Source organism: Cryptomeria japonica, chromosome 10 (assembly GCF_030272615.1).
Source record: "Cryptomeria japonica chromosome 10, Sugi_1.0, whole genome shotgun sequence".
Classification (NCBI taxonomy): domain Eukaryota; kingdom Viridiplantae; phylum Streptophyta; class Pinopsida; order Cupressales; family Cupressaceae; genus Cryptomeria; species Cryptomeria japonica.
The window spans coordinates 87,861,476-87,933,564 of record NC_081414.1 but is presented as its reverse complement, the minus strand read 5'-3'; the positions used below and the strand labels follow the sequence as shown (position 1 = coordinate 87,933,564).

The following is a 72,089-nucleotide window of genomic DNA, read 5'->3' as shown; positions in this document are numbered from 1 at the left end:
ATATTTGACTTGCTGACCTTAACCACATTATCAAAATTCACATGACAAAATATTCTATGCCATAACCAATTGTCTTCAACTTTAGCAACCAAACAACTATTAACATTAGTATTCAGATGAAATAAGTTACCTTTTGTCTATTTACTGGTAGCAATCAGTTCTCCTTTGCATCCTAAAATCCTACACACTCCATTCTTAAACTCAAGATGATTTATCATTCAACTGACCAACACTCAAAAGTTATGCTTTAATCCTTCAACCCAATATACATCATCAACATTACTTTTACCATTCTAAGAAATTGATCCTTTACCTTTTACCATACATGGTGAATTGTTGCCAAATCTCACTACTCCACCATCAAATTCTTCAAGTGAAATGAACTTGTTCTTGTCACCGATCATGTGGTGTGAGCAACCACTATCAATAACCCACTCATCAATATTGTCAATATGAGATACTAAGGCCTTCTTGTAAGAAATATCTTCCTTTGCTGCTACAAAAAAAATCTACTCATTGTCTCCGTCCTCAGATTCATCATCGGAAACACCTTTATCAACTACAACATAGTATTGTTTCTTTCCTTTTCCTTTATACTTTCTAAACTTTTCTTTTTGATCACTGTTAAGACAATTAGCAACAATATGTCCTATCTTGTTACATGAGAAACATTTAAGAGGAAGCTTGCCTTTGTACTTGTTGGTGCCTCTAGAAAGTCTCTTAGCTAGTAAAGCTTCAAATTCCATCAAGTTGCTTTCATCATCCATTCCTTCATTATCACCGCCATGATGACTTGACCTATACACATCCTTTCCTTTTCTTACCGGTGCATTAGATACAGATGCTTTGAAAGCAAATTCTTCTTTAGGTACATTATTATCAAATCTATTTAACTCAAAAGCAGTAAGCTTGTCTATCAAAGAATCAACTGTAACTTTATCTTTGCTAACTGATCTCAATTCTTGGATAGCGAATACTCTAATAGCATAAGAAGTCAACAAAATTCTAAGCATTTTACTCACCACTGTGTCTTCTGCAATGGTTCCACTGGCACTTTTGATTCCTCCAACTACCTATTTTATCCTTTGACCATACTGTGTGATGTTTTCTCCTTCCATCATCTTCATGTCATCAAACTTACCTCTAAGACTTTCCTCTTTAGATTTTTTCACATGCTCATCTCCACCATAGATTAACTTCAACCTTTCCCATACTTCATAGGCAGTTTCTAAACCATGGACATCAATATACTCAGAATCAGAAAGTGTACTTACAATGGCTTCCAATGCTTGAATATTCTCCTGCTGCTCTTCGAGTTGATCTGCAGTCAGAGTACTTGTAGGAGGTGAATACTGGTTTTCAACATGCAACCAAAATTGTGCCCCCATTCCTTTGATGTAGATCTTCATTCTGTCACTCCATATTTTGTAGTTGTCCTTTGTAAACTTAGGACCCTCCTTCTTCATCATCTCGAATCTTTACCTCAAGCGGTTAAGCTTCTGCACAAAGAGGACCTAGTTCTCTGATACCAATTGTTATTATGAGGATCCGATAACTACATAAAGGGGTGGGGGGGGGGGGGGTGAATCAGTAGTTAAACAACTCAGATAATACTTCAAAAACACTTCAAAAACCAATATCGATAACTACTCAAACAGTCCTTTAAATTGATTTACCAAATCATTCATTTAAGTGTTCATCAACATGCAAATAAAGTAATGATATCAAATCCACACATGAACAATGCATCACCACACGAACACAAAGATTTTTCACATGGAAACCCAAATGGGAAAAACCATGGTGGGAATTAGCACCCACAAAATATTTGCACTCTTTCGGAATGAGCCCGATTAAAGGCCTAGTTCGGTTAGGAGCTTTAAAATATGCTCAGTTAAGAGCAAACCCTATCAGGAGTCACCCGTTGAAGGGATTTACAATATCAACCCTATTAGGAGTAACCTTGCTAGAGGATTTAGAACTCAAGTTAATGAGCCACCCGGTCAAGGGATTTACAAATAAGACTTGTTAGGATCTACTCGGTTAAGGGATTTCAAACTGTTGTAACTGTTAGGGAACAATAGGGCAAGGTATCTGATCACAACACTTCCTTGCTTGCTAGTACAGATCCTTTTCAGCTCAATTCTGCTTCTCACATGTAGACTCTTCAATTTGGTTCGAGACATTCTTCTCAAAACCACCGACACAAAATCTCTTCTCAAACTCGACCTAAATACTCATTTCAACTAGGTCAGTTACAAAACCCTAGCAACATTCAAAATACATTGAATTTATATCAAGCATGGGAAAACAGTCCGCCAAAATACATTACAGATCATTACACCAAATTTCAAGATAATTTCTAGCATTGAATGATCACCGCACATTGATTTGATAAGCAATCAAACCCTTGTCACATTCTGCTAAGCACTTTGTTGTTTCCCAAGAAATCTGATCTTTGTACGCACTCAAGCATCATCTTATCGTTACACACGGTTTTTTTTTGACATGTCATCACTAAGTAATGAACATGATAAGATTCACCGCCAAACCATAAATCATTATCGGTCAAAGATCTATTATCAGTATACATTCTTCTTCATAGAGTTTATGACAGTCAATCATAAATCACTCAATATACTGAATATGTTGATGTGGTGTGGAACATAGATGCATGTTCCTGTCTTCAACACTCCTGTAAAACCGCAACGCCTAACTCATCACCAATCGTCTATACCGGTGTCTTGATCATTGCACTATTCGTGCTTACTGGTTTACAACAACTTAGTAGTTTTGTTATCTAACACATTCTTGTACCAGTCAGGCTTTACCGGTAGGCCTAGATGACTTAGATGACTCAACAAACATGGTTTCCATCAATGGTAACACAAATAAAGTCATCAAACAACTTAAAACTATATCAACATCATCTAGCCAACAATAACTTTATCAACTTTACCAACTTTACCGGTTATGCCAACAATATCTTTGCCGGTCATCTTCTCATCTCTTCATCAATTATGTTCAATGCCAATAGAATATACATCACAACAATGTGTGAAGGCGGTGCCTATAGATAACTGAATCGCGGTTGTGAAACAATAGGTTGTGATGCTACTTGAGGTTGATGTTGCGGGGCACTGACCATTTGTGGCACTGCTTGGACGAGTGGGGGCACAAATGATAATGGCATTGTGTAATTCATGCCCCCAATCATAGCTTTTGTGATAAATGCTGACAAATTAGGATTAGATGGAGGATTAAGACAGGATGGAAGATTAGAATTGAATGGAGAATTTAGATAGGATGGAAGATTATAATTGGATGGAGAATTTAGATAAGATGGAATATTAGAATTGGATGGAGAAGTGAGATAAGATGGCGATGTGACTTGGAGATCTATCTCATCAGGTTGGTCAACCATACCCTCATCATCATCGACATAGGGTGAAGTGGAAGAAAATGAGGGATGACCATACTCATCGTAGTAGGATTGAGACATGACTTGGACATCTGTGACATCAGGTTGATCAGCCATACCCTTGTCATCATTGACATAGGGTTAAGTGGAAGAAAATGAAGGATGACCAAACTCATCATAATAAAATTGCAACATGACGATTAGTTGATGAGTGGGATAGAGATGAAAGATGAGAATGGATGATAGACCAAAGACCAAGATGAGATGGGGATTGACTTTGAAGAAGTTGAAAAGAGGATGAAATTTGATGTTCTACCTCTGACTTAGGAAGAAGGAAATGATGATGTGAATTGGGAGACAAGATATGATGATAGACAATAATCCTAATGCTGGGAGATATGAGATATAAAGCGATCTAACCGAAAATCGACAACATCTGGATGCAAATGAGATACAATGACTGAATGCCACACGAAGCCAAGAACCAAAGGATACTAATTGAACAAGAATCTAGAGACTCACAAACAACACTTTGACAATGTAACAACGTCTAAGACCAAGGCCATACAAGATAGATGTAAACTACCAAGATATCAAGAAGTGCATAATGTAATGCGGACATCATAACAACAATGCACTAGATGTCTAAGACTAAGATCATAAAAGATAGATGCTAACTGATGGGGACATGTAAGATTGCAAATTAATGAAGTGAAAATCTGACAACATAACTAGATCGAACTAACCAAAGAGGACAAGACGAAGCAAACTCGCTAGGACAAGGGTGTAAACCCGCTAGAACAAAATAGGCAAGACTAAAAATGTTTGGACAACATAACGACACCAAAAACACAAACTCGTTGTTTTAGGGTGCAGACCCACTGGAACAAGGTGTAAACTCGCTGGAACAACACAATAGATAGTATCAAGAGCAAAGCTGCTAGAACAAGACTAAAAAACAACCAGAGCAAACCTGCTAGAACAAAGAGCAAACCTGCTGGTTTGAGATGCAAACTCGTTGGTTGAGAAAATGACAGTGATTGTGCCAAGTATGTCAATTCTAGCTCAAAGTTGACAACATTCCCGCTAATACAAGACTGCAAACCTGCTATAATAGACCATAGACCTGCTAGAACTGACTTCAAACCCGCTAGATTGATATTTCGATAAAAGACTTGACACCAAACACATCAAGCATGAAGATATGACCATAAAACAGATAAAATCAGTTAAGTACAACCCTATAGATAGTCAAATGACAATATGTGTTAAATCTCCTAACCATAAAATACCACATCCAACTGAATAGATAGAAGTCTAACAACATTGGCTCCATCCTCGACACACACTTCTCGAACATGCCAAGCTTTGAATTCCTGGGATATCACTTCCCAGTGAATCTTATATCTTGAATTGGGGGTACACGAGGAGTTTCTTCAGTATGTGTGTATCACAACACCTGAGTCAACACATAGAAGGATTTTTTGATGCTAAAGAGCAATGGTTCATAGTAATTTTTCGATAGGTTCAGTCCAACAATGGATTCTCGAAGTAAGACACTTAGACTATAATTGAGCTTATTGGTGCAGAGAAGGCCTTCACATACGACAAATTCACTCAACATTGCAGCTGTTTGATCGGGTTTTTTGTATAATGACTCAAAAAATATCGCTCAAGGTCGCGTTGGGAGAGATATTATCCTCAACGTGCCCCTATTTTGAAACACTCCCTTGAGGTGATGAGGCCCCCAAGATATGATTTGCTACTAAAAAGAAAAATGAGTGTCACTAACACTTTTCTCTTGCACCTACGACCACAAGAGCTAGAGGGAGAGGATAGTGTGTGTTAGAAGTAGGACCACTCTACATGCGCACAAATGTGCAAAACACAAAAGACATGGGGTTTATTCCTTTACTTGAATTGAAGTGTGCCTAATTACTCAAAAGACACAACATGTCCATTCCCTTAATTGAATTGAAGTGTGCCTAATTATGCAATAAGACACAAAATAAAGAAGGAAATGAGCAAATTTGTTCCCACGAAACCCCATTTTCTTTAGCAGTCCTACAAGCAAAATGTCAGTGTTTAAACACTTAGGGGTTTTCTTATAGCTCGAAATGTTGCACAAACACTAGCAAAACCATCCAACAACATACAAATTGGCGGATTACTACTAAAATAGCATGCTAGAAAAATCATGCAAATGATAATTAGTGATCCCGTTACTGTGTGGTGCAAACCCGTTGGTTTAAGCGAACCTGTTGGTTGTGTAAAACGCATTCCCGTTGTTTGTCTAAAAATGTTAAAACACAAAGTTAGCTAATTAGTACCAAAATAACATTCTATAAAATCATGTAAATGATAATTAGCGATCTCGCTACTATGTGGTGCAAACCCGTTGTTTCAAGGCATAAACCCGCGAGTTTAATCAAACCCACTTGTCTAAAACACAACCCCACTCGTCTAAAACGTGAACTCGCTCGTCTAAAACACGACTCCGCTTGTCTAAAACGCGACCTCACTCCTATGTATTCAGATGCCAAAAATCATTTATAAAAACCCGAAACTTAAAAAGGAAATTTTACCTTCTATATGAAAATGATAATGGCGATCCCGTTGTTGTATGAAAATGATAATAGCAAACCCACGGTTTTAGGGTGCAAACCCGCGGTTCTAGGGTGCAAACCCGCTATTTTATGAAATCACGGGATTGAGAAAGTAGACTTCTGCCTAGGCGAAAATTAGCTTGTAGATCCGTTTTTTGCTTGCAAGTGCTCAAAATCTGTACAAAAATGCACTTAAACAACAAAAAATGTTAGAATGACCCGTGAAGTGGGTCCCATCGGGCGTGTCAGAAAATGTGCGATGAAATATGTGCGTGCGAATACTAAGGACTAAAGAGCAAGCTAATTAATCAAGCAAACACAATACATCATACACCTCAAGATTAGAATGGTAAAACTAAAATGGAGAACAAAGTGTTAAAAAAATGCAAACTATAATTCCCGCTTTAATTTGATTATTTTGCGATTGGATGTGTGCTCATGATGTAATTTTAGATGTTCGATATTGCTCCATGATGTTGATGCAAATGATAATGGATTGATGGATGAAAATAATAAAGGATGGGTTGACTAATAATTCCAGTAGAGTAACAATATGATGTATGAAAATTGGATTAGAGAGAATTTGGTCTAAAAATGGAGGGATTAAATAGGCAAGATGAGGAAGGGAAGGATAGGTGAAGAGGAGACACTTGTCCTCCAAAAAAGGGCAAGTGGCTCAACTAGATGGAAAAGGAATTGTTAGACACAGTGCACCATTGAGAGGGGGGTGAATCAGTGGTTCTCAACTTTTTCTCTTTAACTAACTTATGTGTATATACTGGTTATGGGATCTAACACAATGGAGACATACCGGCTAGTAGGGAGACTAATCACAAATGCAATCACACGTAAAGGGACATCACATAACACTAGCATGTACGAGGAAAACCCAAGATGGGAAAAAAATCGGTGAGCAATGCTGCTAGAGTCTACTGCTCTAATCCAATCTCATAATGAAATCTGTTATAAAGTTTAAGGCACCAACCCAAGGAGCTACAACCCCTGATTTAGAGCACCAACCCCTAACTGATTTATGGGCTACAACCCAAAGGAGCTACAACCCCAGCTAGTTTATGGGCACCGACCCAAAGGAGCTACAACCCCTGCACCGAGCTACAACTCAATGATCACAATGATAACATCAAATACAAAATTAGTTATACTGTTACAAGTGAGTCTTGTAACCATTTCACATACCTCACTCTATCGGTGAGACACCTTCTTTGCTACACTGGTAGACCTCTCTCTGTTGCTTCTGCTCTATCGGCTCACCACTGTCTCTGTCGGTTCTCACTTCTTTCAGCTGCTCTGCTACTCCCCATCGGTATTACACTCAGTCGGTTCTATGCCCGACTTCTCTGCAGTTACCTTTTCTTCTTCTCTACTCGTATGGACACTACCAGTTGTACACTTCTACCGGTTGAACACTTCAACCTCTTTCTCCCTCACACTCAGTCTCTTCTTTATCTCCTTGACGAGCACTTGACTGATCTGCTCTCACATGCAGAAGTGACACTCAATCACTTCGTAGCAGCACCCTATTCTTCTATTCAACAACACTATTAATATCTTTGGCTTGCATATTTATAGCCTGATTTTCCCACCAAAAGCCAACTCAAATCTCAGGTAGTTAGGGTTTCCTCACTTTCCTTGAGGCAAACCAAATCCAATTAGATCTTGTCTGATCTGATCTACCAGACAACCAACTATACATTTCCGCCATTGTCGTGCCTTCCAATACACATTTTCCAAATATAGAAAACACATTCCTTTATCTCGGCCTACATCTATCAAACCGCCATTAATACCTTTGTTGTTTCCTTCTCGAGGTCTTCTCTCAAACTGACTTTCTTGGTTTGATCCAAGCAACACCAACTTCCTGATTTGTCTTTGTCGCTCATTCTTCCTCGAGCCACGCTCTTATGATCCGATCCACAAATCATGAGATCCATAATGAATGCACAACAGTAGAGATACCTATCTCTACACGACACTCCATCGACCTCCACATGCTCACCACTTCATCTCTGTAGCATCCAAGTCAACCAACTGCTAGCTTGGATCAGTGTGTTGGTTCAAGAATCACCGACCAAACACTCAACCGGTTCTTCTCTTCTACCGGTTTACTAACCCTACCGGTTAAACCCTCAAATTGGTCTATCATCAACCTTGCACGCTGCTTCTCTTCTGGTGGACTATTCAATTGGGCAACACTCTTGCTAACCTGTCTTATGCACACCTTCTTTAGATGGGGGATCTGCTTCATCTGCACCTTGTCCATATTACCGGTGAACATTCATATCGGTAAAACCTCATGATGACACCATGTCATCAACCCTCAACAAACTCTATCTTCAATTAGGCCATTTTCCTTTATCTGCATCCGTTCAGCCTTGCCTTCTCCTTGATCAGCTCGGACCATATCATAATCAATTTGTCAAAGTGACAAACACATCACTCTTCATCTGCCTTCTCAATCAGTTCGGTGCATATCCCTGATTTCATGCACTTGAGGCATTCCTTTGATTCACCAGTAGATCCAGTGTGAACCTTCAAACACTTGCCTTTGCCTCTTCTTCCTTATCTCACAGAACTATAATACACATTATGCATAATAGGAGATAAGTTCCACTCACAGGTGGAGTAACACCTTGTCTTCTGCATCCTGCAATGCACTCATGTGACTTCCCTATTTGTTCAACACATCTTCAAACATGCACATGTGATCCGGTGTGGGCACATTCACTGTCAGTCATTGCTTCTCATGATGACTGCATTTTCATCCGATGGGAGTCTTGTTGTTCTACAACTTCACAACATACCGGTGATCTATTCATCCTTCTCCTCCAGTGTTGATGTGATTTAGGTAACATTCTGCCTCTTCATCACAAACAACATCCAAGCACCTTGCTCGTCATGCTTGTACACCGGTCATGACCTTTGTAGGATGACAACCACTCACTTGGTTGATATGACTTCTCCATGTCAACACATCACTTACCAGTTGACATCCTTTCCTTACCGGTGAACTGCAACATAAGGTGATATCAAGGATATCTCATCTTGTACTGTTGCATGACAGTGTTGCACATACATCTCTCATATCGGTAGTCATCCCATATCGGTTGACATCAATGATAGCAATACCAACAATATATCATACTGGTTGCATTCTTCTATACCGGTTGACATCAATGGCAACACAATGCCAATAGGAATGATGGACACATGTCTATTTTGGGCAAAGCCACCCATAAATAGTAAGAGTGACATGTGTCCCTAAGGACACATGCCCATTTTGGGAAAAGCCACCAAAAATAGGATATTTTCTCCAAAATTAGGAATCGGTTAGGATGTGCACACATGTGTGGGAGGTTAGAAGGGATAGGATAAGGTTAGTTGGAGGAATGACTAGGCTAGGTAAAAGGGTTGGAAAGATAAGGTTGGTTAGGATAGGATTGGAAGGAGGTTAGGGAGCAAAGTTATGAGTCATGTGCTCAAATAAGAATTTGAGCCAAATTAACTAATTAAATTAATTAATCCATGGGATTGGAAAGGGGACATTTAATTATTTAAAATAATTAATCAAAAGGGATGGACAACAAGGATAATTAATTAATTAAGAGGAAATGGGTTGGGGAATTAATTAATTAGAAGAATAGGATTGGGAGATTAATTAATTAATTAGAAGAAAGGGATAGGGAAATTAATTAATTAGATTAATTAATTGGAAGAATAGGATTTAAATCTGATTAAATTAATTAGCCAAATTTACCCGTGTCTACAATTATGTTATTATGTTTTAATATATTCTTATTATTATATTTGTATATTTCAATTAAATTCTTTACATAAGCAAAACATCTTTTAGTACCACATTATTATTATTATTATATTTTTATTACTCTTGACCAAAACAATTTTTTTATTAAGATTCATTGTTATTATTATATTATCATATCATAAGAAAAACTACGACAAGAATCACACTCACAATATAATAAAGTGATTACAATGTCTAGGCCGAAGGCCAAGGGGCTCACTACCCCTGAGTGGACTTGCAAAACTAAGGTGTACAACCTTAGGTCGAGATATAATAAGGGCTTGCAAAAATTGAAGATTACTTCTACAAGGTAAGATACATGAATTTTGATACAAAAACATGAAAAAGGTTGAACTGCAGATAATCACATTCAATGAAATGCTGATCACATTTCACTTTTCAAAATACATCTCAAACTTCCTTCATCATTGCTCTTCTATACATACAAAGCTCTGTACTACTTCATGTACACCTGAAAGAAGGGTTAGTCCATTAAGAGCATAAGAAGACAAGTATACCAATGAAACATTACATGAAGATGATCTAACAAATAAAATAGGTTACATGCACCACCCTCTCAAATCGTTCTATTGTTCTCTATCTCATAGGATTCCTAGAATCATGATTGCTTTAAGATCATTGAGCATTTGACTCTTGGAATGACAACTCCAAGAACGAGTGATGTATGATAAGATGATCTATATGCAAAGCAACTAAGATCTATATGATGATTAAAAAAGCTTGCTAAGATGAGATATTATGCTATGATAATGAAACTAACTATGCTATGATATGGATATTAATCTATAATAACATGAATATGCTATATTAATGATATGAAATGCTTCTAAATGTTAAAGATTATGATTAAAAAAGAGAGGCAAAGCTTAAGACTTGATGAACTAGACTATGATATGGATGCATGAAACCTGGATGATGGATAACAAGAGAAATGAGGCCTATTTATAGAAGAAATGGGCAATTGGATGGTTAAGATTGAGTGATCTTAACAAGGGTTAGGATTGAAGGATACTCAATCCATGTGACACTTTCAAACCAATCTCATGTTGACAAGTGTCAATATGAGAAGGCTTGAGAGGGAAGAGAAGAGACATTGAATGCTTGAGGAGACATGAGTGTCACCCTAGGAGGGTTTGGTTAGGGTTGAGTTAGTGGATAAAGCTTTTGTCCAAAGGATAAACTCTTGTGCAAGAGTTAAAGGGGTAACCATGGCCAAAGCAACGAATGCTTGAAGAGACCCATGAGTTAAAAAGGATGGTTAAGTTAGAGGAAAGTCTCTAACCCAGGATAGAAGGTGAATTAACCATTAATGGTTATGTAAGAGCCTTTAATGGTTTTTGAAGACATAAAGCCTTTAATGGTTTTTGAAGACTTTGGAGGCTTTTGAAAAGTGACATTTTTTTTAAGGAGTGCGTAAATGATTATGAGGGAGATTATGCTAAATTGGAATTGATTAGAAGAATCTAGAAGGGGGTTTAGGCATGCAAGTGGATTTTGTAGGAGAATGCAAGTGGGAGGATTTTTTGGATTTTCAATTAAAATAAAATCATTTATTTCAATTAAATGGTGCAACTTGCATTTGTAGGAAAATACAAGTGGGTGGAGGGTTTATAAATAAATATTGATTTATTTAAATGAGAGAGGGGTTTTAATTAAATGTAAATTTAATTAAATGGGAAAGGGGATTTAATCAAACAAATATGATTTATTTAATTAATAGAAGAATTTGGCTAGGTGTATTAAATCAAATAAATTGAATAATTTATTTAATTAATAGTAGAATGGTGGAAGGGGTTAATTAATTAAATATTAAATTTAATTAATAGCTGGATAGAAGAAAGGATAAATTAATTAAATATTAATTTAATTAATAGTTGGATAAATGATAATTAAAAAAATATAAAATTAATTTAATTAAGTGGACATAAATAGGCGTCTACATTTTGCCCCTTTGAAGCGATGTGTGGCCACACGTTGATTCAAAGAAAAATCGCTTGATGATGCTGCCCAAAAAAATTTGATTTTTGATTTGCCCCAGATGTCGATTGTCAAATAATGATATTGATTGTCGGATAATGATATGATGATTCCCCTTTGGGAGATGAATTAAGAAAAAAATTGACGATTTTGCGATTTTTTGACAAATTTTTCAACTTTTTAGATTTATGTTTAAATTTTTTTGATAATGATCTTTTGATAAAATTTTTTTTTTACAAAAATACGGTGCAAGCATAACACACATATGCCCCACATGTCCATCTAGGTAGTACACCTTGCTTACATCACTACTTGCTATATAAATCCCTTGGGTTCACTTTCCAGCTCATTTATGCATTTGGTATTTTGTGATCGGAGCTTGGGGAGAAGAGAAGAGTTTGGAGAAAATGGTGTCACCTTATCACACTCACTGTTTTGAGAGGGTTCATCGATTCGAGAGGCCAATAGTGCATGGACCTTCGGTAAGTGGATTTTTAACCTCCGTTGTGTGATTTAGAAGTGTATTCGCTAGATTTTTGTTGTTTTTGTTTGTTTTTTGTGCTTTTTTGGCTTGCCCTAGTTTCTAGATTTTTTTGGCGCATTCGATTTTTCATTTAGTGCATATGAGAATTATCGTGGCACATTTGACATTTTATATAGTTTTTGATTTTTAGTTTAGCGCTATTGAGCCAAGGTGGATGCTTGCATGTGGGTGTGTTTTTAGCACGTTTGATGAATTGAACGATGCATTTGATAAAAAAATTAGCGCTTTTGAATTTTCTATTAGTGCATATGATTATGTGTTTTAGCGCCTATGAAACTTGTTTTAGCACATTTGAGACAACGAGGGTTTTTGGATAGTTTTTGAATTTTTGAAGGATGAAAATGTTATGTTGTTGATTTTGTTGACGTTTGTTGTTGGATTAATGATTGATAGATCTTAATTGATTTGATAAATCGATGCATGTCAACATTTGTTAAAATTGAGATTTGAAGATGTTCATTTGATTGGATGATGTTTTCACTGATAGGATATATTTTGATGAACCTTATTTTGATAAGAGTTTGTGATAGAAACTCCCGATTTGATAGATTGCATGACATGCGTCACTAATAGGATAGATAAGATAGACCCTCCCTTTTTTTTGTTGATAAGTTTATGATAGAAAGTCCTGATTTGGATGATAAATGGTTGAATTACATTACTAATAGGATAGGTGTAGATTAACCCTCCTGATTAATAAGAGTTTATGATATAAACTCCTGATTTGGATGATTGCATGATTGGTGTCACTGATAGGATAGGTGTGATGAACTTTCCTAATGGATAAGAGTTTATGATAGAAACTCTTTATTTGATGAGTGTGTGACTTGCGTCACTAATAGGTGCTCAAAGAGATTGATTAAGATCTCTCGCGAGTAGATAGGATAACAGATTGCTTGAGTGATGATGTCGATTGGTTGGATATAGAGCTGACATTATGTTGATATCCCGTGGTGTAGGAGTATCTTGGTGTTTTGATGTCTCAGGAGAGATACCCGAAGACGTTTTCCATGAGAGGAGACCTTACTGATGCTGATAGGGCCATTATTGATTCATGTGGGTTGTCTCATATCCTGTTCATGCCCCCTTACCGGATGAATAGGGCTTTGGTGACTGCACTAGTGGAGAGGTGGCATAGTGAACACAACACCTTCCACCTACCTGCTGGAGAGATGACGGTGACCCTGAAGGATGTATACAAGATTCTCTGAATTCTGATTACAGGAGATTTAGTATAGTATGACTGGCAGACGATAGTAGGTGTAGTAGCACTACGATGAGTATTTGGGGATGAGGAGATTGATAGACCTAACATTTTGTCTAGGAGTACATGGTGGAGTTTTTCCTGCCATTGTCGTCGATATTGGTAGGTTTGATAGGATGCTTCCTTTGTCCAGACATGAGGTCTCATGGGTTTGCAGTGGGATGGGGTCATGTGCTAGAGCAAATGGTCACACGAGGGACCTAGTATGCTTGGGGGATTTGTGTGTTGGACCACATCTATCACGATTTGCACAAGGTAGTATATGATCAAGCTGCCATCTTATCTGTGAGGGTGACATTACTACAGATCTAGGCGTGGGAGCACATAGCAGTGGCACGACCTATTGTTGAGAGATCTCGAGTACTAGGACAACCTTACTTGTACGCATAGAGGCATGCAGTTTCCCAACCTATGCTTGGGAAATTGGATTATTGGAGATGAGTACTGAACGATCTAGATCAGATGATTTGGAGGCCCTACCTTGATTGCAAGGTGCGGCAGGAGGATGTGACCAAGATCCCTGTTTTTCTATAGAGTTGATACTTGATTGGGAGGACCCCATATGTGATAGAGATTCATTTTGACTCATGTGTACCGATAGTTTGGTTGGACCTAGGGGATGCCTCAAGGTTCGGCCTTGTATGCCCGTACGCACAAGGACATGGCAGATTGGGGCCCGTCACTGGATTTTGATACCACTCGTGCAAAGTTCTATGCACTACCCTGGTTAGCATGGGATATGGCATTGGGGATCATGGACCTGGGGATGACAACGCAATACACACATTACATGGTAGAGCATCCATTTCCTCGGCTGACAGGGCCAGGAGAGTCGATACCACCCTTAGAGGAGGTGGATGATGATGACGATCATCCAAATCCATGGGGGTCGAGAGCAACTGGTGGTCAAGGGTGGGGGAGAGGTGGGGGCAGGATTGAGAGGGTTGGAGGAGGAGTTGGCAAGGGTAGAGGTGGTGGAGGAGATGTGGGCCAAGGGAGAGGTGGTGGCAGGATTGATAGAGGTGGAGGGTGGAGGGGTGTAGGCAGAGATGGACCCTTGCAGATGGAGGATGATATTGATGGGATTGGGGGTGATGAGGGAGAGGCTTCTGACTCTGAGGAGACTAAGGAGGAGGATGAGGAGGAGGTGCCCTTGATTAAGAGGAGGAGAGTAGAGATGGATCCACCTTCAGCTCCACTAAAGGTTGTCCTAGTACAGGTTGCATAAGATCCACAACCTTCACAGCTACTGACAGTATAGATTGCAATGCCTCCTCATCAACAACAGGCACAGATAGCAGCCTTGCAGTCTATGGTACATGGGTTACAGGGATAGCTCTCACAGGCACAGGCACAAATCTCTCCAACTGAGCGAGATATAGCGATAGAGAGATATGACCGCACTGAGGCATTGGTATAGACTCTACAATAGACAACTGCCTAGGGGATGACCAGAGAGACAATGAGCGAGTTGGTATATCAAACGGGACAAGCTGATTATTACAGGGTTGTCTACTTCCAGGTCGTTCCTCCAGAGAGACGGGCGCAAACCTATGCACAAAGCTCGAGGCATGGGGGATCACAATGAGGTACAAAGAGTTGGGGTGTTACGGCCCCCAAGAGAGATCCAGGTAGTGGTAACGCAGGTGTTGGTATCTCAGGTGCAACTGGAGCAAGGCCTACAGCCTCTGGGGATAGTCATGCGTAGATTAGTGTGCCCAATACTGTATCATTTTGATGTATATATTGATTTATCGAGATGTTTAAGTGATTCCTAACCATTTGGGATGTATCTCTTATTTTGATATGATATCTGGGTACTGTTGGTAGCGATTATTTTTTATGATCATATGAGATGCAACGATAATTTTCTTTTGGATCCATATGTGGTACTCATGCTTGATGATACGATGTTAGATATTTTTATACATGTTATGGATATTTGTGGTATATGATGGATGCATTTACTTTATGATTAAGATGCCTATATGCATGTCTATATGATTTTATGTTTATGGATGCAAATGATTTCTATGTGGTGAATGATTTCATGATGATGTGACATGTATGTTTTGAAGGTGATATATGATAAATATGCCTATATGGTGATTTGTTGATTCATGTTTATGCTTATGTATGATGATGGATTATGCAATAATGATGTTGTATGTATGATGATATTAATGCATATGGATGTGTATAATGTTCTATGATATGACTATTTACCCTTTTATGGATGAATGCCATGCATGATTATGTTGATATGATGTGATGTAATGGATGTAACGTATATGTGATGGATGGATGTAATGTTATTTGAAATGTGTATTTTTATATGATAATGCACCTTATATGCCCTAATATTCAACTACATGTGAGGGTAATGATGTATATTTAAACGATATGCAATGATTATGATATGCAATGAAATACAAGGATTAAGTGACATGTAACTAAATATAATGATTAAATGATGTGCAACTAAATGCAATGACTAAATGATATGCAACCTAAATGCAATGATGAAATGATATGAAAACCTAGATGGAATGATGAAATGATATGCAACTAAATACATTATGATAAATGCACTTAAGTACACTTATGATAATGATATTGATGATAATGATGATGAATGCAACTAAATACACTAATGATAATGATAATGAATGCAACTAAATGCACAAATGATAATGATAATGATGATGAATGCAACTAAATGTAATTATGAGAATGATGATAATGATCTATGCAAGTCTAATTGTACCACGTTGTCATTCTGTCGGTCAATTATTTGTGCCCTTTTTTTTTATCATCATTGAGCTTTTAAAATGTTGAAAGTCAGTACAAACATTGATAGTAAAATTGAACCATGATGACCTGAGTATAACTTACATGGGTTTTGATATTGCAAGATGACACAAGCGTCGAGGTATATGTGAACCAAGATGACCAGAGTGTTGCTTGCATAAAACAGGTAAGAGTTAACCTTCATCCTATGCAAATATCAAATGTCCTCGATGATACGTTACCGATCACTTCTTGAGACAAATTTGTATAGTATTAAAGATTCACTCACAAATAGTAGACAATAAAAATATCAAACTCCCTCCTTGCGTCTCTAATTTCAAGACATCCTTGAGTAGCTTGGGAGATATGATAACCAAAAATCAAACTACCACAGATGAATATTCAAGTTTATTCTTGCCACTTGTCAGATAAAAACATCTTGCTAATGGATTTTTGTTTGGTTTTTCTATGGATATCACCCACGTGTTTGGATCTTTTTTTTTTAAAGTTCACCATTGATTTTATGATCTCGGTTTTGCAAGATATGTCTCTGTTTATTAGATTGTCTGGTTTTTTATGCTAAAAAAAGTAAGTTTCCCCCACCAAGTTCAGGATTTTGCCCCCAGTCTTAGACACAACTTTTGATACGGATACATACACTTGATTACCAAGCTATGGTGAGCCATTATGCGGCTGACTGTTTTGACAATTAAGGACAGTGACTACGCTAAGTGTATCCAAGATTGTATTCGACTGTGGTCCCTACTTCATCTCATGGCTTATCGGCAAGAGTCAAGACTTCTGCAATGTCCTTAACAAGTCTTACCAAAGCTCCAATAATACAAGTTGAAAAACCCCTTCATCAAGACACAACAATGTCTCAACGAAAATTGGTTCATTGGTGAGGAACATAACTTCGGCAAGCTACTTGAAACATCTCACCGAACATCGAAGTCATATCGAAATCACCTTGTCGCTAAGACAACACATAGACTTATTGATATGGTCTTCATCGACAAAGAACATAACTTTGGCTAGCTCCTTAAATAGTCTTATCGAACATCAAAGTTACACCGAAAAATTGCTTGTGGCCAAGACCAACTTGATGTCTTATCGATACCAGCTCCATTGGCAGGAAATCACAACTTCGACTACTGGCTTGAAAGGTCTTATTGACATCACATGTTACACTGACAAGGGACTTTTGTTGACAAGACCAACCAATCGCTATATCGAAATAGTCTTATTGCCACAAAATGAGACTTCGGTGAACTCCTTCGGACAACTTACCGAAACCCCAAGCTACACCAAATCTTCTTAGCTTTTTGTGAAGAATCACCAAATCCTACCTCGAAATGGTCTTTATCGGTGAAGAAACATGACTTCGGCTACCATCTTAAATTGTCTCATTGAACACTAACTTGGTTACACCAAAATCAGTTCTTTGCCAAGACCACTCCAAAGTCTCATTGGAATGGTAACTCATTGGAGAATGACGTGACTTCCGCTAACTGCTCGGAGAGTCCTTTCGAACTCAGATGTTACATCGAAATCCACAGTTCTGCTCGACTTTGCCAAGACATTGAATAGATCACACCAAAATGCTCACTACAGGAACAAAATGCCATCTAACCGAGATTTAAACCAGTGAGTTTGAGACACAAATTCTCAACAAATATAAGGTCTGCAGTTTGAACCATAGTTGTCTAGGACCATGATGTAGCCTCTGGTGTGTACATAGAATGGGATTTGGTGCGCTCTTGAGATGTTGATCTATGTTTATGCTGCCTAAAGTCCCTTATGTCACAGGTATTGTTGTTGTCATATCTGCTAGAGATAGTAATAGAAAATGAGCCACAACGAAATCAAATATATGGACTGCTCATCATTTAATGATGGGCACACCCCCAACTAGGAGGTCTTAGGTTCAACTTCTAACTAGTCCATAAAAAGTTTAATATATAGACTAAAGTGGTCTGTTGTACAATAATTCATTCAAATCCACTATAAATATATATACATTTGATCAAAATGATAAACCAAAACCTAGAACAGGTTAACCCAGAAGAGGTTTTATTGCAGGACAAAAAACACGAGATATATTATGAGAACAATAAGAAACAGGTACTTTGATTAGAATGATAGTGCCAAAATCTGGAAAGGGTTTCATTCCAATGAGTAATATGTGTAGAAAGGAAAAGGTATAACGTTGACAAATTGAAATCCAACCATATTGAATTCAAACAAAGAACATCAAAAGAGTAATAAAAGTATTAAACTTGAAGCCCGCATGCCGCCTGGCCAATAAATAAGTAAATCCCAACATAAGATAAATCCCAACCAAAACAAATAAACCATAAATTAATTGATAGATAGAGTTTGACTTGGTTTGGTTGGCTTCACATATAAGCCACAAATTAGAATATCTTAACTTGACATGGATATCTCAACTTAAAATTTAAAATCATATTGTTTCAACTTTGATTTGACTATTGGAGAAGCATGGGGTTTGAACCTATGTGAAAGGATTGTTTATTCGGAAAAAAATAGTGTCTCACCCTAAATTGTTTTTTTGATAAAAGCAACTTATAGCAGACTGTGTGAGATATCTTCAAAATAGTGCATTCTTTGTAGAGGGAAGAGGGTGCAAATGGTAACAAAAGTAAACAACCAGAAAATGAAAACCAGGCCAAGAATTTTTTGGGAGTCATTCTATCAAAATGAGTGATTGTAAAGATAAACTCAAAATATTGAATGGGTTTTATGAACAAATCCAAGCCGACATGGAACACACATTATAATGAGTTTGTATAAGTGAATTTATGGCAGACACAATAAAAGAGAAAACAAGCCACACACTCTGGGAAACTAAACCCTATTGTGATGATTAGATAACGCAATCTATAAAACCATAAAAAAATAGTTTACTTCTTAATTTTTTTTAAGATTAAGGACCATCTCAACTCGCAATGGATGTGAATTAGGAGGAAATACAAAGAATAGTTTGCAAAACATGATAGTCGATTATGATTGACTAGTTATACAACCAAAGAACTGGTATTGGAATTCTCATGAAACTCATCTACAATTTTTTTTTATACTTCTACAGACTGACGCTTCTTCAGGGTGTCTCTAATTTAAATGAGAATATAAAGTTGAACAAAATTGAACTAGTTTCAAGCATATGAATTGAAATACTCGAATCATTTTAAAAGTAAAACAAAGAAATAAAGTGTAAAATCTAGCAACATATTCATGGATTTTATGAGGAGCGGGTATTTTTAGAATTATCAATCCACTTGGATATATTCATGCATTTTGCAATCCCTGCAAACACCAAACACCCAAACTAATTAGTGAAAATCAAATACTTGTTGACTTAAAAACTAATGGTAGATGAACAGAAACATTTATAATAACAAAAGACACATTTAAATGTATATTTGGAGCTTGTTGGAACTTAGACTCCTTCCTTGAGATTGAACCATATATTCAATTGAATACATCATAGAAAAGATTTTTGTTAAACTCTTTCCCAAAGGACAAAGTGACTGAATCCAAAGTAGCCTTGACAACAGAGGTGAGGGGGCTGTCACTAAAATAGAAACAAGTTTAAGATATGAATGAGATTTTTTTTAATACAGTTCATTAGAATAAAATTTAGATTAGTTATCAATCATGAGTAAAATCAATTAATAGAACTTGTGACGAATGAGTAAATAGGCACAAGTTAATATAGCATTTCAAGAGCATCATGGTGAAAAGGCTTCTCATTGAGGTACATGGATGTGTTAAGGTTTTCAACAATGGGAACCTATGGGGTACATGGATGTGTTAAGGTTTACAACAATGGGAGCCTCGAAATGATCTATAGTGATTAACTGGTTAAGACAATGACTATATCAAATGAGAATGAGATTCGCAAAGATTTAAATATATATCTCTAGGAACCGACATACCTCATAGATTCCTTGCAAAATGAGGCAACCGATCAAACTGGAGCTCTTTCAACTTGTTTTCAAATTCAGAAGCTTCTGCATGCTCATTGTCGTCCAACCATTCTTGAGCACTATGCAGTGTCGATAGGAAGTCTTCTGCAGATGATGCCTTTATATTATGTTTGGTCTTGGCCTCACTTACCCTGCTTTTCATGTTGTAAATGTAGTGCTCCAGAGTGTCTCTGGCCAGATTCTTCGTTTTAACTTTTTCATCATCCTCTTGAAATTCATTAGCATCAACTATCATTTTATCCCTCTCCTCTTTGCTCAGTCTTCCACACACGTTGGTTATTGTAATCTCTTTACTTGCTTCGCTACCCTCGTCCTCTACAGAGGCTGTGAGAACACCATTCTTGCTTATTTGAAAACAAACCTTGACCCTTGGCACCCCACATCTGGCCGATAGAATTCCACGCTATACAAATTCACCTAACAAATTGTTTTGTGCAGTCAATTGTCTCTCTCCTTCATAGAGGGGAATAGTTACTTCAGTCTGATTATCATAGGTTGTAGTGACACATAACCCTACTTGACAGGGAATTGGGGTAGCTCGAGGAACAACTACGGTGATAACACCAGAGCCAGTTTCAATTCCAAGGCTCAAAGGTATAACATCCATGAGCGTTAGGGACACGTCTTCATTGTTCAATGTTGCTGCCTGCATGACCGCACCATAATCAATGGCCTTGTCAGGGTTTACTTTGTTGCATAGCTCTTCTTGCCCAAAATTTTGTCTAAGTAGTTCCTGCAGCTTTGTTATACGCGATGAACCTCCCACTAATACAATGTCGTCGATTTTATCGTTGCTCATATGGGCATCCTTTACGCATTCTCTCACTATTACCATGCACTTCTCAATAAGTCTGTGTTGAGCTCCTCGAACTTGGCTTTGCTAACCTTTATAAAAAAGTCGGGTCCCTCGTAGAGACAGTCTATGTTGATGACTGTGTCTTCCTGAGAGGACAAACTCCTCTTTGCTCTCTCGCATTCTGAACGAAGCCTTCGAAGTGCTTTGGCATTCCCACTCATATCCAACTTGTATTTTCTGTTGAACTTTTAAACACAGTACTTAAGCATTTTGTTATCAAAATCCTGACCTCCCAAGTGCATATCCCCTCTAACAGCCTTGACGATAATATTACCCTTTTGAACAGATAGAAACGACACATCAAACGTTCCTCCACCCAAATCAAACACGAGAATTCTTCTTTCTCCAGTAAATATATCATGGAAGCCATAAGTTATAGCTACAGCTATTGGTTCGTTAATTACTCTCATGACATTGAGGCCTGCAATCATACTAGCATCCTTTGTGGCCCTCTTTTGCGCATCATTAAAATAAGCAGGCACAGTAATAACCACATTCTTCACCTCTCTCTTAAGATACTTTTCAGAAATGGTCTTCATTTTCATGAGCAGCATGGAATATGAGGTCTCTTCAGGTGAAAATAACTTATTTTCGCCTTTGTAAGTGACTTGGATGAGAGGCTTATCATCCTTCCCTTGGATGATAACAAAAGGCAAGAATTTCATGTCGTCCTGCACACAAGAATCAGAAAATCGCCTTCCAATGAGTCGCTTGGCATCAAAGATAGTGTTCAGAGGATTGGTTGAAATCTGGAACTTGGCATCATCGCCAATAAGTCCCATGGAAGGAGTGGTTATGTTTCCCTGCTCATTAACAATAATCTCGACTATCTTATGCTATGACTGCCATACAACAACACAACAGTAGCTTGTTCCTAGATAAATGCCCATGGCCTGCTCTTGCTCCTTCACCTTTGCTTTCCCCTTGCCCTTTTCTTTGCCCTTTACCTTTCCCTTTCCCTTTCCCTCCATGCTCTATTTGTTGCCTTCTCGTTCTATGTTTTGAAACTGAAGAAAAACCAAATGAAGAAAGTCGATTTAAAGAGGTTAAAGAGTGTATTTGGAATATGGCGCTCATCCATTTGATAGATCTTGTGTTTGTAAGTAAATAATTGAACCTACGTTGTCAATGCTTGATACGTCTAAAAACTTTTCTTAATTTATTCGCCATAGATTAAAGTCTATTTATGACTTGACCGCATGTGAATAAATAATGTTAAAGTAAATTGTTATATATTTGATGGGATTCCTTAGGGGAAGAGCATCAATAGGTAACATAGTTCCAATAACCGTCACCTTATTGTCATGTTGACCCCCCAATAGTCATCATAGTGAAAAGACCATTAATAAATTTGTTTTGTAACAATAGCCGATCATTTTTTGTGTAATTAATTGGCCCATCTGTGCACAACTATTGGAACATTTGTCCCATTTATGTACCACTATTGGAACATTTGTGCACCACTATTGGGACATTTGTCAACAAGTACTAGCGATTTTGAGTTGACGGTTACTGGAACATCTTTGGTTAGGTATTAGGCGACACTTTGAGATGTGTACTTTTTGACCTTTGTGCGCATAACTGATTCCACAACGCCCATCATTACTACCCAGAAGCTAGATCAATAACTATAAGCAGCTAAGTCACATACGAAGACAACTAAAAAAAAAATCAAAATCCGATGTACCGTTTAGGATCTGTGAGTGCGCAAAGTTAGCTATGATGGCTACTGGTGCTCTTCCCCTAATACATGCTTTACACTTCACTCCTAGCTAAATGACATTATTATTTTTTAATTTATTTTATCTTATTTTAAATTTTTTTTATTAGATAAATTATAAAGATTACAAAGAAATTAAATAACAGTCTAAAAATAAGATTGTATAGAGAAAAAAAGCTCTTATAGAAGTAGTTGAATCAACCAACTGATAATACAAAGAATAATTAAATAAAATTTATGTATTTTCTTTTAATTATGCTACACACAATACTATACAATAAATCTACCTGTGATTATTTTTCAATCTATTTACTAAGTTAAGGGTCAATTCAGAATGCAAAATAAAGAAGCCCACACATTCTCAATTTCAAAAAAAATTAGACTTATAAAGCAAATGTTTCCAATAAAGATTGACAAAGCAAAAGACAAGAATAACTATTATGAACAATTAATTAATTTTGTAAAAAGTGAATTCAAAATTCTAGATAAACATAAGTTAAAGTTTGATTGGTTGAAGCTTTTATGTGGGGTTAAAGTTTCCTTCATTGGTCCATCATATGTGGGGTTATGTGGGTAATGATGTTGGAAAGTAGGGAAGAATAAAAGTAGTTAGCTTACATATGAAGATCAAAGGGGAAACTAATTGAGCTATCGTAGTGAAAGATTGAGAGGATGAAGCAAATGCCGCATGTAATGATGAAGAAGGTGAGAAGAAAGAAAGGTATTCAAATTTTATGAGCAATGCCATAGTAGAATGAATATGAGTTTGAATGTAATTGGAATACTATCCCTCATTGATAGAGTGTTAGTTAAAGTGATAACCCTAAAAAATGGATTGTATGGGACATGAGTCCTATGAAAGAAAAATCATGATTAAGAATAGAAGTCCAATAAAGTCCCTTAATAATTAATCTAAAAAGATACAATTTTCATATAAATTTCAGTTATTTTTTTCCTTATAGTCCCATTAACTTAATTTGATTGCGTGTGAATGTTAATATATAAAATTTATTAATAAGTGATAGAAAAATGGAAAATCAGAGCTTAACTTCACATCTATTTAACTATTGTACTTTCATTCCATTTCTAACAATTTAAAAATACTTTAAAAAGTAGTAACCAGTGCCTAACATGTGTTAAGGAAAACATTACCTGTAATACCCTAAAAATGGTCATCTAAACCATGGGCCCCTAATCTCGACAACGTCACCAAGGTCCTAACCAAAGGCAATTAAATCAATCTTGAGCACACAATTAATTCTTTAATCATCAAATGTCACATGGCAAATTAATAACTCAATATTAATTAAATATTTATTTAATTAATTAAAGCATTCCAAGTAAATCATTTTAAACAATTATCTTATTCATTTTGATTAAATATCTTTTGCATATTTAATTAAATAAATCGATTTGCCATTAAATCATCAAAAAGATGAATTAATTAAATTAAATAAATCAATTTGCTACAAATCTTGAAAAAAAGGAAACAAATCAAGAAAGAGGAATTGGAAATTATGAGCACAAATCTTCAAAAAAGGAAATAAATCAAAAAAAGAAATTAATTGACAAAAAAGAATTAAAAATTGAGAAAAGAAATCAATTGGAGATAATCTTGAAAAACAAATTAAAAATTGATAGATAATCTCAAAGAAAGCAATTAAAACAATTAAATCTTAAAATTGAATGAAATAGAGAATAAATCAGTTTTTTCTTGATTTTATCTTAATTTTAGTTCAATTTCCTTTAAAACTGAAAAAAGCATCCAATCACATCAATTCACCTGGATTGTGCTTCCTCTTGGAAAATCTTGACCGCTCATCATAATTTGATCTCAGCCTTTGGTTTCTTTTAGAATTTTCTATAAATTTAGGTTCTCATCTCATTCAAAAAATCCTGGAGAATATATTGTTATTATGCTGATTTTGCTCTAGGTTCATTGATAATTTGCATACATATTTAGATCATTCATCTCATTTATTGCTTAAATCTTGTTAGATTAATCTTGCATCCATCTACCATTAATATCATGCTCATATAGATTAAAATCCTTCATCTTGGTGTTGTCTAGTCACTGGATAGCTTAGCAATCTGAGAGCAATATAAACTCGCATCTACTAGAAGGCAATGAGTCGCTTTGTAATGGTTTATTATTCATTGATTATTGATTTACTAACCATGCATCTAATGACTTAATTGAAGTGTTGTGTATTCCAGATACAGATACAAGTCCACTTTTCACACACATTTTTGGCGCCCACTGTGGGGCCGAAAACTACTTTTTCGGTCTCAGAATCATTCTTTTTATCCTGCAGGTTTCGTCCGTACAGTCTCTGCGAAATATCGTACGAGCAGTTTCACTCCATCGTACGACATTATATTGAAGCCTTCAGTTTATCGTACGACACAATATTATATCCTGTAAATTGTCGTACGAATCATAATATGGACTCGTACGACATACTGATTATGTTATCTTCTGTCGTTCTTTATTGATTTCTGACTCATACGATAAAAGTTTTTTGTCGTTCCATTTTATGAGAATTGTCGTACGATTCTGTTCTCTGTTAGATTAAAAGCAAGTTTCACTTTTCAGGGTTTTTCTTGAATTAAATTTTGATTATATTGACGCTAAACCCTGAATTGTCTTTTGTCTGCCTAGTATTTTCACAGCCTGACCAGTTTCTTGCAGGACGCTTGTTAAAGAATTTATCGATCAGACAAACGCCTGGCAAAGAATAAAAACAACATGACTACTGATGCGTTGTTTTTGCAGGTTGCCTAAAGAGAAATCAATCAAACATCGTGTATTCTTTAATTTTTTTAGGCACCTAACTTGCTATCTGGGTAATGAACAAATCTGTCTTTTGTGTTTTTTTGGAAAATTCCGAGAGGTAGGAGAGTATGCTCTTGTCTTTCTAAGACAATCAGAAATCTAGACCCTTGAGGCTTTTTCTTTGTTTGAGATTTGTACATCTTTAGCAAGCCTGCCCTCCCAAGGGGTTGAAAAACTCTTAAAGCCGTTACGACCAGTGTGAGGGGAACGACCTAAGTGGGAATGACTAAATGCCAAGTACTCCAACCCACTATAAAATAAACATGATTTGATGAAAATCAAGTCAACAACAGTGCTCGGGAATAGCTCTCCTCAGTACCTTCGGGTATATTGAACCTTGGTTTTCAAGGCTGGGAGACCTCTTAATTGAGTTTATACCTCGATGCACCGAATGAAACCCTTACTAGATCCAATTAAAATTAGAAGCTACCCGATTCACCTCCGAAAGGTTGATAATCTTTGTGCAAGAAAGATAGTAACTCTCCCAAGACACTTGCCATATCGTGCCCCCATTAGCGTTTGGAATCGGCTAATGCGACGTTGAGAATCCATTGCGTGAGACTCAGCGATAGTATTATGATTAGCTATTGGGTATGTACCTAAGTCAGCAAGAAAATGTTTTCTTCTCTAAGCCAACTTCCATAGGGTTTGCATGCTGTGATTGGAGTTACTATTATAGCTTAAAGATGATCGACAAAATTGTGCAACACAACAACAAAGGTACACTATCAAGGTTGTTTTATGCTCCGGAGGATGATAACCAGTTTTAGGCTCGCTGTAGACTGTTTTGGACAGGTTTGACTGTTCTGGACTGGCAAAATCAGAGACTCGTATGACAGAATTTTTGAGACCGTACGACAGTATAACAACTTATAGGACGACAACAGTTATGTTTCGTACGAGTTGCTGCCTAGTACCGAACGACAAATGGGTAGGTCCCGAATGACAAATGATTCTATGCAGTTCTATCTCGTACGACACAGGATTTAACTTAGAACGACAGACTTTTAGATCTTGTACGATAGAGGATTAGCTTCGTGCGACAAATTAGCAGACTCGTACGACACAGAATATGGTGCAAGACGACAAATTATCAGGCTCGTATGACTGTTAAAAGGACAGAGACAAAAATTCTGAGTTTTTCAATGGCTGGATATGACAACTGAGTATGACCAATTCTGAAATGGACTAATTTTTGACCAGGATAGACTAGTTTGTGACACGGACAGAGTTTTGATCACTGAGTTTGTTGATTTATTTTCTCCATTTTTAGTATTCCAGTTTTAGTTTCAGGGATGAAAACACAGAAAACAAACAAATATCTTATCAAACCTAAGTTAACTTAGATAACGTCTTACACAGGATAGATCAATTCTGAAACCAGACCAGATCTTAGTTACTTCTCTCAATCACTACGTTAAACGAACTACTAGCTACAATTTGATGTTGACTTCTGCAAAACATTTGGCTCTCGGTCCTGTCAGTTACAAATGCTTGCTCAAACCAGAAGCTCTCGCAACAAAACAGACAAAGCAAAAGAAACACCCTTTTTCATCAAACGACAATCCATTCTTCAAAGAAAACCCCTTTCAAAGTAAACTATCCTCGTCACAGATACCAGTTTACGACATACCAATCTTTGGTAAGCCCCTATCTCCCACCATGTCTGGGGAAAGACAAGAAAGAGAAGCTAATAAACGAGACACTCACGACGACTTTAGCAATCATGCCACTGACAGTGATTCCTCATCGACTGAATTTGAGCTTCCTGAACCTCTTGAAGACGAAGTACATAGATGTCAGAATGATAAACAATTTCAAAAAATGATGAAGGTCATCATGGCTAGGGAAAAAGAGGACTATTTCCTAGAATTAGCAAAGCAAGGCGCCAAACTCCCTACTGGTTATAATGTGGAGGCCCTCGTCGCTAAAGAGGAAGAGACACCATGGGGAAAAATAAGCAAACTGCGGTCACAAGAATAGAAGACAAAGATAAAACGCCAAAACAATATTCTCTAGACACAATATACCCATTCCCATTTGACAAAAACCTTTACATGTCTCCATTTCCTTCACGAGTTGAGAACCCCCAAATTTTACAAATATGATGGTACCTCAGATCCTCAAGATCATGTCAGAGAGTTTTGTGCCACTTGTATGAAGTTCATGCACGATCAAACATACCTCATGCGCCTTTTCCCAAGGAGTTTAGGGGGTCAAGCAATGGAATGGTTCGCAAGCCTATCCAAAGGGATAAAAACGTTTGAAGAACTAATCCAACTATTTTTACAGCAATACTCATACAACATTTATCACCCAGTCACTATGATAGAGCTTTGCAATACTAGACAAAAGACAGGAGAACCCTTTCCCACTTTCCTCCAACGATGGAGAAAGATGTTCTCTAGATATTCACGGACTATCCTAGATCTTGAGAAAATGGATATCTTTGTCAACAACTTAGTCCCTGAATTGAAGTACAGTGTCCAGATGCAAGTACACCCTTCATTCAACAAAATGGTAGATAACGCCCTCAAAATGGAAGATGTGCTTATAAAAAAGGGAGATATATCACTTTGGAAAGAAACATCGCAAGGTTCTAGCTCTAAAGAAAAGAGTAAATACTGGAAATATGGCAAAGATAGCAACAAGAACATCGTTAATGATAGAGTGGTAGATACTGTCCAAGCAAAAACAAAATCCACAATATTTAATTGGCCAGTGGCACGCAAGCACTCAAGGCAGCTAAAACTACAACAAAGAATCCCCCAAAGAAAACAAGAGAATGGTTTAAAGAAAAACCCTGGCTTTCAAAACCTAAGCGTGATTTTACTCCTCTAGATGAATCATATGAATCAGCTTTTAAAACCTTATTGGCAAATAATCTGATAACATTGCTAGACAATTCTAGACCATATGACCCAGAAATTAGACCCAAATGGTGGAGAGAAAACGAATACTGTGACTACCATCGGAACAAGGGACATAACATAAACAACTGCATGAAACTCCGACATGAAATCCAAGATCTCATTGACGTAGGCAAGATTGTTGTTGGAAATCATGCGGAAAATGCTGATCATAAGGCCTTTAAAGATCCCTTACCAACTTATGAACAAGGAGATTCCTCAAAATCCAAGGGAGGAGCTAGAGTCAATTATACCTACACTAACAACGAAAATGTGATCAACATGATTGAATCTGCTCAAACTGAATATTGCAATGTGATCATAGTCCAGGATCACCAAAGTCAAGCACAAACTGCTAATGTCGTGACTCGCGCTCAAAGGAAGATTACTCTCCCAGGAGCTAGTTCCTCAACTTTCGATCAAACAACATCAAATCTACCAAATAGACAAATAGACACAATCATGGCCAAATAAAAACAACTAGCTTCATCGTCTTCACCTGGTTATAGTATTGTCAAACAATTGAAGAGAAACAATGCTCAAATCTCCATTTTGGAACTGCTTAAGATCTCTTCTGCTTATAACGATGTCCTGGACAAGGATTTACTTACCACCAGTGTCCCTAAAGATTTAGACGTAGATCGGTTTCAATCTATGGTGGGTCACCTGACCTCACCTCATTATCTCACTTTCTTTGAAGAAGATGATAACTCACCAAGTCACCCATATAACTAGCCATTACACATTGAAGCCATGATCCATAAACACCGAGTTAAACGTGTTTTGATAGATGGAGGCGTTGGGTTAAATATCTGTACCTATAATCTACTGACACAGCTGGGATGTTCTGCAAATGTTATTGATCCAACAAAGAAGATAACAATCAAGGCTTATGATAAAGAAGAAAGAACCTCCAAGGGTCTGGTGCGATTACTGATCAGAGTAGGACCTGTGGAAAGAGATGTCATTTTTCAAGTCCCAGATCTTCATCTTTCATACAACATCTTACTGGGTAGGCCATGGATTCATGAAATGAAAGAAGTACCATCTACGTATCATCAATGCCTAAAGTTTCCTTATAAAGGAGTTGAAGTCAGTATTCTTGCCGATACAAGCTATACCTGCAATGCATTAACGCAGGGTGCTGATGCTTTTGTTCCTCATAATAGAGCAGCCTCCACAACTGAAAGTTTAGAATCTTTGTTGAAAGATTTACAAAAGAAAGTGAAAATCACAAACACTGGCATGGATGGCTACAAGATAGAGCCTATACTCTCACTAACATCTCTTTCTCTGTCACCAAGACAGTTAGGAAAACCATTAGAGGTTATGAAGCCACAAACTTCAACTCCAAAAGTCATGTATGATGGTCTCTTTATACAATCCTTTACTTCTCTTGCAAGTGAAATAGAAGAGGATGATGTTCTTAAGTCACTTTTCAAAGAAGACGATGCAAATAAAGAAATACGACATTGTGAGATTTCTCCGACACAATATGGTCCAGGCTATAAGATGCTTCAACGCATGGGATATTCAGGTACTAGTCCTCTAGGCAAACGTAAAAAAGGTATTGTTGAACCTATTCAGTTACAAACCAAGTCTGCCAATGATAAAGCTGAATTGGGATATGATACAAGAAAGCAATCATATCAGAAGCACACGCCCCACCATCAACATAAGTGAAAGACAAAGGTACTACCTTTAACAACACAAGAAATTAATACTCAACAAAGTCAGGAAGAGTGTGACAATGAACAAAAAGAATTGCCCACCCAGAGAGGAAACAAATGGTAATCAAGTTCCAGTTATATCAACTATAATACCATAGGAAGTAGAAGTCCCAGAGGATATGAGAGACGAAGTATACAAAATCAGAGAATTGTTTGCACCACTAAAAGTTCCAGTCACATATACTGGCAGACAACAAGTAGATGATTCAGAAACAGATTCAAATGAGTATGAATGGGGTCCAGACCACATCTCAGATACATCTACTACAGAAACCCTTGAAGAATCCAGTGATATCACAGATGACGCACAAGAGTTGATACGCCTAAAAATGCAAAAGGAAATAGAAGAAATTAGACTAAAAAGACAAGAAGACTATGAACAACAACTGGAGGAAGAAAGGACACAAGCAATTTCTTCACCTACTAATTCCCCCTCTAATGAGGTAGGACAAATCAGGTACGAAACTACAAAAGAAGAATTAGAAGCTACAGAAATAGAACTAGTCATCAATCCAGAGGAAGCTGAATGGAATAGACGGTAGGGATTAACAGAACCATCAAGGTTATGTCCACAAGTGTGTCAAATACAAGCAATCAATGAACCAAATCATGAAGGAACTTGCAGCATCAAAGATGTGGGTGTTGATACTATATATACTTTTACTAAGCCACTTGAAGATGAGTCAGAAACTTCATCTTATGACTCTGATAACTCAAAAAGGAGCTCTATTTATAACAACGATTATTCATCAACACATTATGATTACTCTGTCATGAATGTTGAGATGCTGTCTGCTGACCCTATTACTATCACACCACGGTATGTAGTCTAGTTTGAAGTAGGTGACGATGTTAGAAGTAGGTTGGTTGGGTTAGGTCCAATAAATACTAACATGAATTTCGATAATCATGTCGTAACTCTTCCCGGTCTCGAGACACATACGCAAGGTAGTCTTCTGGAACTCGACTGGTCGGTCCGAAGCCATGATGATAGTACCGTGAACTCCCTTGAGCCTGTTCCAACCTTATCCTTAATGCATCCAAAACTGATTGATTGTACTCTTTATAACCAACCCTTGAATGTACCTACTTTTGCCAATGATTATACATTAGCCTATTATCTCAATGCAGTCGAACCCATGTACTCTTCCACCAACAAACATAATGAAAACATGACTAACGCGGATATCAAGTATCTTAGTCGCAAAAATAAGAAGAATAAAAATAAAAGATCTGATGGTGAAAACCATATTGTGGCGGTGTCATAATCTAAAAAAGAGAAAATAAAGGACGTACCTAAAGGTGAAAACCTCTATGAGGTGCTTGAAGGTGAGATACTTGATATACTGCCAAGTCACTTCCAGGAGAGATCTTCCTATTGATCGAGCCAACTCAGCCAATGAACATTGGGAGTCAAGAGACACCACACATCATTCATTTAGCTCAATCACTATAAGTAGAAGAGTTAAAAGATTTCAACAACCTTTTTTTAGAAAAGAAGGTCAACTTTGCATGGACATACTCAGATATGCTAGGACTAGATCCTGATCTCATCATGCGTCACCTCTCTATTACACCAAGAGTTAAACTAGTCAAGCAAAAACTCTGTAAGATGCATCCTCATGTGGCACTGCTAGTCAAGGCTGAACTAGAGAAGTTGCTAAAAGCTGGATTTATCAGAGCTATAGACTACGCACAATGGATATCAAATATAGTACCTGTATCAAAGGTAGACAAATCTATTAGAGTTTGCACAAACTTCAGGGATCTCAACAAGGCATGTCCGAAAGACGATTTTCCATTGCCCAACATTGACATGATAGTAGATATGACTGCTGGATATGAGGTGTATTCATTAATGGATGAATTCTCTGGTTACAATCAGATCAAGATAGCACCTGAAGATCAAGAAAAGATAGCTTTCACATGTGCACGGGGAACTTTCTGCTGGAATGTTATGCCGTTTGGTCTAAAGAATGCAAAAACAACTTACCAAAGAGCAATAACCACTATCTTCCACAATATGATGCATAAAAACATGGAAGATTATGTTGATGACACCATGGTAAAAATAATGAAGAGATCTATGCATATTCAAGAACTAGGCCTCATATTAGATAGAATGGAAAGATTCAAGCTCCGATTAAATCCTAAAAAGTGTGCATTTGGAGTAACATCAGGAAAATTGCCTGGTTACATAATTTCAAAAAAAGGAATTGAGGTTGACCCTGAAAAGGTCCAAGCTATAATGGAAATGCCTCCACCCAAGAATATCAGTCAGATGAGAAGTTTACAAGGCCGTCTTCAGTCAATAAGACGTTTTATATCTCAGCTAGCCGACAAAGCTCAACCCTTTACGAAGGTATTAAGGAAAGGGATTCAATACAACTGAGATAAAGATTATGAACAACGTTTACAACAAATCAAAGAATATCTTTCTAATCCACGCATATTAATGCCATGGATTCAAGGTAAGCCACTGATCCTGTACATATCAACTACAGATACTTCACTAGGGGCACTTCTGGCACAATAGGATGACAATAAAAAGGAACGAGCTATTTATTACATCAACAGAACCTTGGTGTCATATGAAATGAAATACATTAGAATAGAGAAAACATGCTTAGCATTGGTCTTTGCATCACAAAAATTAAGGCACTATATGTTGGCACACTCTATTAAGTTGGTAGCTAAGATTGATCCACTCAAATATCTTCTCAGTAAAGCAACGCTTACAGAAAGACTGGCTAAATGGGTTATGGTTCTTACAGAATTTGATATCAATTATGTGGAACGTAAAGCCATCAAAGGACAGGTTATTGCAGACCAACTTGTTGATGCTCCACTTGAAGACAATCAACCTCTGCATATAGAATTCCTAGATGAATCAATCATGCACCTTACTGAACAATCATGGAAGATGTTCTTTGATGGGTCTTTCACTCAACATGGTTTTGGTGCCAGAATACTTTTTATTACTCCTCAAAAATATTCAATTCCGAAAGCTTACAAGATTCTCTTCCCTTGCACAAACAACATTGCAGAATATGAAGCTTTGGTAAACGGGGTCAAGCTGCCCATCGAGTGGAAGATAGTTGAATTACACATCTATGGATATTCTCAACTCATTATCAACCAAATCAATTATCTATATCAGACAAGAGATGAGAAATTGATGCCTTATAAGAGAATGGTGGATGATCTCAAGAAATACTTTGCCTTCGTATCATTTCAGCAGATCCCCAGAACAACAAATAGAGCAGCAGATGCAATGGCCACTTTGGCATCTATACCATAGCTACAAGAGTCTAATTTTCACTTTGAATTCCTGGTGGAAGAGTTAAATTATCCTGCCTATGATTCTCCCGAGTCCCAGATGGTCTGTTCCATTATTGGACATGACTCATCTCGTTATAGCCACATTTACTCTTACCTTCGTGACCAAGTTGTCCCTGCTAATCTTTCCTGAAATGAAAAAAAAGAACCTAATCCGAAATGCGTCACGGTACGTCATCATTGCTAATGACCTATTTAGGCGAGGTTTAGATAATACTTTGCTTAGATGTCTAGAAACTGAAGAGTCCCAACGTGCATTATCCGAGGTTCATGAAGGTATTTGTGGATCCCATTCGAACGGTCTAACTTTAGCATGAAAACTACTAAGGGCTGGCTACTATTGGCCAGACATGGAGAAAGAAGCTATAAAATTTGCTAAAACCTGTGAAAAGTGCCAACTGCATGGGCACCTTATCCATTCTCCAGCAAGGGATCTCATACCCTTTGTGACACATTGACCCTTTCAACAGTGGGCGTTTGATTTAATTGGCCAAATATATCCTACATCATTTAATGGACACAAATTTATTATCATTGCCACTGAGTACTTCACTAAGTGGGTAGAAGCAGCTCCGCTCATCAAGGCAACCGACAAACAAGTAGCTCTCTTTATTCTTAATTATATCATATGCAAGTATGGTATACCTTCATCCATTATAACTAACAATGGAGGACAATTCAAGAACAAAGATCTAGATGAATTCCATGAGAAATTCAAAATAAAACAACACTGGTCATCAGTATATTACCCTCGAGGTAATGGACAATTAGAGGCATCTAACAAAAATCTATTGACTATCTTGCACAGAACAGTGAACAAATCTGGGAAGGATTGGCATTTGCAGCTCAATCCTACACTGTGGACTTATAGAACAAGTATCAGAACACCTACTGGGGCTACACCTTTTTCTCTAGTGTATGGGTCCGAAGCAATGTTACCTATTGAGGTGGAAATATCATCTCTAAGAGTTTCTTTGCAAGATCTTGTTATTGATGAAGAATATAGAATATCTAGATTGCAAGAGCTCGAATTGTTGGATGAGCGTCGGCAAGTGGCATTTGATAACCTCAGAGTGTATCAAAAATGAATGTCCAGAGGATATAACAAAAAGGTTTGACATCGAGAATTTCAGGTTGGTGACCTAGTTCTAAGAGAAAATCCTAAAAATCAACAGTTTCGAGACAACAAAGGGAAGTTTGAACCCAACTGGTTGGGTCCCTATATCGTTACTGCAGCTTTTGGCTCTGGCGCCTATCAACTTTCAACATCAGAAGGAGAACAGCTCCGCGAATTGATCAACACTATCCATCTGAAGAAATTTTTCACTTAAATATTCTCTGCTCCAACAGCTTATATAGCGAAAAAGTCCTGAAAAAAAATCCTAAAAATCCTAAAAAGTCCTGAAGAAATTCAAAAAAAAAGAAGAAGAAAGAAATTCAAAAAAAAAAGAAAAAAAGAGAGAAAATGCCTTGGTAAAAACCTGGTAAACAGACACCTTGGTAAAAAAAATAAAAATAAAAATGAATCTCTGCCAAGCAGGTGAAAGCCTGGTAAACGGGCGCCTCTTGTACTCAAGCGCTCCATCTATCAACGCAACATTGGCATTCCCATTTTCATGCATCTTTGCTTTCACTTGTACATATTTCAGTTACCTTTGTGACATCCTAGTTCATTGGAACCCTCATGCCTTGAAATCGATCATTGTTGTAGTCTTAGGTTAATCGACAAGAGCACATTACATGTCCTACGCAGTGTCAACCAAGTCAACCTTACGTCAGTGAAACCTGGTCGTCCACTCCGAGTCAGTCACCTGTCTCCTGACTACTGAAGAGTTTTATCACTGAGTTAACAAGCAAAACAACATATTGGAAAACAATCACTAAACAGTTTGAGCTATGCAGGAAAATTTTCTTTGTGTGCTGTCTTTTATTGGTTTTCGATTATTATCCCTCTGAGTAACTCGAGGAAGTCTATCTTGACTAAGAGGAGCAAGGATTGGGGGCATAATATTTTCTTGTTTTTCTACTTGAAGGAATGATCCCAATGATTTGGAAACATCTAAATTAGCTGGGTGTCTGTGATAAGAGCCTTCACATCAAGGTGAAATCGCCTCACATACCTCGACTCCGCTTATTTGAATGCTACAGGGAGGTTCCCATAATTTCTTTGTTTGTTTTGAGGGAATTTCTTTATTGTGCAATCCAGGTCCCTGTGAAATCTGTCCAAGGATATGAACGAAAAAAGGGTCATTGCGGACAAGATAATTAATATTGCACATGAAAAGCAAGGAACTCTAATCTGCCTGCTATAATTGTAAAACACTCAATGATGAAAATTAAGCTTTTCAAAATCCAGTGACTAGGTTTAGGTCCCATTGTGCATCTCATTTTGCATTTCCTTCTACATCTTGTGAATTTAGAGTAATTTCGGTATGGTAACAATGATCTCCTTATTTTCTGCATGAGCGTTGGAAGCTTCATCATTTCTTAGCTAAGTTGCCTCTTTTCATCATTTATCTGATCGAGTACTTGTGTTTTGAGATGTTAGCTGTATACATGAGCATCTTATATAGATTCATACATTTCATACATTCATTTGCATTCATCTTATTGCATAGAAAAATGAAAAATTTGCATTACTCATTACTCATTCACATTCATTTATTTGCATAAGAAAAGAAAGAAACATAGACATCCATGATCATTTGCATTAAATACATCCCTACTGAAAGATATGCATACATATAGAATAAAGCATATAGAACATCATTTCATAATCAATCAACACAAGTACGATGAAATTAAATCAAGAGCTCGTAAATCGATTGTCCTGAGTCCATTTTCGGGATCGAAATCGAAATTCGAGATCATTTTCCTAGTCAATTTCACAAAGTTTGGACCACTTAGCTCTCTTCATCAAAAACTCATTCTCTCTTCTAATTTCGCTCAATTTCTCATGAATCAACGCTGAATCTCAATTTAATTTCTACAAATCAACTTTATGCTCAATTTCTTATCAATCAACAAAAATATTTCAAAAATTCCTCTTAATCAATTTGTGCTCAAATCATTATCATCGCTTAAAATTGCCTATCATCATGTACCCTCGCTATCTTTCGATTTCTCTCCTGAGGGGGCATACTCGTGACCTTACATCTTCAAATGTTGAGAAATTTTTTAAATCTTCATTGAAAATCGAGCAAAACATCTTTTTCAACTAAAGAAAATCAATCAAATCCTCATCGCTAGGGGCATCTCAACTTCATCGCTTTGTATCAAGTTGAGATCTCTCGATCATCTGAATCAAATCAATCTCTAGGGGCATATCAGTTTCATCGCTTCATATCAAGCTGTTATTGTCTTTATCTGAATCAATCTCTTAACGTTAATCAGTTTTACCGCTTTTCATCAAGCTGATTATTCGTTTAAACTCAATCAAGGGTTTAAAGAGTATCTTTGATCACACTCAATCTAAGCAGGTGTTCAGTATTCATCGCTTTGGATCAAGATGGACAGTTTATCTTCGCTCATCGTATCTTGATCAATCAAGTTCAAGATCGATTTTTATCATCACTCACTGTGTCTAGATCAATCAAGTTCTAGATCAGCAAGATCTGCTTCTTGATCAATCAAGTTCAAGTTCTGTATCTATGTTTTCTATCGTTCCTAAGTTCAATCAAGTTCAAGAATGGTATCACTTTAATCAGACTTCATTCAGCTTCGTCGCTTCGAAAAACAAGCTAAACACCTCGGTTTTCATCTAGTTCATAAATTCAAGCTCTCATCTCTCATTCAAAAAATCATGGAGAATATATTGTTATTATGCTGATCTTGCTCTAGGTTCATTGATAATTTGCATACATATTTAGATCATTTATTGCTTAAATCTTGTTAGATTAATCTTGCATCCATCTAGCATTAATATCATGCTCATATAGATTAAAATCCTTTGTCTTGGTGGTCTTGTCACTGGATAGCTTAGCAATCTGAGAGCAATCTAAACTCGCATCTACTAGAAGGCAATGAGTCGCTTTGTAATGGTTTATTATTCATTGATTATTGATTTACTAACCATGCATCTAATGACTTAATTGAAGTGTTGTGTATTCTAGATACAGATACAGGTCCACTTTTCACACACACATTACCCTTTACCGATGGGCGGTCAAAGTGCTTTGCTTATTATTCATGTTATTTGTCAAGGTGTTTTGCTTGTCATTCACGTTACCGTGCAGTATGGTAAACTAAAGTTTCAGCTTTTACTCTTACATATTTTTGCTTGCAAGATGTGAAAGATAAAAGCAAAACAATTCTTTAAACAACTAAAATGGTTTTTTTTTCTTCACTTTATTTTTTCTTTGCTGTAGACTAAAGACCATATTCTGAATTGACTGCACATCACTAAATAATTATGCCGAAGGCATACCCTATATGAAGTTTTCCACTCACATTGTGAAATCAACAATCCAAATTTGAGGAGAAGGATGCAAGACTATAGAATTAATCACAACTACTTATTTAAATTTACATAAGATTTTAAAAAGATATATTATATGATAAAAACTAAAAAATTCATATGTAAATATATTAATTAATTAGAAAAAGAATGTTCATAAAGGAAAAAATCTAATAAGAATATTTTTTCAATATTATTTATTTTATTAAGATATTCTATCTTGTTTTCTATTTTTCTAAAAAAGAAAAAGAAAAAGTAGAAAAATAAATGTACTATTAAATTTCTACAAAGAAAAAAATAATATTAAAAAAAGTAAAGCTAAAAGTAGGAAAATAAATATATTATTAAGTTTCTACAAAGAAAAAAATAATATTAAAAAAAGTAATTAGCTTTATTCTAATTCATCTTTTCCTTTTTGTTTTACTGATTAATTTTCATTAAGTGTAAAATTTATTTTAGTTATTTATGTCTTTTTATGAAATTACAAATAATAATTAAAAACAAGAGACGCAATGCGTCAAGTTCCTGCCAATAGTGTGGTAAGTTTAGAGTAGAAAAATAAGGAAGAAGAAATATGGAGAGAGGGATATAGAAGTCTAAGGAGGGAGAGTGGGAGAGAGAAGGGGGAGAGACAAAGGGGAGAGAGGAAAATAGAGGGAGATAGGTAGATCGAGAGGAGATATCGATATATAGAGGAAGAGCGAGATGGAGAGATATATAGAAATATAGATGGTGAGGTAGAGTATTAGAGAGATAGAGATATGAGAAGATATAGAGGGAGGGAGGAAGAGTGAGATACAAAGAGATAAACATAGATACAAATAAATATAGAGTAGATATATACAAATAGATATGGAGACAGGGAGTGATAATAGGGGGAGATAGAGATAGATATGAGAAGATAAAGAGAGATAGAAGGTTCAACAATCAATTTTTGTTAGTGCTATTTCTCTCTCACTAAATAGAGCAAATTATACTTATTGTACTTTGTGAAAAATTATCATAGGGTAATTATTAATTATTGATTGCTATTTGTAGAGAAATTTATTTGTTTAGTACAATGAGTGAATGTTCAAGGTTATTCCATATAATATATAATAATAAACATATCTTAATTATCTACTATATTGTATTTTTATTTAATAATTCATATTATAAAACATAATATAATAATAAATGTAAATATAAATTCTATATTAAAAAAAAATGATTTTACTGTGAATAAAGTATTATTATTTATTTTGATTAATTTAATTTATATTGTATTTTAAATTATTATAATATTTTTGTTGTTAGATATTTGATTTGCCAAAATTAAAATTTAAAAAATATAAACATCCTCATCCTCAAAATTTAAATGTGGATGGTAAAGGAGAAAAGGAAATGTATGAGGGGTAGAGGGGAGTTAGAGAAGGTTTATGTTGATGCTAGATATACGAGATTGTTTGAGTGAAACAAAAGGTAATGTATTATAGTGTTGAAAATCGATTTGGTGATAAAGGAAGTAATTATGATAATTGTAATGACATAAAATATTGATACATATACAAATAAAATTTCTATTTGTATTTTCTTCATGATGAAATTCAAGGCAGTAGACTTTAATTTAGTAGCAGATTGAAGTAGATTTTTTTGTCAAGTCTGAAATGATTGGTTAATTTTCTATTTCAAAAGAAAAACACATGCATTGTATTCATAGGTGAATACCATAATGGTAAGTTTGTCTTTATAGAAAATTTGTTTGATGTTTTCTTCGACATATAGGTTACTCAGAGTTGAACCCTTGCAACAATAAGGCGGTTTAAGAAATTGGCACGATTGATTCGTTTAGAGTAACATTTGCATAGTATTACTCTTAGTTCAGTATACATTTATTGTAAGTAAAAAAATAATTATTTTCTTAGAAAGAAAAAACCTTAAGTTAAATAAAAAATGAGAATTATTTATTGAAAAGGGAAAATAATTAAACTAAAAAAGATGAAAATAAAATAAAACTAAAATTACTAATGACAATGCTATCTTAATTTATTCTATTATTTTAATTTTAAACATTAAAAATTTATAAAAGGTTAAGTTTTTACCTATTTATTTTAATTCACCTTATTTCCAAACTCTTCAAACCAATTTTAATTATTAACTATGTTATGGCAACATATATATCTGGAGAGAGATGATACCAATTTTTATTAATAGTAATGATAGAATAATGTTGCTCACCTAATTTATTTATACATTAAATCTATGCTATTAATAATGATAATGTGTGCCCAGTGAATGACAAACCTATGGGCGTGAATGAAAATCTACATGAACATAAATAAATGGGCAGAAATGTGGCAACGAAAAATGTATGGCTAGAAAGAACTCATTGGAGAAAAAATTGAATGCGCATTTGATGTAGTAATATCTCACAGATTTGAATGATTTATGGTTAAAAAGTTTATTAAAAAATATTTTAAAAAATGATAATTTGATTCTACACTGAGTGAAATTAAGGGTAACATGTGGAATCTTATTTTAATTTAATAAAATATTGTATTCAAAATTTAATCGTAAATTCAAATATGTAATATTCAAAAAATAAAAATAAATTTTACATCCACTGTTGTATTATAGATCAACAAAAAGAAATAAAAATAAGATTTATATAGCTATGTAAAATAAAAAATAAATAGAAATATTAGAAATTTCATTCAAAAAAAATAAATTCATTGAACAATAAGTATAACAAAATTTATTGGAAAACAAGTGGCATAATTTTGTAACTAACACTTATAATACAAAAGTCTTTGATAATTTAATAAATTTTAAGATAATGTAATAACTAAAATTTATCAAAGACATAAAAGAATAGAATAAAATAAAATAAAATAAAATTATATATGATTAAAATACACACATCACATCATAATAAAAAGTATATATAAAAAATAAATGCATACAATACAAATAAACCACTAAAGTATATTAAAGAACTGAATAAAATGATTTTTTTTAGTTTTGTAATATATTGTGATGATGATGAGTGAGCTTTAATCGCTGACATCATATCTTTTTTGAGTTTGAGCCAACATATGAAATGTTTTGAATAATTATTAGTTTTTCATTATGATTAATAATTTCTCTTAAATTTTGTATAAGATTATTATTCAAATATATTATTGCAAAATAGATTTTGAGCTACTTTGCTTTATTGAAATCTGCTATAATAGATTCTCAACTACTATGTTTTATTGGAAATAAAACTATTTCATTGTCTGGCAGACAAATGAAACAACCCGTTCAGAGCATTGGACAGACAGCTGAAAAGTAGGCACATGGCATATAAGGATAGCTTAATTTGCACATTTGGCATTTGTTTTATGTATATGTGGCACATGCTTATGATTATAAACCAATTGTTCCATCTTCCCCAATTTTGGACAAGGAGTAAACGCAGTGAGCGTTGAAATCATATACAGAGAAGAGGATGCTCCATTTTTGTATGCTGAGCACAAAACCTAATTATTTCCCCTTTTTGTTTTGGGTGTGGTTCGCAGGCAGTGCCGGGGTATCATGTACGCAGGCAAGAAACACTAAGCAGGTGGGCACTCTGGCAGAGTTCACGGTGGCGGAAGAGCATCTGTTGGCGTTGAAGCCCACCAATTTGTCTTTCGAGGAAGCTGTGAGTTTAACGCTTGCGATCTTAACCGCACTGCAGGCATTCGATACAATTGATTTTCAAAAGGGACAGAGCGTTTTTATTGTGGGAGGAGCAGGCTACGTGGGCACTCTGGCGATTCAGCTGGCAAAGCATGTTTTCGAAGCTTCTAGAATTGTTTCGACTTGCAGTGCAGGGAAAGAGGAGTTTGTGAAAATTCTGGATTGTCATTTGCTTGGGTTTTGGATTTTAATAATCGCAGAAGGGTTTTCAGGTTATATTGCTTTAAAGTCCTTCAATTTGGTTAAAAATTTGAGGTACAGGAAGAATGGCTTCGTTTTCCTGTCCCTTTTCATGTTCTAATTTGCCCAGGAATTTTCGCATTGAATGGAAATTTAGGCCAAACTGTCAGTTACGGCAGGGTGTCAATTGTATTTTACCCAATTTGAAAATTAAAGCTAATCACAATTTCTTAATTTTCTTATAATTAAAAGAATTTTTATACCAGGAACGAGTTCAGCTGTATCCCTGGTTTTATTTAGAACCCTCTTTTTATATTTCAGATTTTCCATTTAATTCATTTTTGTTTATTGTAACATGCCAGATAAATTTTGAATAAATTTTGAAACCTGCAGAATTTTGCCTTTTGGAAAGCACTAAGCATTACATTGTTTACAATGGCTGAGCGTAACACCCAACACAGCTTCACGCCTAAACTAAAGAAACAGATTTAGAAAAACGCATCTGCTCTAAACTAAAGAAACGGATTTAGAAAAGAGAAATAAACCTGAAAAAACAGCTACAAAACAGAGGATTTGGTTCTGGCTAAATTACTTTGCACCGTTTGCCGCAAGAATGAAGAATCCAACAATTGCACAGATTTAGGATCAGAAACAAGGGTTTTCTAAACATACCTCTTTAGTACTCAAATAAAAGTATCCGCTTCTCTTGGCTGCCTGAAATAAGCCACTGCTAAGCTTTTATGTATTTGCAGAACACCACAAACCAACAGTTGATTTAGAAACAGCTAGAAACATCAATAGACAAACAAAGCTACCACACAAATATGCATTAATGCGATGTCAAGTTACACAGCTCTTGCAATGGACCTCTGTAAAAGTTATGTCAAGTTACACAGCTCTTTAGAATGGTATTCCAATAGTTTTGTGGACAGACGTAGCGAAATGAGCTAGAAAACATGGAAATGAATAAACAATCGAACTTATTTGTCTGGGAAGTTTCCAGATAATCACAGTTTCCAGAAAATGCATCAAATCCCATACGCATTTAATGATTTTGATTTATTGCATTCTTAAAGTTTTTGGGCTTATTTATTTTCTTATTATTAATTGCATTTAATCAAATATTTTAACGGCATTCACCAATCATATTAAACATAAATACTATCATATTAAGTATTATTCTAATTTAAATTTGTCAACATTTGCTTCAGCGTTCAACCTCTCAAAATTCTTACCGCTCATTGGACAAGGTGAAAAAGTAAATTGCATCAAACGCAGGAACTAATTATTAAAATAATTTAATTTATAATTCTTTGTCTTATCAAAATGTTAGTTGTTGTAGAATAATCATATTTAGAATTAAAATATTACTTAATTTGAAAATATTTTTAATGTTACCTTCTTTTATTAGATATTCTATTTTTTAATTTATTTTAATTCTTCTACTTTTTTTCAAGATTATTTATTAATTAAGTTGAAATTTAATTTTAATTATTTATGTCTTCTTCTGGAATTATAAATAATAATTAAAAGATATTAGAATTAATCTAACTCGTATTTTTATCTTATTAAATTTTTGTTTATTCTAGAGTAATTAAATATTTGAAATTTATTTTAATTTATATAATAAAATAAATTCCAACTTCAAACCTAAATTAAACGTTTAGAGCAAGAGAGAGCAACTAACTATCGATTAGTCATTTCATACCAATAATTTATAACTAGTTGTGTCCTCGAAGAGTTATACTAAGGGTAACATGCCATTTGATTATTATCTCCAGCTATATCTCTCTCTGGGCTATTTATATCTCCTTACCTCTCCCCGTATCTCTCTCTTTGCCCCCTCTATCATTCCCACTATATATCTATCTCTGTATCTCTCCTTTCCCCCTCTCGCTCCCTCTTTTTATATATCTCTACTTCTATGTTCTCCTTCTCCCTCTCTCCCTCACTATGTCTATTTATATATTTTAATCCCTCTATATATATCTCTTTCACTCACACACATTCCATATTTCTCCTTCTTTATCTCTATCTCTATATCTCTCTCATTCACACAAACACATGTACTCCCTATTTCTCCCTCTTCCTTGATATCTCTATCTCTATCTCTAGATCTTATACATTCCTCTTCCCTCGTCTCTCCTACTTTCTCTCTATATCCCTCTCTACCTCTTCACATATCACTTCCTATATATTTATCTTTCTATCTCCATGCCTCCCTCTCCCCCTTTCCATTTCCTTCCTTCTCTTCCTCTCTCTCACCACCTAGATATTTTACAAGTTATATCTATTCTCTCTCTCCTTTCTACCCTTATCTCCATATATTTCTATCCCTATACACCTCTCTCTCTCTCTCTCTCTCTCTCTCTCCATATTTCTATCTTATCTCTCCCTATCTTCCTCTCTCCTCATTACTCCCTCTTTTTATATCTCTCTATTTCTACTCTTTCTAAGCATACACTCCCTATTTCTCCCTTCCTATCTCTATCAGTTTTATCTCTCTATATTCCCCCCTCCCTATCACTCTCCCTCTTTCTAAGGTCTAAACCTTTTTATCTATTACTTGTCTATGTCACCTTATTTCTCTCTCACTCTTCTCCCCTTTATCTCTATCTCCATACATCTAAATCCTCGTCTGAATCTATATATCATTATCTTCGTCCCTCTCTCTCTCTCTCTCTATCTTTCCTCATTCACTCCCTATCCCCCTATCTATCTCTTTATCTCTATCCATCTCTCTCTTTCTCTTCATGTATATATCTACATCTCTTTATTTCTCTTCCAATATATGTGCATCTCTCCCTCTATCTCCCTCTATTTCTCTCACCCTCTTTTCATCTCTATGTGTCTATCCCTAGATCTCTTTGTTTGTCAATCTCATTATATATCCCCCCCTCTCCCCCTCTCTGTATATTTCCTTAGATATCTATCTCTCACTCTATCTCACCATCTATTTATATGTATCTCTCCCTCTTTGTTTACAGATCTCTCTCTATCTCTTCCTCTATATCCCCCTATCTTTCTATCTCCCTGTACCTCTCTCTATCTCTCTATCTATTTTCCCTCTTCTTCTCTCATTCTATTTTCATCTCTACCTGTATCTTCCTCTCTCCCCTATATCTCTAGACATGCCTCTCTCTCTCTCTCTCTCTCTCTCTCTCTCTCTCTCTCTCTCTCTCTATATATATATATATATATATATATCCCTATCACTTCTTTCATCTGTCCTTCTAACTCTATCTAGTTATTTTATCTCTCTCTACCACTATATCTCTCCATCTCTTTATATATCACTTACTATCTCTATCTTTTTATCTCCCCCTTTCTCTCTTTTTATTTTTCTTTTCCATTTTTATTTATTCCTCTCCCCTCTCTCTTTTATCTCTCCATATCTCTCTCCTCCTCTCCATATTCCTCTCCTTATTCTCCATCTTTTTCTCTAACTCTATTTATATCGAGCTATCTTCTTCTTCTCTATCTCTATCTTTATCTCTTTACCTATCTCTCTCTCAATCTTCGCCCCTCTAATTCTCCCTGCTTCTAGCACTATCTCAACCTCTCTCTCGCTCTCACCATGTGTTGTTGGTAATGAAACTTGATTTTCTTGTCAATTTAAAGGTTTTGTTTCGATTATGATTGGATCGCTATAAGTGGATGCATAGTTAATTTGAAGCTATCACTTCTCTAATGAGAACTTTGTTGCATAAACAACATTATGACCTAAGAAGTGACCTCATGTATTACCCAATTATATGCAAAAAAATAGACCAATGTTTTTTTCTAATTCACCTCACACACCTCTTTCGGTATACCCATTGCACACTAAGGTGCAATTGCTAGTTTTAAAGTATATGACAACATATTTGATGGGGAACATTTTTTCAATCTATTTTTCATAACGTAGATTTTAAATAAAGAAATTCACTCATTTTCAATTTTCAAAAAAAAATTAGACATAAATTAAATGTTTTTAATCAAAATGAATTATTTTATTGAAAATTTTTGGTAAATAATTTGTGAATTGTATATTAAATTTTATAAATGGTTAACATTTATATTTGGAAATTTTCATAATTTAATTATTTTATATATGTCAAAGTTTTCAAGTTTTCTAATATTGGGTGAGGTTTTTATATAGAAATTTAAGCATAATTTGGTGGTTACTTTATAATATATTAAGCATTGTCCTCTTCATATTAGTCATTTGTCTTTGAACTTGACAATTGTATGAAATGGTTTGTTGATATTTTGAAGAGTATATTAAATTATATATTCATCATATTTTTAGTCGATAGACTTTAGTGTGGGCTTTTAAGCCCGAAAAATTGTCAGTAAGCTAAAAAAAAATTGCTCGCTAAGAGCCTCCTTCCTGGCGGCGACCGAAACGCTGTCGCTATCATGTTCGCATTTAGTGATGAGGTTTTTTTTTAAAATTCAATCTTTAGCTCCAATGTTGCTTACAAGCCACATTCGTGCCGCAGGATTTATTAGCGATAGGTTTATTGTACAGAGCAAGAACTACCTCCAGCCACGTAAACCTACATAGGTGTTTCATCTAACCCTATTTAATTAAAATACTTTAGATGGAACCCCTAGAAAATTAAATGATTAATATTTTAAAAACTATTTGATTTTAAAAAAATAGAATGTCCCATAAATAAGACACACCATAGTGGAGATAACCTAGGTTAAATTGATAATCACATTAATGCATGTGTACAAGGGAAAAGTGAGCAAAAAACTGAAGAAGTTGAGGAAATACAACTTCAGAGATCCCAAGAACACCTGCATGCAAATGCCTGTCACAAGAGAAGAATGGAGGCACATAAAGCAAAAAAACATAAATGCTCTGAAAAAGAAGATTATCATTCAGAAAGGGAATCAATTGAATGAACAAGTACAATACAATCCTTATAAAAGGACAATAGAAACCCTAAAGATATGCAACCCTAAAGAAACCCTAAAGGGATAATATGTATTTAAATTATTAAATACCTACAATATTTATTACATGCCTAAGTTTAGCTTAAGCGTAGAGTTTAATAGACTAATAATTAAATAAATAATTATTAGCTAATACAAGATAACTCTAACACCCCCCCTTAAGATGAACTTAGGGAGTAGCTAAAACACTAAATGCATGAAGCAAAAAATGCAATTACATGATGAAGGCAAATTTGGGTCCCGACAACAAGGCCTGATGAGGTACCCAATCACAACCAAATCTCTATGAACTGGAGAAATAGAGAAAACCATGTGGGAAAAAAACTCTATCCAAAAAAAATGGAAAAAGCAAGAACACCACTGAAGGAAGAAATAGCTGCAAACACTGTCGAAGAGTAACTGTTGATCTGAAGAACCTCCACTAAAATAGAACATGACCAGGTAGAGAAGACTGTAATCTGCATGAGTGCCCTCAAATGACACTACTCGAATCAGATGGCAAACAAAGGCAAACAACTGAACTCGAAGATACAGATGGCATGAGACACCAAAGCCTGAAGAGCTGATCAATTGAACCAAGGAAGCATTAGAACCAATAGGACAAACCTCCCCATAATGCTGAAGAGGGAGAGGGACAGGAACACTGAAAAGGACAGCCAAGAAGAACTGCATGACGAAGAACCAGGAACATCAAAGGTGCTGAGACAAGTACATGGTGTTGTGGAAGGAACACTCACTTGACACACATCATGAGGTGAATGTCATGGAAGGAACACTCACTGGACAAAGGAAGATGGCAAACAACATGCAAACATCGACCCCCTCATGGCACTTTATCAATAGTGCATGTACAACAAGGCACAAGATGTGCAAGATCCCAAGTAAACAATGCATGATGGCACTTTATCTCAGTGCGTTTGCATAAATGAAATGCTACAATGATAAGAAGACTGGAAATAGAAACGAGAACCAAAATAGAGACATCCTACCCAGAGAAGAGATCCCACGACTTGAAACAACCAAGATATCCACCAGAGTGCTGAAAAGCAAAAAAATGAATAAAAAATGCATGGAGAAGAATCTAGAAATAAAACTCATATGGCTGGAAAGTGCACAGAACAAGCTTTCCAACAATATAAAGTTTTCGAAAAATGAAGTTCAGATGCTCATTCTATGGCTCCCGGAGTGCAAAAAAGAGAACCCACTTTGACTGAAAAAAACATAGTCAAACAGAAAAATTGGAAAAAATTACCAACATGACGAGGTCCGGCTCAGAACCAGCTTTCCGACGCCTATTCGTTTTCAAAAAAACGACTCCGTATACCCAAGATATGGCCAAAAGAAAAAACCCCTCTTTTTGGGCATAAAAAGGGTAAAAAAATATTTAAATTTTTTTTTTTTGATGAAATTTTTTTGACGCATTTGCAAGTACAGCCGTACGGATTTCTGTTCCTCGTAAAGCGTGCCAATGAAAAAATCAGGCCTAGATGCACTTGTCACTGAAATAGGTCGAATTATATATCAAAATGAATGGAAACGCCCTTCGGAAGCCAACGGTGAGGTCTATTTTGGCCCAAACTGCTCTAATTTTATTTAATACTTTTTTGATGAATTTCTCAAAATTCGTGCAAAAAAAAGGGCAAAACCAAAGAAAAAATTTCAGAACCCAAATTTGTCAAAAATTGACAAATTTTATATGGAAATGGGGGTTTTGGGGCGTTCTAAGCTCAACAGTGAGGTCTGTTTGAGCCCAAAATGATTAAAAAACAAAACAAATACCCTAGATCCAATAAAAAACAACTCTGTAAAAAACTTGAAACCCTCCTCCAAAAAATCTTCTGAAAAATCAAGAACAAGCAGCAGCAGATGTAGGCTCTGATACCATGAAGAAGTTGAGGAAATACAACTTCAAAGATCCCAAGAACACCTGCATGCAAATACCTGTCACAAGAGAAGAATGGAGGCACATAAAACAAAAAAGCATAAATGCTCTGAAGAAGAAGATTATCATTCAGAAAGGGAATCAATTGAATGAACAAGTACAATACAATCCTTATAAAAGGATAATAGAAACCCTAAAGGGATAATATGTATTTAATAATTAGAATAATTATTAAATACCTACAATATTTATTACATGCCTAAGTTTAGCTTAAGCGTAGAGTTTAATAGACTAATAATTAAATAAATAATTATTAGCTAATACAAGATAACTCGAACAAAACAAGGATATAAGGGGTATATTACTCCTCTGTAAAAACATTGAAGTCAAAATTATAATTAAAAAATCTATTTCTTTAAACATTCATACAAAAAAAATTAAAATATTATTGCTTAGTATTTAAGGGCATTTTTTATCACTTATATACCATTTTCAATAAATTTTAATTTAATTTAAGTATTTTCTTAAAAAAATATAATTTAATAATATATATAATATTTTTATATAAAATGTCAAATGATCAATTCTAGTCAATTTATATGATCACTTGGTTCTCATGTTGGAGATAGGTGTTCAAATTACTAATGATATCTTACTGTTGATAGGAATCCTAGAGTATTATTCTTACTCCAATAATAATGTACAACAAACATGTGGGTAATGATGTTGGAAAGCAAGAAGGAATAAAAGCAATTATCTTATAGGTGAAGATCAAAGGAGTTCAAGTAACCAACTTATAATAGTGAAAGATGAAAAAGGTGAAGCATATAATGAGGAAGAAGGTGAGAAGGAGAGGCATTCAATTTTTATAGTAATGTCATAATAGGAGAAATGGGAGTTTGCATGCAATTTCAATAGTATCCCTCATTGGTAGAGTGTTAGCTAAACTGATAATCTTATAAAATCGATTGTAGGGACATGGGTCCCATTAAAAAATCTTCATGATTACGGATAGAGGCCTCAATAAGAACCCCCACTAATCAATCTAAAAGATACATTTTTCGTACAAATTTTAGTTAAAAAATTTGTTTTTCTATAGTCCCATTAACATAATTTGATCACTTGTGAATGCTAATGTATGCAATTTATTGATAAGGGATAAAAATTTAGAAATTCTTGATATCATCTTGACATTTATTTTAGCTATCAACTCCAATATTCAATCAAATTCTTAAATCTTTTTATAAATTTTATACTGTAGCTTTATTGACTTACTCATCTTAAAATCTATTTGAAATGTAATTGAATTTTAAACTCTGAAATGTCTTATTAATGAGTATTTCTTGAATATAATTTCTCATAGAAAATTAATTGAGAAGCTATCTCTAAATGTTCAAGGCCTTTTGGCAATGAAGATTAGTCTCCATTATATTATTTTGAAAGCAATAGTCTTATTAAAGTATGTACAAGTCAACAACTCACAATCAAACAATATAGGTCTCTTTAACCATAAAGGTAAAATAAGAAACTTTATCTATATAGTGTATAGATGTAAAAAGTGTTACATATGAGGTGGAGCTTAGACATTTTTTTCTCTTTCGCAAAAATGTTTACCATACTCATAGAATAAGAGATGACGACAACTTGATGGATTGAAATGTTAGGAATTGAAGAGGGTATGGACTTATTTGATATCTGCATTCATCGTAAGGAAACATAATTAAGTTAGAAAATAAAATTGGAAGTAAAAAAATATGTTTGAATTTTAAATTTATGACATGTGAATTCTATTTTAACAAAATATTACTAATAATAAAAATTATAAATACGTAAAAATATTTTTCTTTATTTTTTCTAAAGTTTAAATAATTATTGATCTAGTTATAAATGACTAAAAACTCACCAAAACTCAATTCTTATAAATAAATATAATATATACCTTCTAATTAAAAACCACAAAACACTCAATTAAAAATAAATAAATAAAATAAAAACTTGAAAATGGTAGAGCTTTAAATTTTAAAATTAGATTTATAAGTAAGGCTAATATACATTTTCTTTCATTTTCTCAAACATGTTCGTACCCACTTTAAAAGTTACTATTTTTTTCTTTTTTCAAAATTATTTATCTCTGTTTACATAATCACAAAAAAAAAAGAGGAACCTCTCACTAAGTATAACATATTGATGTGAAAGGTGGTCATAGATGAAGTTAAAGCTTAAAGAGATTAACATTAACCCTTTTAAAAAAATAAATTTGCACATATTCAAATTTAATAAGACAAGATGACAACAACATGAACAAAAATGATACAAATTAAAAAAAAAGTAACTTTATTTGAATTTATGATTAAAAAAATATAAATTACATAAAAAAACCGAAAGTTATCTACAACATTTCAATACTTTATTAATAAATAAATAATAAAGTTCAAAAATATTATTTTTAATATTTAAAAAAAAACTTGATCAAGTGATCATCAATTATGTTTAAAGATGTTATGCAATTACAAGTAACGAAACTCCATGTCACGATTATGTAAATAAAAACTAAAACATCTTCAACAAACATTTTAAAAATCAAAATTAAAATAAATATATTTTAATAAGTAATAAAACTCTAAAATAAACTTAAATAATTAAATTAAAAAATAAAATAATTTTAAATTTTTTAATTAAATACATTTGAGATATTTATACTAATAAAAAAACAAAATGAAATTTAATTCTTATTAAAATTTTAAAAATATTTATCCTCCAAACTGAAAAACAAATCACTCAACGTTTTTAAATTTTGGTAAAATTTAAATTATTATATTACTTTTATCTACGAAGATAAAAAATTCCTTGTGTTTTATCTTTACTCATGAAAAACATTTTCAGGAAGAAACGCTTTAATACAATTGAATTGAAGCTCCGATGATGGCACAGGGGAAATCCTTAATGGTCATTTTGTAGAATTTTGAACCTGACCTATTCTCTCTGAACCAGTTATCAACACATTTGACTTTAGAATTTAAAAACATATATTTTCAGAAATTGACATACCTCATAGATTCCTGGTAAAATCAGGTAACCGATCAATCTGGAGTTCTTTCAACTCGTTTTCAAATTCAGAAGCTTCGGCGTCCTCATTGTCGTCTAACCATTCTTGGGCATTATTCAACAGATGTCTTGATATTATGTTTGGCTTTGGCCTCAGTTACCCTACTTTTCATGTTGTAAATGAAGTGCTCCAAACTCTTTCTGGCCATATTCTTCTTTTTAACTTTTTCATCATCCTCTCAAAATTTCTCTGCATTAGCTATCATTTCACCTACCTCCTCTTTGCTCAATCTTCCACCGACGTTGGTTATTGTGATCTCTTTACTTGCTCCGCTACCCTCGTCCTCTGCAGAAGCTGTGAGAATACCATCCTCGCTTATTTTGAAGCCAACTTTTACACTTGGCACCCCACATCTGGCCGGCGGAATTCCACTCAAATCGAATTCGCCCAACAAATTGTTTTGTGTGATCAATGCTCTCTCTCCTTCATAGACACCAACATTCACACTAGTCTGATCATCATATGACGTAGTGAAATATTTCTTCCTCTGAGTGGGAATTGGGGTATTTCGAGGAACAACTACGACGATTGCATCATCATCAATTTCAGTTACAAGACTCAAAGGTGTGACATCCGTGAGCGCAAGGGTCACATCTTCATTGTTCAATGCTACCGCCTGCACGGCTGCGCCATAAGCAACCGCCTCGTCGGGGTTTACTTTGTTGCATACCTCTTCCTGCCCAAAATTTTGTTTCAGCAATTCTTGTAGCTTTGTAATACGCAACGAACCTCCCACTAGTACAATGTCGTTGATTTGATCGTTGCTCATCTGAGCATCATGTAGGCATTCTCTCACTATTTCTATGCACTTCTCAAATAACTCGGCGTTCAGCTCCTCGAACTTGGCTCTGCTAACATTTACAGAAAAATCATGTTCCTTATAAATGTTGAGATACATGTGTCTCAACCTTGCAATTTTTGGTAAATTGTTCCAAATGTAGTTGGGAGGTTTCCCATGTGTCGGTGCCTTGGAAAAACGTATAAGAGTTGTTAAAAGATGCCTTGTCCATAGTATAATATAGGAGGGCCATTTTTAGAGATTATATGACACATTTCATGTTAGTTATGAGGGTCAAAAATAGGGGATAAGAGTTTGGACGTGAGTAACTACTTTTAACCTGGTTTTCTTATCTTGGAAAAACAAATGTCAAGGGTGGGCAACACATGTCATGGAGGTTTTGCCCATGGTATTGTAAAACCACAAATGGTTTCCAGGTTGTAAAATTCTTATATAATGAGGGCTTGGAGAGGAGTTTGTATCATGGAGTTTTGATTTGCAAGGCTGGGTGCTAGAAGGATGCTAATGAAGTCTCTCTGAGCTTGAGTTGAGGTGATGCTCTTGTAAGAACTTGCATTGCAAGTGTATTGTAGTCTCTTGTTGATTTGTTAATATACTATGCAAGTTTTAGAGTGTGGGGTTTTTCACCCGTATGGGTTTTCCCCATGATAATCGTTGTGTTATGTGTTTCTTGTTTTACTTCTACTCTATTTGCTTCTTGTGATCTCTGTGATAGTTAAATTGAAATTTGCAAAATCGTCCTCTCAAGATTAGCGTAGGAAGCGTTTCCGCACACCTTTGCTTCCTTACAAGTGGTATCAGAGCCTAGCCAGTTTTGGTTCTATTTGTTGGGTATAGGGTTTTTTGAGCTAATCAAAATTTGAGTGGGAGCTTGTGCAGAGTATTTCATTTCTGTATTGCAGGATCGTAAAGATGGCAAGTATATCAAGGAGGATTGATGTAGAGAAGTTTTCTGGCACAAACTTTGAAATGTGGAAGCTAAAGATGGAAGATCTATGGATTGATCAAGATCTATGGGATGCAGTCGATGAAAATAAGTCAAGGCTCGCAGATCCGAGTTTAGCTGCACAATATGATGTAATGGATAGAAAAGCTAAAGGTCTCATAAGATTGTGCCTTGCAGACTCAATTTTGATTAATGTCCACGAAGAATCTTCTGCGAAGAAGCTCTGGAAGAAGCTAAGTGAGATCTACCAAGCAAAATCACTTGTGAATAAAATTTTCTTGAGGAAGAAGTTGCATTCCTTGAGAATGGAAGAAGGTGGACGAATTTCTGAGTATCTGGAAAGTTTTAATATGTTGGTGACTCAGTTGACCTCAGTTGGGGTACCAATGGATGAAGAAGGAAGGTGCCAAATCCTGCTATGTTCGTTGCCAGACTCATGGGACAGCCTTGTGATGGCCATAGGGAGCATTGCAGTTGTCTTGAAGATGGAGGATGTTGTTGGTTCTCTACTTTCTGAGGAGATGAGAAGGAAGGTTTCTCTGAATGCCAAAGAGGCTCTGAGTGTTCGAGGAAGACCAAAAGAAAGAGGCAAGAATGAAAAGCAGAATGGTCGTTCTAAGTCCAAGAATAAGGGGAGATCAAAATCTCCTGGTAAGTCCAAGGTAATTTGCTGGAATTGTGGAAAGCCCAGACATTTCCGAAAGGACTGTAAAGAAGAAAAGAAGAAAAAGAAGAAGAAGCAAGATTCTGATTCTGAGTCCGAGAAGGAAGATGGAGATGCTTTTATTGCAGCCTTGGCCACTCGTGCAGGTGACAATGCATGGTTGATAGACTCAGGTGCATCTTTCCACATGACTCCTATTAGAAACTGGTTTAGTAAGTATGAAAAGTTTGATGGTGGTAAGGTGTATCTAGGTGATAACTCCTTTCTTGATATTGTTGGTCGTGGAAGTGTTCATGTTAAATTTTTTGATGGTAGAACTACAAGATTTGATGGTATCTTGCATATCCCAGGACTAGCAAGAAATTTGTTATCTGTTAGCAAACTAATAGATGCGGGTGTGCATGTATAATTTTTTGAAGCAGGTGTGAAAATGGTGAGAGGTGTTATGGTAATAGCAAGAGGAAGCAGAATGGGTACATTGTACCAGCTTGATGCATGCACAGTTGAGTGCAATAGCACTTCTAATAAGACTGTGATAAAGACTATGTTGGAAAAGGAGAGGGTGTCTCTTTCAGCAGATGGTCATGGTTTTTGGGTACCCAAGGGTGCTCTGTCTACCGAATCAAAGTTGTCTGTAGAGAAGACAATGTTGTGGCACCTGAGACTCGGTCACATAGGTGAGAAGGGTCTAGGAACTTTGAAAAATAAGAACATTGTTAATGGGTTGAATGATTGCAATCTTGAATTTGACTTTTGTGAACATTGTATTTATGGAAAACAAAACCACATTCAGTTTTACTCCAGTTCTTATAAGTCTTCAAGTATTTTGGACCTAATCCATTCGGATGTATTTGGTCCAGTTGATGTTTCTTCTATTGGTAAATCAGTTTATTATGTTTCTTTCATTGATGATTTCAGTAGAAGAACATGGGTTTATTTTCTTAAGAGTAAAGCTGAAGTTTTCAGTTATTTTAAAGAATTTAAAGCAATGACTGAGTTGCAAACTGGAAAGAAGATAAAATGTTTAAGGACAGATAATGGTGGTGAATATTGCTCCAATGATTTTGACAAATTTTGTAAAGATTGTGGTATTAAGAGGCAGAAGACAACTCTGTATTCTCCACAACAGAATGGAGTTGCAGAAAGAATGAACAGGACCTTGATGGAGAAGGCTAGGAGTATGTTAAGTGGTGCTGGTCTAGAACAAAATTTCTAGGCTGAAGCTATAGCCACTGCCTACTACCTGATAAACAGGTCTCCTACATCAACTCTTGTTGATAAAACACCAATGGAAGCGTGGTCGGGCCACAAGCCTTCACTTAGTCATCTGAGAGTTTTTGGTTGTGAGGCATATGCTCATGTGCCAAAGGAGAAGCGGACAAAATTGGATAACAAAGTTGTTAAATGTATATTCATTGGATACAGTTATAGTGTGAAAGGATACAAGCTTTGGGATCTTGTTGCACAAAAGATATTTTATTCCAGAAGTGTTATTTTTAGAGAAACTAAGTCTTCTTCTGTTACAGTGCAGCCAGAACAAAAGGAAGAAAAGAAAGATGTGATTCAACTGCCTGCTACACCTGAAAAAATTGAATCGAGGCCCTTAGAAAGACAGGAAGTTGATGAGAGCTCTACGAGTTCTGAATCATCAGAGGAAGAAGAAGAACCTGAACCTGAACTTGTTCGAAGGTCTACTAGACAAAGAAAACCACCTGAAAGGTATGGATATTCTCTTGATGATTGGAGATGCATATTTGCTTTGAATGCTAATATTGATGAACCGAAATCTGTAGAAGAGGCTCTTGGTATGAATGATTCAGAGTCCTGAAAAATTGCCATGGATGAAGAGATGGCAGCCCTTAAGAAGAATGACACATGGGACCTTGTACCATTGCCTGAAGGACGAAAGCCTGTTGGTTGCAAATGGGTGTTTAAAAGGAAGATAGGTTCAGATGGAAGAATTGAGAAGTACAAAGCACGTTTGGTTGCAAAAGGTTACTCCCAGGTTGAGGGAGTAGATTATGGTGAAATTTTTTCTCCTGTAGCCAAAATGACATCCATTTGTTTCTTACTTTCTATTGCAGCAGCTTATGATCTAGAGGTCGAACAAATGGATGTAAAAACTGCTTTCCTTCATGGAAATTCGGAGGAAGAAATTTATATGTCACAGCCAGAGCACTATGTGGTAAAAGGTAAAAGTAATTTGGTCTGTAAGTTGAAGAAATCCTTGTATGGTTTAAAACAAAGTCCTAGGATGTGGTACCAGAAGTTTGATACATATGTATTGAGTTTGGGGTTTGTGCAGTCTAAATCTGATCACTGTATATATTTCAAATTTGATGGTGATCATTTTCTGGTTATTGCCTTGTATGTTGATGACATGTTGTTTATTGGGAAAAGAAAAGGTTTGATTGCAGAATTAAAATCTCAACTCTCGGCAAAATTTGATATGAAAGATCTTGGTGCAGCAAGACACATTCTGAGAATGGAAATTGTAAGAGATAGACAAAACAAAAAACTTTGGCTAGGCCAGAGTAGGTATGTTGGTACTATTCTGAGAAGATTTAATATGCAAGATTCTAGACCATTGAGTGTTCCTGTTACAATGGGAACAAAGCTTTCTAGTTCACAGTGTCCTACATCCCCATTGGAGATGGAAGAGATGAGTCGAGTACCATACCAAAGTGTTGTTGGAAGTTTGATGTATGCTATGGTTTGTACAAGACCAGATATTGCCCAAGCAGTGGGAGTTCTTTCCCGTTACATGTCTAATCCAGGAAGAGCACATTGGGATGCAGTAAAAAGAGTTTTTAGATACTTGCGGGGTACCGCAGAGTACTCTATATGTTTTCATGGAACAAGAAATGAGCATTACTTGAATATTAGAGGCTTTGTGGATTCAGATTGGGCTGGTGATGTTGATAGAAGAAGATCCACCAGTGCATATGTGTTTACATTATTTGGTGGTGCAATTAGCTGGATGAGCAAGCGACAAGCTGTGGTCGCTTTGTCCACTACAGAGGCAAAGTATATGGCAGCTACTCATGCCTGCAAAGAAGCCATTTGGCTTAAGAGATTATGTTCAGATATAGAGTTTAAACATGGTGCAGTGAAAATTTATAGTGACAGTCAGAGTGCAATCTGCCTAGTGAAGAACCCAACTTTTCATGCTAGGACCAAACATATTGACGTACAATATCATTTTGTGAGAGATATGGTCGAGGAAGGCAGGGTGAAGCTGGAGAAGGTAGAAACTTTGGTGAATGTTGCTGATTCATTAACTAAGCCCGTGAGCACAAAGAAGTTCAGATGGTGTTCGGAGTCTATGGGCCTCTTGGCCCCTGACTGTTGAGTCCATGGTAATATGGATCCCCTAACTCTTGCAAGGTATTCGACAAGTGGGAGAATGTTGAGATACATGTGTCTCAACCTTGCAATTTTTAGTAAATTGTTCCAAATGTAGTTGGGAGGTTTCCCATGTGTTGGTGCCTTGGAAAAAGGTATAAGAGTTGTTAAAAGATGCCTTGTCCATAGTATAATATAGGAGGGCCATTTTTAGAGATTATATGACATATTTCATGTTGGTTATGAGGGTCAAAAATAAGGGATAAGAGTTTGGACGTGAGTAACTACTTTTAACCTGGTTTTCTTATCTTGGAAAAACAAATGTCAAGGGTGGGCAACACATGTCATGGAGGTTTTGCCCATGGTATTGTAAAACCACAAATGGTTTCCAAGTTGTAAAATTCTTATATAATGAGGGCTTGAAGAGGAGTTTGTATCATGGAGTTTTGGTTTGCAAGGCTGGGTGCTAGAAGGATGTTAATGAAGTCTCTCTGAGCTTGAATTGAGGTGATACTCTTATAAGAACTTGCATTGCAAGTGTATTGTAATCTCTTGTTGATTTGTTAATATACTATGCAGGTTTTAGAGTGTGGGGTTTTTCACCCATATGGGTTTTTCACCCGTATGGGTTTTTCCCATGATAATCGCTATGTTATGTGTTTCTTGTTTTACTTCTACTCTATTTGCTTCTTGTGACTTCTGTGATAGTTAAATTGAAATTTGCAAAATTGTCCTCTCAAGATTAGCATAGGAAGCGTTTCCGCACACCTTTGCTTCCTTACAATAAAGACAGTCAATGTCGATGACAGTCTCTTCCTCAGATGACAAATTCCTCTTTGCTCTCTCGCATTCTGAACAAAGCCTTCGAAGAGCTTTGGCACTCTTACTCATATCCACCTTGTATTTTGTGTTGAACTTTTGAACACAGAGATTAAGCATTCTGTTATCAAAATCCTGACCTCCCAAATGCATATCCCCATTAACAGCCTTGACGACAATCTTACCCTTTTGAACAGACAAAACTGACACATCAAACGTACCTCCACCCAAATCGAAGACGACAACGTTTTTTTCTCCAGTAAATACATCATGAAAGCCATAAGATATAGCTGCAGCCGTTGGCTCGTTAAGTACTCGCATGACATTGAGGCCTGCAATATTACCAGCATCCTTTGTGCCTCTCTTCTGCGCATCATTAAAATAAGCAGGCACAGTAATAACGGCATTCTCCACTCGCACTTAAGATATCTTTCAGAAATGGTCTTCATTTTCATGAGCAGCATGGACGAGATCTCTTCAGGCGCAAATAACTTAGTTTCTTCTTTGAAAGTTACTTGGATGACAGGCTTATCATCCTTCCCTTGGATGACAGTAAATGGCCAGAATTTGATGTCATCGTGCACACAAGAATCAGAGAAGCGCCTTCCAATGAGTCGTTTGGTATCAAAGACAGTGTTGACAGGATTGGTTGCAATCTGGTTCTTAGCAGCATCGCCAATAAGTCTCTGGGATTGGGTAAAAGCAACCATGGAAGGAGTGGTTCTGTTTCCTTGCTCATTAACAATGATCTCAGCCATGTTATGGTGCGACTGCCATACCGCAACACAACAGTAGCTTGTACCCAGATCTATTCCAATGGCCCTCTCTTGCTCTTTCCCACTGCCCCTACCCCTGCCTCTCCCCCTTCCTTCCATACTCTATGAGCTGCCTTCTGCTTCTCTCTTTTGAAATGTGAACTGTTGATTCAACAAGGTAAGACTGTATTTGCAATGTGGTGCTCATCTGTATGATAGGTCTTGTGTTTATTGTCTCTGCAGGCACGTACCAAAAGTATGAGCTGTATAGAAATAAATGCACCTCCACTATGGCTGTTGCTTTACACATCCGAACTTTACTTTGTTTCTATGGCGGTTGCTTTACACATCTAAACTTTATTTTGTTTCTTTGCCATAGATCAAAGTATTAAAGTCTATACCGTAGAGTAAACAGTCTACTCTGAAATTCTGAATTGACTGCACGTTAATAAAAAATCATGATGACTGCAGTACAAGTGCAATACTTGTCTTAATAAGAATTCATCATTTACTTGTTAAAGTAAATAATCATAGATTTGACGAGAGCCCATTAAACACTTCAAACATTGATAAAAGAAAGGAAATAATTACATTCTGATTACATGAAGATTACAACTGTAGTGGGTACAGAGCAAAGTAATAGTTTTAAATGCTTATTAATTATATTGCGATTACCTATTCAATGCATACTTAATGCTCTGTATTGTTTGGTTTTAAAACAATTTTAGCAATTTTCTGTGTGCGAATTCGACAGAGTTCGGTAGATTAGAGTTTCTGCAACAATGCCCACATTCTCACTAGTTTGAGGAACATTTAACTTCTACAAAGATTTCTTGATGTGGCAGCCTTGAATGCTAAGAAGGTATTCTTATAATAGCTCCTCCCAAGGTATTCTTATAATAGCTCCTCCCTGTATTGTGTTAGGATTTTTATACTTTCACTCTATTATATATTTGATTTGATTTTCACGGTCAATCGCTTCTTAAACGTCTGTAAGATGAAATTTAACGGTAACAGTTTTCTTGTTTTAGTTCTGTTTGAAATTGAAGGGTTTAGTTTAGTTTTTCGTGTGTTGAACAGATATTGTATACAAAAGCTTACTCCTTGTTGTGAAATTTACTGTAAACACACCATATTTCTCAATGTAAGATGCCACTTTTGGTTTTTAAAATTCTCTATTGGTATTACTACTTAATTATGCCATTAATCCCAAAGAGGTTTCTAAGCTTATGAAATTTACTACAAGATCCTTCATTAGCTAGACTGTTTGCTCTGGAATGTTGGGCAAGAAGAAGGTTTCCTCTATTTTTTGGCATGGTAAGTACTTATTGTAGAAATCATCTAACTACTTTCGTTCATGTTGTGAAATCATCTAACTATTTTTTTGCACGGTGCTAAATATACTGTAAATAATCATTATTCTCTATAATTGCTAGTTAAGTCTCTGATTGATGAAACTTAAGACAATATTTTTCATCATCTGTGTTTATTGGCTTTATTTTATCTGTGTTAGATTTGGAACAAATTCTGAAATATTATTTTGCCTGTCTTTGCGTATACAATACCATATAATTTTAAAATAACAATAATCAACTCAATCTAACGGTTGAGATTTCGTGCAAGGATGAGTTAAAAGAGAAATTATCATTAGAAGTTAAGAGAAAAAGACATTAAATAAAAAAGACAATGGAAACTTCCATTTGCATTCCAAATATTCCATTTACACTTGAAACAAACTATGACAAATGGAGAGAAAATGAGAGAGGGGAAAATGAGGTGGAATTAATTTTCCACTCATAATTCAAATTAGCCAATTAATATATAAAAATATTAATTGTGACATGGACAAAAAGGGTGAATAAATAAATATAAATTTATTTATTCAAAAAGAGACATGTTAACAAAAGAGTTGAATAATTATTAATTAATCAACTTAGGGGAAATGGTTTGAATAATTTAAGATACCAACCCGATTGTGGAATTAGGTCCTAATAGTGATGATTGATTGGCTAATAATTGATAAAAATTAATGACACTTGACTGAGGTTGACAACAAAATAAGTTGAAGATCTAAAAAGACCCAAGATTGATAAATGATTTTGATAAGAGACTGATAAGATCGTTTGATAAAGTGTCATGAAAGGTTGATAGAGTGTCACAGAGGACCGATTGAAATGGATTGATAAAGAGGTTGATAATTAATGACTGATTAATAATCAACAAAGAGGGAATTGAGTCTAATTGTCAAGATGAAACCAATTCGAATTATTTGAAAATGATAAAATGCCAATCATAATGATTTAGGACCGAATGCGAATGAACGTGACAGATTAGAGTTGGATTCGAAATGAACTGAAACCAAAAGATTGACACAATGCCAACATATGATGAAGATCAAATGTGATATAGAAGATATGCTAAAAATTAGGTTAGCGACGTAAGAGTGATGACCAATTTTGAGTGTCTACAATTGAGGATGTGTAAAAACAAACATGCATTGTTGCAGAAACTATAATCTATCGAATTCTGTCAAATTCGCACACAAAAAATTGCTAAAATTGTTTAAAACCAAAGAATACAGAGCATTAAGTATGCATTGAATAGGTAATCACAATAAAATTAATAAGCATTTAAAATTATTACTTTGCCCTGTACCCACTACAACTGTAATCTCCCTGTGATCAGAATGTAATTATTTCCGTTCTTTTATCAATGTTTGAGGTGTTTAAAAAAAATAATGAAAATGAATTAATCACTTACACCAACCAATGAAAAATGAAATAAATAATAGCAATATTAAATGAGATAAATATACTTAATTATAACTATATAAATACAACAAATATATATTTAATATTTTAATCTGATTGGACAGAGGAAAAATGAATTACATTATGAATGAATACATTAGTATTTTTTTAGATGTACAAAGAAAATGTTCTCAATCAAATTGTCATAGCAAAAGACAAGTATAAATTTTATGAATAATTGACTTGTAAAATTTGTATTAACCATGTTAAATAAAGATAGATTTAAGGTTTGATTTGTTGAAGCTTTTACAATATTTTGGCGGTTGCTCTTTAATATTCTACCAAATAATTTATCATAAGTACCTTGCATCAATATTCCAAAGTTCAAGTTTAGCTAATTTTAGAAAAAAAATGTAGCAATTTTTGACCCCCTCTTTTCCCCATTTTCATGCACTTAGCCAAATCAAGGCTAAAATCTAAATACAATCAAGGTTGTTTGAAAGTTTTGGAAGTGATATAGAAGAAAAACAAGGTTATCCTCTATCCTTGAATTTATTTGGATTGTACATTGACAAAGATATAAGATTGAATAAGCCAATTTGGAGTAGGTTTCCACTTGGTCAAGTATATGGTAACTCCTACTTTTTGTTAATGACCCAGTTCTAATGGCAGAGACAACCCAAGATTTGAGAGCCTATTTAGATCTCTTTTGTAAATAAGTGAGAATGTGGGTGAATATTGACAAAGGCAACATTTTATTTTTCTTATTGAAAATGAAAAAGTATTTCAGCTTATAATTTGAAGGAGGGCCTTTTGATGCAGTGTTAAAATATAAGTATCTTGGCCTTGATTTTCATACCAAATTCATTTGAAACACATGTAGGATGAAAACAATACAAGGAGGTTGGGGGGGTTTTAATAAACTCCAATATTATGTAGAAAAGAAAAAATATGGGAGAGTAAAATCTACCACTAAGGTCCTATTTAGGTTACCTGTCACACTAGTATGATTGTATTGGAAGAAGTTCAATATTGAGTTTGAAATGAAGGCAAATAGAAATGAACCAAAAATGTCAAACAAAAATAATTTCAGAATGAAATCTTTGTTTCCCTTTGAAATTATAGTTGCAAAGATTACCTGTCACACTAGTATGATTGTATTGGAAGAAGTTCAATATTGAGTTTGAAATGAAGGCAAATAGAAATGAACCAAAAATGTCAAACAAAAATAATTTCAGAATGAAATCTTTGTTTCCCTTTGAAATTATAGTTGCAAAGATAGATTCTTTGTTTCTAGAGGCAATTGTTATGGCTAGACTATTATGTTACTTGTTAAAAAATGAAGATCGACAAGTGGCCTCAAGTTGCAAGAGATGAAGAGTCATATAAATATAATAAGACATGGATGAAAGAATATTACAAATGGATGATGAGTTGGGACATTAGCCTAAATGAATGACTAAATCTAATTTAAGATAAAAATTATGTGAATAAAAACTTCAGAGCAATGATGTGGATAAAAAAAATTAAAAAAATGTAAAACTATATTATAAATTTAACTCAATTTACAAGCATTGTGAACACACACACACACACACACACACACACACACACACACACACACACACACACACACACGTATATATATGTGTGTGTATATATACACATATGTATGCATATGTGTGTATATATTTATATATGTGCATATATGTGTATACATATGTATATGTATGTATGCATGTGTGTGTGTGTGTGTGTGTGTGTGTGTGTGTGTGTGTGTGTGTGTGTGTGTGTGTGTGTGTGTGTGTGTGTAAGTATGTATATGTATATGTATATGCATGTATGTCATATGCATATGTGTATGTATATGTATATGCATTTGTATATGAATATGCATATGTACATATAAGGGCTAAAATCAAAGGGAGGAAAAAGATCCTCATTGTTTAGCTAAGTATTAGTTTTGAAAGGTTCAAATGCAAGAGACACAAATAGACACATTTAAATAAGAAAGATAAGAAGGATTACATTTTTTATGATACATGGGTAATAGTATTGAAGGAACATTATAACCTTAAATGTCCAAGGTATACATATATTTGCGTAAAATATTAAGAAACTTTATAAACCAATTCTATAGTAGAATTATTTAAAGAAAGCATATTAAATGTATTGAAAAATTGCTAACACAAATCAACAAGCAATGAATAATCTTTTAAAAGAGGTTACATTTTCACGAATATTTGAATAGACCAATCCCCCTTGTCAATACAATTAGTCGATAGGCTATCTATGCGGGCTTTTGCCCGCCAAAGTGTCAGACTTCTGACGAACGTTTATTTTTCAACAACTTTTCAAGCTACCTCCATTTTCTAGTTGATGAAAAGATAGTCTGGAGCATGTCCTCTATTGATGCATTGGACTGTGAGGTACTACTAAACACATCCCATGCCCTTTGTGGATGATTTGGGTGGCATTCTGAAGAGCTTGAATTTAGTGCAGTTAAAGATTCTGTTGTTCGTAAGCTTGTTTGATGTCCTTGGCATGTGTGTCTGTTAGTTCCATTATCACAAAATGAAGTTCACTATTAATTCTAGGTTTTCATTCTTCGTTTTCATTGTCTGTTTTGGCGGAAATGAATTTCACAATTGATTTTGGGTTTTCATTGTTTATATTCTCCGTGTCTTCATTGTGTCTATGTCCATTGTGGTTCTCGACTTCTTCTCTATGTTTTGATTAAGGGGAGTTGTTAGAGAAACGACGTAATTTATCTTTCGTGTTTCAGCTAGACAACTGAGGTAACTGCAACTTATCATCAGTTTGTTTTCGTTTTGATATGTCGATTCTACACATTTTCTTGGGTTTATTTTGTAAACATCGTGGTGATAAAAAATGATCATAATATATTTTTTAGGTTTGATTGTCTACGGTTTACTTGCGTCTCTTCGTTACTGTGCCATTTAATAAATTTAGGGTTTGCATTATCTGGGTTTTTAGGGTTCCATCGTGGGCATTTTAGCAGGTCATAGAATTCTAAAAAATCGCATTTAAAAAAATTGTTAATTGTTTTTTTTAGGGTTACATTCATTGTACCTTACTTATGTGGTTTGCGTTATCTACATTTTTATTCTTTCTACCCGATGGATTTTCATTGTCTTCGTTTATATTTGTTAATTAGTTGGTCTCAGTTATTCTTGCAGTTAACAAATTTAGGGTTTTCATTGTCTACGTTTCCATTGTCTGTGCTCGCTACTATTTTTCTTAGTTAGCTTTGGGTATTTCATTGTCGCCGTTTTCATTTTGTACCTTTGTTACTCTTTTAGTTAGTTCATTTACGGTTTTCATTCTCTACATTTTGATTGTCTTTTTGCATTGGTGTGGGAATTAATTAAAATGATGGTCATGAAAAAAAGATAAAAAGAATAAATTTGGGTTTCACTATCTGCATTTTAGGAGGGTTTTGCAGCCGTCACAATTTTTTAATAGCTTAGTGCATTGTCTTGTGGTTGGGTATTGTACTTTATCTAGAAGGGTTTTTGTTAATAGCTTTGCAGAGAAAAAGTTATGCAAAACAATAATGTTATTTGTTATTGTGCCATAGAGCTCGCATTGTTCCAATTTGCAAACAAAATTCACTTGTTGTGGTTTAGAGAATACTTATTGCTATGTTAACCACCCCAAGCTCTGTGCATGCTTTGCAACAACTTTGTACATATGGTCCTATAAGTTTATATATTACTTTTCCTTTGCTCTTCATATCTATTTATCAGTTTATGAAATATGTATAAGTGTATTGAAATTTTTATATAGTTATATGTATCTGTCTATGTATCTATTTGTTTATATGTTTCTACATTTACATAGATAGATACATGTTACGTTTTTTCATATTATTCTTAGTTTTCTCTATATTAAATTGCAATATTATGCCCTTTGCATGGATTGAAACTACCACACATGAATCTCAAATTCACATATGTATGTTGATACATATATGCATCTATGTATATATGTATGTATGTATGCATGTAAAATATGCATATATGCATACACATACATACAAGTATAGTCATGCTCATGTATGCCTCTAGAAGAGCCGACAAAAAAATATGGGAAAAGGATGTATAGATTCCTGGTTGAACATGCACACACACACACATGTATATATATACACACATATATACATATCTGTATGTATGTATTTGTATATATATATATTTATACATACACATATATACATATATGTATGTACGTATTTGTATATATATATACATACATACATATACATATAGATATATATGTGTCAATGTGTAAATATGCATATGTGTGTATGTATGGATGTATATTTTTTCATATATATATGTATGTATGTTAGCCAATAGGCTATCTATGCAGGTTCTTGCTTGCCAAAGTATCAACATGTCATCCATCATTTTTTTGTTTTGACAACTTTCTAGCCAAGCTCCATTTTTTGGCCAATGAAGTGACAGATTGAAGCATGTCCTCTATTGGTGCATTGGAGTGTGACATGGCAGTGAAGTGACATACCACAAACTGTGTCCTCTATGGATGTCTTGGTTAATGACGTGAAGAGCTTGCATTTCATATGCCTACATATTTGTTTGTAGTGAAGTGACATACCGCTAGCCATGCCCTCTATGCATGGTTTGGGCGATGATGTGGAGAGCCTGCATTTAATGTGGCTAATTATTTGGTTGCTCTTAAGCGTGTTTGATTTTCTTGGCCAATTGCATGTCACTTCCATCATCACAATTCAAAGTTCCCAATCTATTTTGGGTTCCCATCCTTTCTATTTTTATTGTGCCTCTTGGGAGAAATGAAGTTCACAATTTATTTTTGGGTTCTCGTTCCTTGCATGTTCATTATGTGGGATAAAGTGGCATATGTACTGGCCAATGGTACGTTGTAGGTTCCTTGCCAATAATATGGCTAAAGATTTGGCTGCTCTTACACGTGTATGGTATTCTTTGGCAGTGTGTTTGTGACTTTGACCATTTAAAAGGAAGTTCACATTTAATTTTCCTTGCTGAAAGACTCTATCTCTTGCATGTTGACAAATAGTGTGCACAATTTATTTCCATTTTTAATTGTCTACATTTTCATTGTGTCTATACTTGTTGGTCATATATATATCTATGCATAGATGCACATGTGGGTATGTCTACCTAGCCATATATGTGTTCAAAATTTTCATGGCCTTTGTTTGTTCTTATATGTGGCTTCAAATGCAAATGCAAAAAACAAGCTCCTCTACATTCAAATAAAAAAACCAAAGAACACACACAACTTTGTACACATACACGCATGTCTAACCATTTTAGGATATTTGTTAAACTCAACAGAAGGATATTCCTCGTCTCTTGTTTATTTCGTTAGGTATGAGCCAATATATACTAAATCCTTCTTGGAAAACCATTAATGATTGTATGTCTTAGACTTGCACTTGTTTTATATGGATGGTCAATGAAGTGTTGATTCTTATACAATGTAAATAACATAAATAAACATTTCCAACAATGAAAAGCAAAAAACAAAGTGATAGCAAAGTGGCTGAGACAGAAAATGAAAAACTTTGAGCTTTATTTGAATATGCATGAGCTTGGCCACTCCTTGTGGATGTGTGTGTGTGTGTGTGTGTCTACGTCCACCCATTTTATTGATGTCTAATGAAGTGTTACTTGTTAGACAATGCAAAGAACATAAACAAACCTTTCTCGGAATGAAATGTAGAAAACAAAGTGAAAATTAGATATATATGTATATACACAAGTATACATGTCCATACATATACATCTACATCCTTTGATATGCCTATACATTTATATTGGTTGTATATTTATTTGTATTCACACAAAGTTTAATACATGTGTATGGATATATGTCTACCTTTGGGAATAAATATCTATATACAAGTCTATGTGTGTCTATATATCATTGTGCATGTTTATATTATTTCCTTCTTGCACAACCTGAAGTTGTATAATACACATATACATTGTTTGCGAATCTATCCTTACAGACATAGACATCTATGGATATATATCAATTCATACCTGGATGCCCCTTTTTAACTATACTCTTATGTATAAAATGGATTCACTAGTGTATGTATATATCCAGCGTATGCGTTGACAACCTTCAACTCACGCATATAAACCACGTCCAAATAAAAGAAAGATTGTTCAACAATGTCAATTTTCCCGTGCACATATAGATCTGTACATATACTTGCATACACAGACACAAATCTATAGATACATACAAATTAATAGACACATAATCATAAACATGTATGGCTATGCATATATATTTACATATATACATGTATGGCTATGCATATTTATATATTTTTAAACATATTTTAGTAATTTTAATATCTAGTGATCATACATTTTTTGATAATTTTTTGTTCCATACTTTATTTTTTATTAAATTTTTGAAGTGAGACTAATTATAACCTAGATATAGGTTAATTTGAATAATGTATAATTTTTTGTTGTATATTTCAGAATAAAAATTTTCTTATTTAAAGAAATAAGGAGATAAATATCTAGTGCACAAATATTTTTTAGAATTTTTTAATTTTCTTTATTTTTTTTGTGTATGTAGAACAAAGACCTTAATGTTTGGTAAAAAACTTACATTCACTAGAAATAGAAAATAAATATAGTTATATAAAATATTGTGTGTGTGTACATACATATGTGCATGTATATATGTGTGTGTGTGTATATATACATACATACATATATATATATATGTGTGTGTGTGTGTGTGTGTGTGTGTACAATATGTATACACATGTATGCACACACACACATACATATATACATATGCACACACACATACATGTACACACATACACATACACATACACATACACATATATACACATGCACATACACATATATACACATGCACATACATATACATATACATATACATATACATATACAAAATTATACCTTTTAGAAAGCTTCTATTTAGGGTCACATAATAAGAATTTTAAAATTGAAGGAGCAAGAATTAGAGGATGCAGAGGCTACACATTTTAATTCCTGCAAACTAGGGTTTCCTAGCCTGTGTGCTAGTTCCTTTCTCTGTGTGTATCGGGGGAGTGTTGGGGGAGTTTGTGGACGAGCTGCATAGGGGTGTTCTATTTCTTGTTGCGGTGGTTGGGTTTTGTGCCTGTGTGGTGAGGGGATTGTAGGTTGTTGCTGGGTGCTATGCTTTGGGGAGGATTGGAGTGTGTTTTCCGCCTTTTTCTTCATTTCCTTTGTTGTGATTGTTATTTTCAGGTGGTTGTGGCCTTGGCTTAGAGGTATAGCTCTTTGTGTTGAATTTGTTGTGTGGGCCTTGCATGGACATGGCTAAAAGGCCCTTTATTGGGATCGAGTTTTCATCTTAAGGAGGCGGTGACTGGTAGTGGTTCGTCACTGAATATATATATATATATATATGAAAGCCTCATTTTTGGTGCAAATAGTGCTGGCATGGGAGAAAATTCTTCGCAAATTGGGGGTTCTAGACCATTAAAGATTAATGGTTTCTTTGGAAGAAGTGATAGCTGACCTATTCATGTGATTCAACCTACACCTATTAAGGAGGAAATCAATTATCTATGCAATCATGCTTTGATTTGTAAGTTCATGGGGATTTGGGTATCTTTACCCTTCTTGGAATCATGTGCTCGTCATGCATGGTGTTCGAAGGGGGAAATGGAATGATGTTGGTTGCCTATAGTTGTAGTTTTTTCATGCATGTCAAATAGAAATAAGGTGTTCGAAGGAGGAACTTATTTTTACAATCAGGTAGGCCTTTTTATCAAGTCGTGGCATGTTGGATTCAAATGTACTAAAGAGCTCATGTCAAAGGTTCCAGTTTGGGTGCCACTTCTATGGTTCCCATTGGAATTTTGGAGAGATGATATTTTCAACCTAGTTGCTTCACAACTCGACAAGCCAATGGGTCCTCCACAAAAAATGATGGACAATAAGGTAGTAACTTATGCCCGTGTTTGTGTTGAGATTGATCTAAATAAACATTTTACCCGATTCTATAGAAATTTGTCTAGGGTCAAGTTCAAAGATTCAACAGATTGATTATGAGACTTTGTCATTTTGTTGTCATATCTGCCATAAAAAGAAGGCTCTTGTTATGGAGGATAAGGAGGAATACATCTCGGTTAGAACCCGCAACAAGGGAAGAGGACAAAAAATAACTCTTAAAGATAGACAATTAGATGAGGTGTTAAATAGGTTTGATGCTCTAGATGATCTAGACCAGCTTGATGGAGCAATTACATTTGTGCCCGTTGGCCAAGTCTTTTTAGGGATGGGACAAATAGATGTTGAAAAGGACAATACTACCCCCACTGATTTATATTAGGGAGGGTTATCTGCTAAGATGGATACGAATAATTACCTACTAACATTTGGTGAGGAGGGGATTAATGGATACAAAGTGGTGTCAGATGGTTTAGAGGTGGCTAGTTTGGTGATCACCATGGAGAAAGGTCCCCAAGATGGTGGTAAAAGCAAGGGGTCCTCAATCATCTTAGGAATTCACCAAAAAGATCTAAAAAACGGTGCTCTTGAAAAGCCTCCTAAGGTGGGCTTGAAGAAATATTAGGAAAAGGTGAAGTTAATTGGTGAGACATTGGTGGAGTTTAACTCTATGAAGACCAATTCCCATTTCTCTTCATCCCAAAGATGATTTTTCTTTCATGGAATGTAAGGAGGTTGAGTAGCATCCCTAGACAAAAAGCTACTCGAGAGTTGATTGGTTCTCATTCTCCTTACGCGGTCTTTATTTAGGAAACTAAATTATCTGTTGATGGTATGATGGATAAGACATCCAAGATTTGGGCACTCGATGTCATTGTCAGTGTATAGAGGTTTTGGAAAATTTGAGAGGTATTGCTTGCCTCTGAGATCCGCACAAGATTGTCCCACTTTGGTGGCTTTCTTGTAGGTCCTCTATCTCTATGGTGGCTATAAGTTGTGAATTAGGTGAATCTCTTCTTTTCACAAATTTCTATGCTCCAACTAATCTTATGGGAAAATTCTTTCTCTATTCTCATATCAAATATGTGTGCCTGATCTCTCACTATCCGAGCATACATCTCGAAACCCCGCGACATCTGTTGAATCCTGCCAACTGCCTGCAAACCCTATCAACCAACTGCCTCTCCTATACATAGGGCGTCTGCCCAATCAGATACCTGCTCCTGAAGGTGTATGGCAGCTCCACTGCATCATCCTCCCACACCTCACACTCTCGATACGGTCTCCATACCACAGTGTCAATCTCATCAATGACCCTGCGCCAGTGCTCCAATCTCCCGATCCGCGACTGCGAGGTAATCATATCATATAAATGCACAAAACTATGCCCATGGCCCCTGCCTTTGAAATGTATCGATCGGGTCACCGACAGATGCTCATAAGCCCATACCTGTAATAGTGTCACTCTGCAGCCCAATCCTACGGATCCATGGTATACAAACTGATGGAGCTCATAGTACAAATGCACCAGCATGCAAGGTCCCCAGGCATATCTGGTGTGATGTGTCACCAGTGTCTCCAGTGTGCTACCCCAGCCCACAGCCAACCCTCGTGTCACCCTATCCGGACATAGGAACCCACTGATCACTCCTCCTAGCACTACTGGTAATGCTAATCCATCATGTGTCATCGTGTCCCACACCACATGTCCAACCCTCATCTCTAGTCCTGGATCCTGAAACACTCGTCTCAGGGCATCCATGTCTCTGTCTCGATCATAGGGTATCAACTCCCCATCGATCGGTATCCTCAAAATCCTATATACATCCTCTAGGGTGACTATCATCTCACCCATCGACAAATGG

At 35.3% G+C, this 72,089-nt stretch overlaps 1 protein-coding gene and 2 pseudogenes across 1 annotated transcript; all 3 read right to left on the bottom strand.

The window, feature by feature from the left end:
• Positions 1-20,406: 20,406 nt before the first annotated feature.
• On the bottom strand, positions 20,407-21,255 carry LOC131855794 (heat shock 70 kDa protein 4-like). The gene is made up of 2 exons (XM_059212230.1): positions 20,974-21,255; positions 20,407-20,859 (listed from the first exon to the last, which is right to left on the bottom strand). The coding sequence occupies exons 1-2, from the start codon at positions 21,253-21,255 to the stop codon at positions 20,407-20,409; spliced, it is 735 nt and encodes a 244-aa protein (XP_059068213.1).
• A 29-nt stretch (positions 21,256-21,284) lies between these two features.
• LOC131031507 (heat shock cognate 70 kDa protein 1-like) lies at positions 21,285-25,408 on the bottom strand (annotated as a pseudogene).
• Positions 25,409-52,297: 26,889 nt separating this feature from the next.
• On the bottom strand, positions 52,298-59,567 carry LOC131031506 (heat shock cognate 70 kDa protein-like; annotated as a pseudogene).
• Between the last annotated feature and the right edge of the window lie 12,522 nt (positions 59,568-72,089).

Coding starts and splice junctions, on each gene's coding strand:
- LOC131855794 (XM_059212230.1), bottom strand. CDS start 21,255: ATGAGCAACGATAAAATCGACGACATTGTATTAGTGGGAGGTTCATCG. Junction 20,860..20,973: donor CTACCCCAATTCCCTGTCAA/GTAGGGTTATGT, acceptor GAATTTGTATAG/CGTGGAATTCTATCGGCCAG.